The sequence below is a fragment of the Triticum urartu genome, chromosome 3, assembly GCF_003073215.2.
Source record: "Triticum urartu cultivar G1812 chromosome 3, Tu2.1, whole genome shotgun sequence".
Classification (NCBI taxonomy): domain Eukaryota; kingdom Viridiplantae; phylum Streptophyta; class Magnoliopsida; order Poales; family Poaceae; genus Triticum; species Triticum urartu.
In genome coordinates, this window is record NC_053024.1 from 574422109 (window position 1) to 574494197 (window position 72089).

A 72089-nucleotide genomic window follows, 5' to 3' on the forward strand; every position below is an offset into this window, starting at 1 on the left:
TTGTGTTAGATGACAATGTCTGAATCTTTTTCTTTTACAGTGGATCCTGAAGCAGTTTACTCAAGATTACCTCTCAAACTACATGATTGGCGGTCGACCACCACAAGGGGTTGGACTAGAGTCCTGCATGCCTTCTGCATCTAGGAGAGCACAATAGGGCCATTCCGCTTCACCTTGTTTAGCAACCGGAATGTCTGTCGCTTCTTTATTTACCATATGTAATAGTACAAGTATAGAACCCTGGTTCATCATTCTTTATTTGGTGCTTATGTAATTCTTAAACATATGTACCTGTGAATCGAATAATGCATTGGTTGTTTGAACCTGATGGATATGAATAAAGCTATAGCATACTTTCAAGTTTAAATTAGGTACAATTTTAAATAGCAGCAAATAAATTAGGGAGAAATTATGGTGTGCAGGTCATTACGGCGCACACGGTTAATAAAGCACAATGTGTGCGATATACATCATAATCCGACACTGTTCACAGAGAGGAAACGTGTGTAACAATGCACACAGTTGACGTTTGCAAAGCGTGTGTGATGTCAGACACTATCACATACGGTGCGGGAAAACTATATGTGTGTGATTGTCTACCTATCGTACACGGTTTATAATCATGAATTTTTTGTGATGTGCTAGGCATTATAAAACACTCGTGCCTGGAATCTGCCTGAGGAATCCAAGCCCGTGGACAATCCGTGTCCGGGTCATAGCCCCCGTCGTCGCCAATATCTATTGTGGCCGCGGCCTTGCGCCACCGCTCCTCCGCCGCCCTGCCGTCGCAGACGCGTGTCGAGCTGCCGCTCCGTGAGCCGCCCTGACTGTCGCTGCTGCCACGCCTTAAGCCGCCGCCACGTTGAGACGGCCATGTTGCGACTTGTTCTAGCTCCTGTTGTCACAGTCGCGCCTCGAGTCGCCGACCGGCTCTCCTTCACCTCGCCTCCTCTGCGAAGCCCGCCTGTGTCGAGTAACCGTCGCCCGAGCCGCTGCAGCGGCCTATTTCCGCCCCGGTCATTGAGTGGCATCGCGCCAAGCCACCTGAAGATTTGATGTCGTGTTTACTCTTGTCATAAGGCACAAGAAACACCTGGGTCTATGGATCAAGCTCGCACTCAGTTCCAGGGTGTCTATTGATTAATTCCCCATCGCCCTTAAACTGGTCTGCCACCATGCTTCAATGGTTGCGCGTCGAGCTGCCCCACAGATTCATCTGCCTTGAGCCGCCTCTGCTCAAGTTGAGCCGCCCAGCCAGTTTTGCTGCACTGTGATGCGCTCTGCTTCGCGGCCGCCTTGATCCACCCCCAATCCATCAACCATGATGCAGCTAGCTTTGCCTACGCTTGACTGTTGGCTTGCCGTGTTGGTTCTATCTGGATGCGTTTCATGGGTGTATTGACTACCTAGTGGGGTTTAAGGAAGTGGATAAAGATCAGACGAAGTACTAATTCCATAGGCAGCGTGAGTAAAATTTTGTTCCGTGCAAAGGATCATCTGTCGTCTGAACGAATCAGGTCATATCCTTAAGTATATCTTATTGGCATATGTTATTTTTGTCAAAGAACAATTACTTTGGTCTGTATATTTTTATGTGCAGGACAATGATTCATTATAAATGTGGTGCCATGTTGTTCCTATGGAGTGTGCGTTAGCATCATCATGCACTGGCGTCCGTGTTAGCTTGCTGTTGAATGGGTGTGCGCAAGCCGACACCCGTGCAGCTCGATTTACATCAACTCACCGGGACCGCGCCTGCGATTGACTCGCCCGTCCGCACCGGCTTACAAAGCCGCGACCGACTCATCTGTCTGTTGTCGCGGTTGACTCGCCCATGATTGTTTTCAGCTTTACCGTGGTGATCACCAACTCCGCGGCGAATGATTTCTGGCTTAACATATTGGGTGAAATCCATCTAGTATATTTTTATACTACATATCGCTTTCTTTAACAGAGCAATTACTCTGGCTTGCAAGTTCCCTAATGCAGGACAAGTTGTCTATTGCTAAAGGGACCATTATATCGCTGAGCCGTTGAATTACTCATACCGGTTTATATCAAGGTCAAGTATGAAGAATCTCAAGCCAACTCTTTGAGTCATCTTGAGACTCAGGGGCCACAATGACATGACTTGGCAGAATTGGCCGGTTTTAGTGAATTCAAGAACTGCAGGTCATTGAAGGGAAGATAACCCGGTTCTGGAGGCTATTGCCATATTGATGAAAATTTAAAGGCCGTCAGAAAATTTCCAGCTTAAAATGAAGGATCCCGGTTTAAAATCCGGCTCAAGGGAAATTTGTCTCTCACAAAGCTTTGAAGCTCTCAATATCCGGTTTAAAATTCCAGCTCAAAAAGAATTCATCTCTCGCAAGTTCGAGTTCTTAGAAAATTAAAGGTTGCCAAAGAGAACTTGCTGCAGTGCGCAGTTCAAACATGGGTATCCTGCCTTATTGGCTTATCATATTATTGATCACTTGGGGGCTTCCTGCTCATTGAGGATAGCTGTGCTTACCCTCTTGGTCCGGCTTACACGCCTTGTTACAAATTGTATGGGGGCTTCCTGCTCATTGAGCATAGATGTGCTTACCCTCTTGGTCTGGCTTACAGCCTTGTTACAAATTGCATGGGGGCTTCCTGCTCATTGAGCATAGTTGTGCTTACCCTATTGATCCGGCTTACATGCCTAGTTAAAAATTACTTGGGGGCTTACTGCTCATTGAGCATAGCTATGACTACCCTATTGATCTGGCTTGTACGCCTTGATTGCAAATAACTTGGTGGTTTTCTGCCCAAGTTGAATTGTTACCAAAGAGAACTTGCTATAATATGCAGTTCAAGCATAGGTAATCCGCCTTGATGGCTTGTTAAAGGTCACTTGGGGGCTTCCTGTTCAATGAACATAGCTATATTCACCCTTTTGATTGGCTTGGACTCTAGGTGTATTCACCAAAAATCTGGGTTATCCTGCCTTTGTATGTCTGCCACTCCGCCCAGGTAATCCTGGAATGACTCGCCGTACTCTTGATAGTCAATCTTATAAAGACCCTGAACTTGTCAAAGTTAAAAAGACGATTAATCATGTGAGGCCTGGCTTACAGGTTTGAATAAAGGATTAACTTAGTGGATGTGCGGCCCTTGAAAGCACTTGAAATTTTGGCTTGGCGGCCTATGAAAGCTTTGTTTTTTCTAATTTGTTATGAACATTGTTTGGGTTCATATCTTTGTATCATATTGACATATGGTTTTAAATGATTCGGTCCATGTAGCCTTAATCCTTATGACTCATATTTGAGCATATTTGGGGTTTTGATAACCCAGCCTGACTTTGGACGTTCAGTCGCCAGTATATATTTGGATTCCACCATTGGAATTATGTGCTTATAAATCTTTGGGATTGATACCCTCACTAGATGTGGCGGTGTAAGCCGGCAATTTGAGCCAATCTTCTAGGTATATTTTTAAATTGTTGGATGTATATGCGAGGTTTGATAACCCGCCCTGGCTTTGGACTCTAGGGTCTGTCGGATCACGGGTTCCAGCAAACCCTAGAGAGGTTTGAACTCTGGGATGCGCACGAAGAACACTCTCTCCCCAACTCGCTGGCTCAATGATTCCACGGCCTAGCACGACGAACCCAAAGAACAAGAGACACGGGGATTATACTGGTTTGGGCCACCTTGTGGTGTAATACCCTACTCCAGTTTGTGGGTGGATTGCCTCGAGGGGCTGAGGATGAACTAGTACAATGGATGAACAACCTTGGGAGGTGAGGTGTTCTTGAGCTAGATGAGCTGGTGAGCTGGTCAGGGTGGAATGGATCTGATCCCCTTCTATGGTAGTGGCTAAGTCCTATTTATAGTGGCCTTGGTCCTCTTCCCAAATGTTTAGGCAGGAAGGGATCCCACAACGGCAAAGTTTAAAGGGGGATAACTAGTACAAGCTATCCTGACAAAAGTAGTCTTCATCTGCCAAAGGCTCTGGTGGTGACGCTGTTGTGGGCTCCGCGATGACCTCCGTCCTACTGGTCTTGGTCTTGTTGCACCAATATGGAAACCTATGGCTGATTCCTCGGGACCCCGTGATTGCGCTTGCCTCCTTAGCACCAAAGAGGAAACTGGTACACTACGCTCGCTGGCGCCCGCCTAGCCTTGGTCGTCATGGCTCACGTCACGCGAACCTCGCGAGGTGCCCCTTGCATAGATATCTCCACTCCTCGGGAGCCAGCCTAGTGAGGCTGCCCCCAGGGAGGGTCTTGAGCTGCTGCTGCTGAAGATGGGCCATACCGGGCCGTTGATGGATCCACTGTTGGAAATATGCCCTAGAGGCAATAATAAATTGATTATTATTATATTTCCTTGTTCATGATAATCGTTTATTATCCATGCTAGAATTGTATTGATAGGAAACTCAGTTACATGTGTGGATACATAGACAACACCATGTCCCTAGTAAGCCTCTAGTTGACTAGCTCGTTGATCAATAGATGGTTATGGTTTCCTGACCATGGACATTGGATGTCGTTGATAACGGGATCACATCATTAGGAGAATGATGTGATGGACAAGACCCAATCCTAAGCCTAGCACATAGATCGTGTAATTCGTATGCTAAAGCTTTTCTAATGTCAAGTATCATTTCCTCAGACCATGAGATTGTGCAACTCCCGGACACCGTAGGAATACTTTGGGTGTGCCAAACGTCACAACATAACTGGGTGGCTATAAAGGTACACTACAGGTATCTCCGAAAGTGTCTGTTGGGTTGGCACGAATCGAGACTGGGATTTGTCACTCCGTGTGACGGAGAGGTATCTCTGGGCCCACTCGGTAGGACATCATCGTAATGTGCACAATGTGATCAAGGAGTTGATCAAGGGATGATGTGTTACGGAACGAGTAAATAGACTTGCCGGTAACGAGATTGAACAAGGTATCGGGATACCGACGATCGAATCTCGGGCAAGTACAATACCGCTAGACGAAGGGAATTGTATATGGGATTGATCGAATCCTCGACATTGTGGTTCATCCGATGAGATCATCGTGGAACATGTGGGAACCAACATGGGTATCCAGATCCCGCTGTTGGTTATTGACCGGAGAACGTCTCGGTCATGTCTGCATGGTTCCCGAACCCGTAGGGTCTACACACTTAAGGTTCGATGACGCTAGGGTTATAAGGAATAGATATACGTGGTTACCGAATGTTGTTCGGAGTCCCGGATGAGATCCCGGACGTCACGAGGAGTTCCGGAATGGTCAGGAGGTAAAGATTTATATATGGGAAGTCTAGTTTTGGTCGCCGGAAAAGTTTTGGGGTTTATCGGTAACGTACCGGGACCACCGGGAGGGTCCCGGGGGTCCACCAAGTGGGGCCACCAGCCCCGGAGGTCTGCATGGGCCAAGTGTGGGAGGGGACCAGCCCCAGGTGGGCTGGTGCACCCCCCCACCAAGGCCCAAGGCGCAAGGGAGAGTGGAAGGGGGCAAACCCTAGGCTCAGATGGGCCTAAGGCCCACCTAGTGGTGCGCCCCCCTCTTCCCCCCTTGGCGGCCCCCCTTAGATGGGATCTAGGCCGGCCGCCACCCCTAGGGGTGGAAACCCTAGGTGGGGCACAACCCCTCCCCTTCCCCTATATATACTTGAGGTTTGGGCTGCCCATCATACAAGAGTTTCTCTCCTTCTTGGCGCAGCCCTACCCCTCTCCCTCCTCGTCTCTTGCGGTGCTTGGCGAAGCCCTGCTGGAGTACCACGCTCCTCCACCACCACCACGCCGTTGTGCTGCTGCTGGATGGAGTCTTCCTCAACCTCTCCCTCTCTCCTTGCTGGATCAAGGCATGGGAGACGTCGTCGGGCTGTACGTGTGTTGAACGCGGAGGTGCCGTCCGTTCGGCACTAGGATCTCCGGTGATTTGGATCACGACGAGTACGACTCCTTCAACCCCGTTCTCTTGAACGCTTCCGCATAGCGATCTACAAGGGTATGTAGATGCACTCTCCTTCCCCTCGTTGCTGGTTTCTCCATAGATAGATCTTGGTGACACGTAGGAATTTTTTTGAATTTCTGCTACGTTCCCCAACAGTGGTATCAGAGGTAGGTCTATTGCGTAGATTCTTTGCACGAGTAGAACACAAAGTAGTTGTGGGCGTTGATTTTGTTCAATATGCTTACCATTACTAGTCCAATCTTGATTCGGCGGCATTGTGGGATGAAGCGGCCCGGACCGACCTTACACGTACTCTTACGTGAGACTGGTTCCACCGACTGACATGCACTAGTTGCATAAGGTGGCTACCGGGTGTTTGTCTCTCCCACTTTAGTCGGATCGGATTCGATGAAAAGGGTCCTTATGAAGGGTAAATAGCAATTGGCATATCACGTTGTGGTTTTTGCGTAGGTAAGAAACCTTCTTGCTAGAAACCCATAGCAGCCATGTAAAATATGCAAACAACAATTAGAGGACGTCTAACTTGTTTTTGCAGGGTATGCTATGTGATGTGATATGGACAAATGTATGAGATTGACCATGTTCTTGTAATAGGAATCACGACTTGCATGTCGATGAGTATGACAACCGGCAGGAGCCATAGGAGTTGTCTTAATTTATTTATGACCTGTGTGTCAACATAAACGTCATGTAATTACTTTAGTTTATTGCTAACCGTTAGCTGTAGTAGTAGAAGTAATAGTTGGCGAGCAACTTCATGGAGACACGATGATGGAGATCATGATGATGGAGATCATGGTGTCATGCCGGTGACAAGATGATCATGGAGCCCCAAGATGGAGATCAAAGGAGCTATATGATATTGGGCATATCATGTCACTATTATTTGATTGCATGTGATGTTTATCATGTTTTTGCATCTTGTTTACTTAGAACGACGGTAGTAAATAAGATGATCCCTCATAATAATTTCAAGAAGGTGTTCCCCCTAACTGTGCACCGTTGCGACAGTTCGTTGTTTCGAAGCACCACGTGATGATCGGGTGTGATAGATTCTAACGTTCACATACAACGGGTGTAAGACAGATTTACACACGTGAAACACTTAGGTTGACTTGACGAGCCTAGCATGTACAGACATGGCCTCGGAACACAAGAGACCGAAAGGTCGAGCATGAGTCGTATGGTAGATACGATCAACATGAATATGTTCACCGATGATGACTAGTCCGTCTCACGTGATGATCGGACACGGCCTAGTTGACTCGGATCATGTAATCACTTAGATGACTAGAGGGATGTCTATCTGAGTGGGAGTTCATAAGATGAACTTAATTATCCTGAACATAGTCAAAAAGATCTTTGCAAATTATGTCATAACTCGCGCTTAAGTTCTACTGTTTAGATATGTTCCTAGAGAAAATTTAGTTGAAAGTTGGTAGTAGCAATTATGCGGACTAGGTTCGTAAACTGAGGATTGTCCTCATTGCTTCATAGAAGGCTTATGTCCTTAATGCACCGCTCAGTGTGCTGAACCTCGAACGTCGTCTGTGGATGTTGCGAACATCTAACATACACATTTTGATAACTACGTGATAGTTCAGTTAAACGGTTTAGAGTTGAGGTACCGAAGACGTTTTGAAACATCGCGAAACATATGAGATGTTTCGAGGGCTGAAATTGGGATTTCAGGCTCATGCCCACGTCAAGAGGTATAAGACCTCCGACGATTTTCTTAACCTGCAAACTAAGGGAGAAAAGCTCAATTGTTGAGCTTGTGCTTAGATTGTCTAAGTACAACAATCATTTGAATCGAGTGGGAGTTGATCTTCCAAATAAGATAGTGATGTTTCTCCGAACTCATTACCACCAAGCTGCTAGAGCTTCATGATGAACTATAATATACCAGGGACATATATGATGATCCTTGAGATATTCGTGATGTTTTACACCACAAAAGTAGAAATCAAGAAGGAGCATCGATTGTTGATGGTTGGTGAAACCACTAGTTTCAAGAAGCGCAAGGGCAAAAGGGGATACTTCATGAAACGGCAAATCAGCTGCTGCTCTAGTGAAGAAACCCAAGGTTGAACCCAAACCCGAGACTAAGTGCTTTTGTAATAAGGGGAACAACCACTGGAGCAGAATTACCCTAGATACTTGGTAGATAAGAAGGCTGGCAAGGTCGATAGAAGTATATTGGATATACATTGTGTTGATGTGTACTTTACTAGTACTCCTAGTAGCACCAGGGTATTAGATACTGGTTCGGTTGCTAAGTGTTAGTAACTCGAAACAAAAGGCTACGGAATAAACGGAGACTAGCTGAAAGGTGAGATGACGATATGTGTTGGAAGTATTTCCAAGGTTGATCAAATATCGTACGCTCCCTCTACCATTGAGATTGGTGCTTGCGTTGAGCATAGACATGATTGGATTATGTCTATCGCAATACGGTTATTCATTTAAGGAGAATAATGGTTACTCTGTTTATTTGAATAATACCTTCAATGGTCTTGCACCTAAAATGAATGGTTTATTGAATCTCGATCGTAGTGATACACATGTTCATGCCAAAATATATAAGATAGTAATGATAGTACCACCTACTTGTGGCACTGCCACATAAGTCATATCGGTATAAAACGCATGAAGAAGCTCCATGTTGATGGATCTTTGGGCTCACTCGTTTTGAAAAGTTTGAGACATGCGAACCATGTCTATTGGTATATATGCATGAAGAAACTCCATGCAAATGGACCGTTTGGACTCACTTGATTTTGAATCACTTGAGACATGCAAATCATACCACATGGGCAAGATGACTGAAAGCCTCATTTTTAGTAAAATGGAACTAGAAAGCAACTTGTTGGAAGTAATACATTTTGATGTGTGCAGTCCAATGAGTGCTGAGGCATGTAGTGGATATCGTTATGTTCTTACTTCACAGATGATTTGAGTAGATGTTGAGTATATTTACTTGATGAATCATGAGTCTGAATTATTGAAAGGTTCAAGTAATTTCAGGGTGAAGTTGAAAGATCGTCGTGACAAGAGGACAAAAGATCTGTGATATGATCATAGAGATGAATATCTGAATTACGAGTTTGGCACAGAATTAAGACATTGTGGAAATTGTTTCACAACTAATACAGCCTGGAACACCATAGTGTGATGGTGTGTCCGAACATCATAACTGCACCCTATTGGATATGATGCATACCATGATGTCTCTTATCGAATTACCACGATAGTTTATGGGTTAGGCATTAGAGACAACCACATTCACTTTAAATAGGGCACCACGTAATTCCGATGAGATGACACCGTATGAACTATGGTTTAGAGAAACCTAAGCTGTCATTTCTTAAAAGTTTGGGGCTGCGATGCTTATGTGAAAAAGTTTCAGGCTGATAAGCTTGAACCCAAAGCGGATAAATGCATCTTCATAGGACACCCAAAACAGTTGGGTATACCTCCTGTCTCAGATCCGAAAGCAATAAGGGATTGTTTCTAGAATCGGGTCCTTTCTCGAGGAGAAGTTTCTCTCGAAAGAATTGAGTGGGAGGATGGTGGAGACTTGACGAGGTTATTGAACCGTCTCTTCAACTAGTGTGTGGCAGGGCACAGGAAGTTGTTCCTGTGGCACCTACACCAATTGAAGTGGAAGCTTACGATAGTGATCATGAAACTTCAGATCAAGTCACTAACAAACCTCGTGGGATGACAAGGATGCGTACTACTTCAGAGTGGTACGTAATCCTGTCTTGGAAGTCATGTTGCTAGACAACAATGAACCTACGAGCTATGGAGAAGCGATGGTGGGCCCGGATTCCGATAAATGGCTCGAGGCCATAAAATCCGAGAGATGATCCATGTATGAAAACAAAGTGTAGACTTTGGCAGAACGGCTCGATGGTCGTAAGGCTGTTGAGTACAGATGGATTTTAAAAGGAAGACGGACAATGATGGCAAGTATCACCATTAAGAAAGCTCGACTTGTCGTTAAGATTTTTTCCGACAAGTTCAAGGAGTTGACTATGATGAGACTTTCTCACTCGTAGCGATGCTAAGAGTCTGTTGAAATTATATTAGCGATTACTGCATTATTTATGAAATCTTGCAGATAGGATGTCAAAACATTGTTTCCTCGACGATTTTCTTGAGGAAAGGTTGTATGTGATACAACCGGAAGGTTTTGTCAATCCTGAAAGATGCTAATAAGTATGCAAAGCTCCAGCAATCCTTCTAAGGACTAGAGTAAGCATCTCGGAGTTGGAATGTATGCTTTGATGAGATGATCAAAGATTTTGGGTGTATACAAAGTTTATGAGAGACTTGTATTTCCAAAGAAGTGAGTGGGAGCACTATAGAATTTCCGATGAGTATGTGTTGTTAACATGTTGTTGATCGGAAATGATGTAGAATTTCTAGAAAGCATGCAGAGTTATTTGAAAAGTGTTTTTCAATGGAAAGCCTGGATTAAGCTACTTGAACGTTGAGCATCAAGATCTATAAGGATAGATCAAAACGCTTAATGGTACTTTCAAATGAGCACATGCCTTGACATGATCTTGAAGGTGTTCAAGATGGATCAGTCAAAGAAGGAGTTCTTGCCTGAGTTGTAAGGTATGAAGTTAAGACTTAAAGCTCGACCACGGCAGAAGAAAGAGAAAGGACGAATGTCGTCCCCTATGCTTTTGTCATAGGCTCTATACGGTATGCCACGCTGAGTACCGCACCTGATGTGTGCCTTGCCACATGTCTGGCAAGAGGGTACAAAGGTGATCCAGGAGTGGATCACTAGATAGCGGTCAAAATTGTCCTTGGAGTAATAAGGACATGTTTCTCAATTATGGAGGTAATAAAGAGTTCGGCGTAAAGGGTTACATCGATGCAAGCTTTAACACCTATCTGAATGACTCTGAGTAGCAAACCGGATGCGTATAGTGGAGCAACCATTTGGAATAGCTCCAAGTGGAGCGTGGAACCAGCATTTATAATATGAGCTAGAGATTTGCAAAGTACATATGGATCTGATTGTTGCAGACCCGTTGACTAAAACCTCTCTCACAAGCAAAACATGATCAAACCCCAGAACTCATTGAGTCTTAATCACATGATGATGTGAACTAGTTTAGTGACACTAGTAAACTCTTTGGATGTTGGTCACATGGCGATGTGACCTGTGAGTGTTAATCACATGGCGATGTGAACTAGATTATTGACTCTAGTGCAAGTGGGAGACTGTTGGAAATATGCCCTAGAGGCAATAATAAATTGATTATTATTATATTTCCTTGTTCATGATAATCGCTTATTATCCATGCTAGAATTGTATTGATAGGAAACTCAGTTACATGTGTGGATACATAGACAACACCATGTCCCTAGTAAGCCTCTAGTTGACTAGCTCGTTGATCAATAGATGGTTACGGTTTCCTGACCATGGATATTGGATGTCATTGATAACGGTATCACATCATTAGGAGAATGATGTGATGGACAAGACCCAATCCTAAGCCTAGCACATAGATCGTGTAGTTCATATGCTAAAGCTTTTCTAATGTCAAGTATCATTTCCTCAGACCATGAGATTGTGCAACTCCCGGACACCATAGGAATACTTTGGGTGTGCCAAACGTCACAACGTAACTGGGTGGCTATAAAGGTACACTACAGGTATCTCCGAAAGTGTCTGTTGGGTTGGCACGAATCGAGACTGGGATTTGTCACTCCGTGTGACGGAGAGGTATCTCTGGGCCCACTCGGTAGGACATCATCGTAATGTGCACAATGTGATCAAGGAGTTGATCAAGGGATGATGTGTTACCGAACGAGTAAAGAGACTTGCCGGTAACGAGATTGAACAAGGTATCGGGATACCGACGATCGAATCTCGGGCAAGTACAATACCGCTAGATGAAGGGAATTGTATACGGGATTGATCGAATCCTCGACATCGTGGTTCATCCGATGAGATCATCGTGGAACATGTGGGAACCAACATGGGTATCCAGATCCCGCTGTTGGTTATTGACCGGAGAACGTCTCGGTCATGTCTGCATGGTTCCCGAACCCGTAGGGTCTACACACTTAAGGTTCGATGACGCTAGGGTTATAAGGAATAGATATACGTGGTTACCGAATGTTGCTCGGAGTCCCGGATGAGATCCCGGACGTCACGAGGAGTTCCGGAATGGTCCGGAGGTAAAGATTTATATATGGGAAGTCCAGTTTTGGTCGCCGGAAAAGTTTCGGGGTTTATCGGTAACGTACCGGGACCACCGGGAGGGTCCCGGGGGTCCACCAAGTGGGGCCACCAGCCCCGGAGGGCTGCATGGGCCAAGTGTGGGTGGGGACCAGCCCCAGGTGGGCTGGTGCGCCCCCCCACCAAGGCCCAAGGTGCAAGGGAGAGTGGAAGGGGGCAAACCCTAGGCTCAGATGGGCCTAAGGCCCACCTAGTGGTGCGCCCCCCTCTCTCCCCCCTTGGCCGCCCCCTTAGATGGGATCTAGGCTGGCCGCCACCCCTAGGGGTGGAAACCCTAGGTGGGGCGCAGCCCCTCCCCTTCCCCTATATATACTTGAGGTTTGGGCTGCCCATCATACAAGAGTTTCTCTCCTTCTTGGCGCAGCCCTACCCCTCTCCCTCCTCGTGTCTTGCGGTGCTTGGCGAAGCCCTGCTGGAGTACCACGCTCCTCCACCACCACCACGCCGTTGTGCTGCTGCTGGATGGAGTCTTCCTCAACCTCTCCCTCTCTCCTTGCTGCATCAAGGCATGGGAGACGTCGTCGGGCTGTACGTGTGTTGAACGCGGAGGTGCCGTCCGTTCGACACTAGGATCTCCGGTGATTTGGATCACGACGAGTACGACTCCTTCAACCCCGTTCTCTTGAACGCTTCCGCATAGCGATCTACAAGGGTATGTAGATGCACTCTCCTTCCCCTCGTTGCTGGTTTCTCCATAGATAGATCTTGGTGACACGTAGGAAATTTTTTGAATTTCTGCTACGTTCCCCAACAGTGGTATCAGAGGTAGGTCTATTGCGTAGATTCTTTGCACGAGTAGAACACAAAGTAGTTGTGGGCGTTGATTTTGTTCAATATGCTTACCGTTACTAGTCCAATCTTGATTCGGCGGCATTGTGGGATGATGCGGCCCGGACCGACCTTACACGTACTCTTACGTGAGACTGGTTCCACCGACTGACATGCACTAGTTGCATAAGGTGGCTAGCGGGTGTCTGTCTCTCCCACTTTAGTCGGATCGGATTCGATGAAAAGGGTCCGTATGAAGGGTAAATAGCAATTGGCATATCATGTTGTGGTTTTTGCGTATGTAAGAAACGTTCTTGCTAGAAACCCATAGCAGACACGTAAAACATGCAAACAACAATTAGAGGACGTCTAACTTGTTTTTGCAGGGTATGCTATGTGATGTGATATGGCCAAATGTATGAGATTGATCATGTTCTTGTAATAGGAATCACGACTTGCATGTCGATGAGTATGACAACCGGCAGGAGCCATAGGAGTTGTCTTAATTTATTTATGAGATTGATCATGTTCTTGTATGAGATTGATCATGTTCTTGTAATAGGAATCACGACTTGCATGTCGATGAGTATGACAACCGGCAGGAGCCATAGGAGTTGTCTTAATTTATTTATGAGATTGATCATGTTCTTGTATGAGATTGATCATGTTCTTGTAATAGGAATCACGACTTGCATGTCGATGAGTATGACAACCGGCAGGAGCCATAGGAGTTGTCTTAATTTATTTATGAGATTGATCATGTTCTTGTATGAGATTGATCATGTTCTTGTAATAGGAATCACGACTTGCATGTCGATGAGTATGACAACCGGCAGGAGCCATAGGAGTTGTCTTAATTTATTTATGAGATTGATCATGTTCTTGTATGAGATTGATCATGTTCTTGTAATAGGAATCACGACTTGCATGTCGATGAGTATGACAACCGGCAGGAGCCATAGGAGTTGTCTTAATTTATTTATGACCTGCGTGTCAACATAAACGTCATGTAATTACTTTACTTTATTGCTAACCGTTAGCTGTAGTAGTAGAAGTAATAGTTGGCGAGCAACTTCATGGAGACACGATGATGGAGATCATGATGATGGAGATCATGGTGTCATGCCGGTGACAAGATGATCATGGAGCCCCAAGATGGAGATCAAAGGAGCTATATGATATTGGCCATATCATGTCACTATTATTTGATTGCATGTGATGTTTATCATGTTTTTGCATCTTGTTTACTTAGAACGACGGTAGTAAATAAGATGATCCCTCATAATAATTCCAAGAAGGTGTTCCCCCTAACTGTGCACCGTTGCGACAGTTCGTTGTTTCGAAGCACCACGTGATGATCGGGTGTGATAGATTCTAACGTTCACATACAACGGGTGTAAGACAGATTTACACACGCGAAACACTTAGGTTGACTTGACGAGCCTAGCATGTACAGACATGGCCTCGGAACACAAGAGACCGAAAGGTCGAGCATGAGTCGTATGGTAGATACGATCAACATGAAGATGTTCACTGATGATGACTAGTCCGTCTCACGTGATGATCGGACATGGCCTAGTTGACTCGGATCATGTAATCACTTAGATGACTAGAGGGATGTCTATCTGAGTGTGAGTTCATAAGATGAACTTAATTATCCTGAATGTAGTCAAAAGATCTTCGCAAATTATGCCGTAGCTCGCGCTTCAGTTCTACTGTTTAGATATGTTCCTAGAGAAAATTTAGTTGAAAGTTGATAGTAGCAATTATGCGGACTAGGTCTGTAAACTGAGGATTGTCCTCATTGCTTCATAGAAGGCTTATGTCCTTAATGCACCGCTCAGTGTGCTGAACCTCGAACGTACGTCTGTGGATGTTGCGAACATCTGACATACACATTTTGGATAACTACGTGATAGTGCAGTTAAACGTTTAGAGTTGAGGTACCGAAGACGTTTTGAAAACGTCGCGAAACATATGAGATGTTTTGGAGGGCTGAAATTGGGATTTCAGGCTCGTGCCCACGTCAAGAGGTATAAGACCTCCGACGATTTTCTTAACCTGCAAACTAAGGGAGAAAAGCTCAATTGTTGAGCTTGTGCTCAGATTGTCTGAGTACAACAATCATTTGAATCGAGTGGGAGTTGATCTTCCAAATGAGATAGTGATGTTTCTCCGAACTCATTACCACCAAGCTGCTAGAGCTTCGTGATGAACTATAATATATCAGGGACATATATGATGATCCTTGAGATATTCGCGATGTTTTACACCACAAAAGTAGAAATCAAGAAGGAGCATCAATTGTTGATGGTTGGTGAAACCACTAGTTTCAAGAAGGGTGTAACACCCTCGATGCGACTATAGCTCCCACGTGTCGAGGCACGACTTAGAGACATAATCGCATTGAAGGCATATGTCGCAAGTTAGGCAATCTTCACAACATCCCATGTAACATAAGTAATAAAGGGGAGATAACAGAGTTGGCTTACACTCGCCACGTCAATCAAGTACATAAATAACATTACATCATCAAAACACTCATGGCCTGACTACGGCGCCAAAATAAAAGAGAACCCAACATGCGACACGGTCCCAATCACCCCCAACTGGGCACCATTACTGATCATCGGGAAAGGAAACATAGTATCATTGAGAGTCTTCGTCGAACTCCCACTTGAGCTCACATGCGTCTCCTGGAGTGGAATCATCAGGCCCTGCATCTGGTGTAATAGTAATCTGTGAGCCACAGGGACTCAGCAATCTCGCACCCTCGCGATCAAGACTATTTGAGCTTATAGGTAAGGCAAGGTAAAATATGAGTGGAGCTGCAGCAAGCGACTAGCAAGTATGGTGGCTAACTTATTCGCAAAAGAGAGCGAGAAGAGGAGGCAAAGCACGAGCGAGAAACTAGAGAACAACCTGCGCAAACATTACTCCAACACCGTGTCCACTTCCCGGACTCCGCCGAGAAGAGGCCATCACGGTAACACACTCAGTTGATTCATTTTAATTTAATTAAGGTTCAAGTTATCTACAACCGGACATTAACAAATTCCCATCTGCCCATAACCGCGGGCATGGCTTTCGAAAGTTCAATCCCTGCAGGGGAGTCCCAACTTAGCCCATGACAAGCTCTCACGGTCAACGAAGGAATAGACCTCCTCCCAAGACGTTCCGATCAGACTCGGTATCTCAGTAACTCAAGACACTTCGACAGGTTAAAACAAGACCAGCAACACCGCCCGAATGTGCCGACAAATCCCGATAGGAGATGCACATATCTCTTTCTCAGGGCACACTCAGATGAGACATCCTACGAGTAAAACCAACCCTCAAGTTGCCCCGAGGTGGCCCCGCAGTCTACTCGATCGGACCAACACTCAGAGGAGCACTGGCCCGGGGGGTTAAAATAAGATGACCCTTGAGTCTGCAGAACCCAAGGGAAAGAAAAGGCTAGGTGGCAAACGGTAAGACCAATGTTGGGCATTGCTGGAAAAGCTTTAATCAAGGCGAACTATCAAGGGGTTCCCATTATAACCCAACCGCGTAAGGAACGCAAAAATCCGGGAACATAACACCGATATGACGGAAACTAGGGCGGCAAGAGTGGAACAAAACACTAGGCGAGAGGCCGAGCCTTCCACCCTTTACCAAGTATATAGATGCATTAAGATAACATGGCAATATAATGATATCCCAACAACTAAATAAAAGATGTTCCAACAAGGAACGGCCTCCGATCTTCACCTACAACTAGCAACGCTATAAGAGGGGCTGAGCAAAGCGGTAACATAGCCAATCAACGGTTTGCTAGGACAATGGTGGGTTAGAGGTTTGACATGGCAATTTGGGAGGCTTGCAAGCAAGTGGTAGGCATCGTAGCAATGGCATAGCAAAAGAGCGAGCAAACTAGCATAGCAAAGATAGTAGTGATTTCGAGGGCATGATCATCTTGCCTGCACAGTTGTCAGAGTTGACTGGATCCTCAAAAGCAAAATCAACGGGCTCCTAGTTAGCGAACTTGTCTCCCAGCTCTACCCAAACAAGACAAACAAGCAACAAGGATACAATCAACCTCGTGCAAGAACAAGCAATATGATGAAATGATGATATGCTATGCGGGATGCGATGCGGGATGCAAAATGCAAGATATGACAGGAAATACATGAACCTGGCCTCAACTTGGAATTCCAAGGGTGCCACTGGAAATATGAGATGAAATCGCTTGAAAACGATATAAAGAACGCCGGAATCGGAGTTACGGTTTGGAAATGGCAAGCGATTCAAATATGACACCGGTCTGCGATTTACAGCAAGTAGGCATATAAATGCAATGAGATGGACATGCTACAGCCACCAAACATGACAACAAAATACATGGCAGGGATGCACACAAGATTCTTAACAAAATTCTAGCACTGAGCTACGGCCAATTCATCCATTAGGAGGTTCAAACAAGCATGGCAAAAATGCAAATGGTAAAACAGATCTCAGACTTGGTGAAATTAACACTTGTCTGGAATTTCAGATCATATAGCCCTCTTCGGAGCAACAAAACAACATGCTACAGGACCTGAACATGACAAAGAAAGACATGGCATGGAGCTACTCAAAAAGCTTAACAAAAGTCCCTTAGTGACCTTGAGCCAAAAGGGATCACAAAATATACTAACAAGCACACGAACATAGCAAAAACATAATCAGTTTTCAGACTTAGTGAAAACTGGGACATGCTGAAACATAACTCACGAAGGCATGTTTACGAACTCGATGCACTCACCACGGTGCAAGTCATGGCAAGAAAAGCATACACCCATCAAGAAGGCACAAAATACAAGCTAGACATGGCAAGAACAATAGCATAGCATGCACGGATCAACTACAATAACATCGGCAAAATCGCAAACAAGTTGACGATCTGCCCAGATTCACAACGAAGCAAAAGTAGAGCTCGATTGACTCAAGCTAGGGTGCTCCATAATTCGAAACAAAGACATGGATGGATAGAGCACTACAATATTAAAAAAACTCCCTAACTGATCATCCTCAAAAGAGGCACGGATCACTAGGAAACAACAAGAACATATGGCATCATGAACTAAACAATCCCAGGACTTAGTGAAATTACTAAGTCCCTGAAAACAGAATTAGCAAGTGCACCACTTTGCAAGCTTGCACAAGTCACCACACACATCCTAAAAATACATGGGTTGCACCTCTGGATAGATGACAAAACCCTTAACAAAACATATGAAGAACTCACGGGCATATCATGCACACAATAATCATGGCGAAAATGAAAAAAGTGCTAAACGGAGTAACAGATCTGACAATTAACTCAAGTAGCCCTCTTCTAACAGCATTTCGGGCATCAAGATGAACTCTAATGAAAATGATGCAATGGAATGAAATGATGTACTATCTGAGATGAACATTTTGATATGCTATATGCCCAAATAGGAGCTACAGATGCAAAGTTACGGGGCCTCGAACATGAGCATATGAACTAAAAATTCTGAGACTTAGAGAGAAAAAAACAACCCTCAGATCGGATCTAGGGTTTCGGGGCACGGGGCCCGAGGTGGATGCACTCTCCTTCCCCTCGTTGCTGGTTTCTCCATAGATAGATCTTGGTGACACGTAGGAAATTTTTTGAATTTCTGCTACGTTCCCCAACATCCACGCCACGGGCCGCAGGCAGGCAAGTCTGGGCACCCCCGGTCCCAGAATGCCGACAGTAGCCCCCGGGCCCAAGGCGCGCTCGAATTGGCTTCGGGGCGAAGCCAGGAGGTAAGTGCGGAGCGCCGTGGGCCCCAACCGCCTGCGGCCTTGATCGACGCATGGCGATTGATGGGACGTGGGTGCCCCCACTTCCCCATGCAGCCTTGATATTCGCCAAGCTTGGTGGTCGTCGTCATCGGCTCATCTCCATCTTCATTGCTTGCCGTGAGCCCCCTCAGCCCCTCCACCTTCTCAGCTCCTTCTTGTCGCCATGGCGCTGAAGTCTGCAAGGAACAAGAAGATGATCGGCCGTGCTCCGGCTGAGCCTTTGCCGGCCTTCGAGCATGTCATTGAGCGGTCGGTGGTGGTCAACCAGGAAGCGATGTACAAGGTTCGGCTAGCGCTCGCCTCAAATTACAATGAGTGGGGGCGACGGTGGCTTGGCCTGGCTCCCGCGCCGCGATTGATCTTACAGCCACTGAGATCCCCATTCATTTTCATGCCCTCTGGGCCGGCCTGATTCCCCCTTTCTCTGCTCTCTTCAACGATGTGCTCTCGCATTACCAAATCCATGCGCTGCATCTGGATCCCCAATCTATCATACTCCTTGTTGTCTTCACCTTCGTCTGCGAGGCCATGGTGGGCATCGCCCCTTTCGTGGCCTTGCTTCGCCATTTCTTCTCCCTTCATCTGACCCATGACCGCCAGCACTCGGGGTGCGTGACCTTTCAGGTCGTGGCGGTGACGGCCAACTCGGGAATTGATTTCAAGCTCTCACCGGTTAGCGGTTTCCGGAAACTGTGGTTGTTTGTGGACGCCGGCGCGCTCTCCCCCCTTCTCTTGCTCCCACGGGCACCGGTCATCCCAACCTCTGGCTGGGTGCATGCGAGGCTCGTCGACCAGCGGCTCGCCCACGTTTGGCCGACTGACTAGGTTGAAGGATCTCGGGGTGATTGCGCCCATGGTGTTGAAGGAATTCATCTGGTGCCGCATTGCTCCTCTTCAGCGTCATTCTCGGCCGATGTGGACTTTCTCCGGCTACGGGGACCCCATGAGGCTTCATGCGTCTGCTCTTCCTCCCGAGGCACGGCGTACAGTGCTCGAGCTCCTGACGGGCGACCCAGCGCCAGCCAATCTGTCCGAGGAGGGTTGCCTCTTGTACTGTTACTCGAACAAGGTGGAGTTCGTCAGGCAGATGCCCTCTTTCGACGAATGAGGATTGTGCCCAGTTGGCCTTGAAGGGCCTTGCGAGAACCCCGTCCTTGTGGTTCCTCTACTTGTTGTCTCCTCAGCGCTCGCCCCAGAAGCAGGTGCAGGTAGGCAAGCACCATCGAACGCCAGCAAAGCGGCCACTAAGGAAGCAACGTCGGTCGTGGCCCCCGAGGTGGCGGCTCCTGGGGCTTGGGCGAGCTATCCCAAGGCAGCGGCCGTGGGGCCGGCGCGGTCCGAGGCTCCTAAGGCGGAAACCCCCGAGGCTCAGGCGAGCTGTCCTAAGGCAGAGACCGAGGGGTCGACACAGCCTGATGCTCCCGAGGTCGTCACCTCAGGAGCCCCGCCAACTGCCCCAGGCGGCGGCGATCGCACCCACGGCTTCGGCCAGCTTCGCCCGAATTTCGGGGCACTCCACAAGAGGAAGGTGCCTCCAAGCTACAATGGTGGCGCCTACCGGCCGTTGAAATAGAGGAAATACATTGCCAAAGACGAGTAAGTACCTCATCTGCAGGATCCCCTCGGCTGGAGAGGCGAGATCTCCTGAGGTGCGGCCCGTCGGCCACCGGCTCACCATCGATCCTGAGCTCCATTTGCTGGACCGCAGCGCGGGGACCGGGACCCGCTCCGGAGGCGGACACGCCGGCCTGGGGCCTTGATCCAGCTTTCTTAGCGTCACTTCTTCGCGCCCTAGCCTAGAGCGTAGCTGGCGTGGCAAGGACTCCACCGTTGGTCATCACCGGCGGCTGGGTGACCCCAGCCCCGGCCTCGTCTTCAGGTGGTGAGGTTGCGTCACCTAGCACCTTTGCAAAAGCCCTCAAGGTGGTAGAGAAGGCACCGGCCTCGAGCCCCCTGCCGGGGGCAAGCGGGCCAGCGCGAGCCTCCCCAGCAACCCTTGGCGCAGAGGATGGACTTGGCCGCGCAATGGAGCTCGCGCACGGACGCGGTGTCATACGCCACGAGCTCTTGCAGGAGACGATAGGTGCGCTAAGCCACCTTGGAGGAGAGCTCGTGGTGGTTGGCGCACGCCTTGAGATGGAGGACCTCCGCCTGGCTCATAAGTGGCACCAATTGAAGGTCGCCATCAACCTTGGGCAGCTTCAGCATGAGCGTGACAAGGCAAAAGTTGTAGTGGTCCTTGTGGCCTCTCGCGAGGCCAGCGCTCGGGCGTTGGAGGAGGCGAAGAGGCCGACCACCGTCGCGAGAGCGCCAGGAAGTGAGAACACGAGCTTCTGGCCTTGAATGCTGTCCTGGAGCAGCAGATCAAGGCGTGTAGGACTGTTTTGGCGTCGATGAGGGGGCGCCTTTCGAAGAGGAGGAGATTCTGAAGCGCGAGGAGGCACTTGCGTTGGAGGCCTTGGAGCGCATCCTAGAACATGAGCTGCTGGAGACGAGGGAGCGCCATGTGGCCATGGCCGAAGATGTTGTCACCGCCCGTGAAGCCAAAATCCAAGAGGAGGTCGATCAGAGGGTAGCGAAGGCTCGTGTAGATATTTCCAATCAGTACAACCTGAAGCTGAAGTTCCAGGAGGCCGAAGCTGAGGGTAGGACCACTGTTCTTAGGTCGAGGCTGGACGAAGTGGAGCAGCACGAGAGGACCATTGCGGTGGCCCAGACCTCGGCCCAGGTCGCCCTGACCTCCGCGCATGTAGACCTGCTCTCGCTTCAGCAGCAGATTGATGAAGCCGCGTCCCTCGCGCAACAGAACAAGGAGGAGATGTGCCTCCGGCAGACGCTACAACGTGAGTACGCCCCATGCTCCAGACCCTTAGAGTGAGGGCCAACTGAGCACTGGGCGTCATCTGCGAGGAGAGTGTTCCTCATCCCCATGTGGAAGACTACGCCAGCCACCTCCACTTCTTTACCGAAGTCGTGACGCGCCTGGAGGACCGGGCTGCGAGGGCTCGCGAGCTTGTTGGGGAGAGGAGCCGGGGCCTCCTTTGGCACGCATTCTCACGCGTCTTCAGCCATCTCTAGAACCTCGACCCCCTCTTTGACTTCGATGCCGCCATTGCCCTGGTGCCTGGGGCCATCCAGGACAACCTGTCGCACTTGGTGGACAATCACGTGGATGCCTCGGTTAGGGCGTTCGCCATCGAGGACGACGCGGTGGTGGTCGTGGTGGATGAAGACGGCGATGTCGACGACGTCGAAGACGACGCTAGTGATAGTGCCAGGAGTGCGTAGGAGAGCGACCAGGATGACGCTGCGAGTGGCATGTCCAATTGAGCCCACATTCCTTTGCTTCAACATGCACACAGAGACTTGGACATTGCCCCACAGGGCGTGAGAGCATTTTGGAGGGAGAGCCCCTCGTGTATGTAAATTGATGTTCTGTTCTTCTTCTTGTTTAAAAGTCGAACCTGAAACGCACTTTTGCGAGCTTGTGAGCACACGAGTAGGGTTGTCACAATGACTTATCTTGATTCTAGCTGGCCTTGAGCGGGTCTTGAGGTCGTTGGCACGCCTTTCTCTTGAGGCAAACCCTTATGAGCTCACGGGCCCTGGGCCTCCTGAGGAGCCTGCGGATCTGTCCGAGAGCGCCACGCCAGGAGCATCCTGAAGACCGTGGCAGGATGCGTACGCGGCAATCTTGCGGCGCGTACGCTCTTGCCCCGAGGGGGTCCTGCCAAGGTTGTCCAGACATGCTTGGTGTGGTCGGCCAACCAGCCCCCGAGCCTTAAAAACAGGGCACACAACCAAATTGCAAGAAATCGACATGAACAAGAGAAGACTCCCCCCACACTTAATGATGAAAAATACTTCAAGTTCAATCCAAAAAGAGCGGCGAACCGAGTTACAGAAAAAGGGGAGGAAGGCAAATGGCCGCGTCCGGCACCTAGCTAATCTTCTTGTCTTCACACCAGCGCGGAGATAAGTGCTTTCACTAGTTGTGAGCATAGTCATTGGGGTACAGTGTCGACGGCCAGCGCGCAACATGGTGCTTCCACTAGGACGTGGGCGGGAGCCCCCGAGGCCCGAGGGCGGCACTCCGGAGACTCCGGGGCGTGTACAGCCCCACTAGTTATTACATGAGAGTGTCACAAGCGGAGACCTTCACAGGTGTGAGCCTTGCTTCATATCGCCAGACGAGGGCCCCGCCCTGCGCCACCCCCAGCCGTCGTTGGGGCGTCCGAAAACCAGGACAAGGCCAAGGGGGACGCTAGCGGCGCCCTCGGTGACCGCGGGCCCTCTACTAGGGGGAAGGGCTCGCCGGCACCTCCCCCGGCAGAGGACCTACCTCTGTGTAGCGCCTTGCTCTGTGCGGCACGAGGGAGGCCCTGGCTCCAGGCCCCTCCCGTGCAGCCCCAGTGCACCACTCCCGTCAAGGGCGGAGCCACTGCCCTGGGGTCTCCGACTGCTGCTGCGGTCTAGTTGACCTGCAGCCCATGGTTAGCATAAACTTGCTCCCGAGATATTGGTTGTACCCCGCCGTCGTCATCGCTGAAGGGGTCGGCGAAGCCTCCGGGCGACTCATGGAAGGCCCCAGTGTCGAGCGCTCCGCCTTCCCATCCTGGCTCGGGGAACGAGTTGCGGCCTTCTCCTAGCACGTACTCCAGGTTCACCATGTGCGGCATGTAGGAGTCCTCGGTTGCCCTGCCAGAGTAGTCGCCTGGGTGCCATACGCCTTGAGCCGCTAGCCGCGGCGCCTGGCCCTGGTGGTCGTTGGGTGGCATCCCAGCGCGTCCTTGCGGTGGACCGCCAACACCTACCCCTCCTGTTGATGGTGCTGTTCTGGCAGGACGGGCCGTGTCAGGGTTTTACGTTGGTGTTGTCGGGTCCCCCTAGCGCTCTAGGGAGCGTGCGAGCTCTCCGGGGCCTCGCGTGCACTTCTGCCACAACCTGAGGCGTGGGCAAGGAGCAGAAAGGTGGCGTACCTCTGGAGGCAGCGTCCAGCATCTCGGCGACGCGTTCCAGCAACGCATCACGGCCGCTCTCCGCTAGCCGACATCACAGCAGCTGTCGCGCCACGATGAGCGCGGCTCGTATGCTTCGAGGGGCTAAGTATGAACATGAAGGAAATATGCCCTAGAGGCAATAATAAAGTTATTATTTATTTCCTTATATCATGATAAATGTTTATTATTCATGCTAGAATTGTATTAACCGGAAACATAATACATGTGTGAATACATAGACAAATAGAGTGTCACTAGTATGCCTCTACTTGACTAGCTCGTTAATCAAAGATGGTTATGTTTCCTAACCATGAACAAAAAGTTGTTATTTGATTAACGAGGTCACATCATTAGTTGAATGATCTGATTGACATGACCCATTCCATTAGCTTAGCATCCGATCGTTTAGTATGTTGCTATTGCTTTCTTCATGACTTATACATGTTCCTATGACTATGAGATTATGCAACTCCCGTTTGCCAGAGGAACACTTTGGGTGCTACCAAATGTCACAACGTAACTGGGTGATTATAAAGGAGCATTACAGGTGTCTCCAAAGGTACATGTTGGGTTGGCGTATTTCGAGATTAGGATTTGTCACTCCGATTGTCGGAGAGGTATATCTGGGCCCTCTCGGTAATGCACATCACATAAGCCTTGCAAGCATTACAACTAATATGTTAGTTGTGAGATGATGTATTACGGAACGAGTAAAGAGACTTGCCGGTAACGAGATTGAACTAGGTATTGGATACGGACGATCGAATCTCGGGCAAGTAACATACCGATGACAAAGGGAACAACGTATGTTGTTATGCGGTCTGACCGATAAAGATCTTCGTAGAATATGTAGGAGCCAATATGGGCATCCGGGTCCCTCTATTGGTTATTGACCGGAGATCTGTCTCAGTCATGTCTACATTGTTCTCGAACCGTAGGGTCCGCACGCTTAACATTACGATGACAGTTATTATGAGTTTATGCATTTTGATGTACCGAAGTTAGTTCGGAGTCCCGGATGTGATCACGGACATGACGAGGAGTCTCGAAATGGTCGAGACATAAAGATTGATATATTGGATGATTATATTCGGACACCGGAAGGGTTCTGGAGAAGTATCGGATAAAACCGGAGCACCGGGGGGTTACCGGAACCCCCCGGGGGGTTAATGGGCCTCATGGGCCTAAAGTGGAGAAGAGGAAGGGGCTGCCAGGGCAGGCCGCGCGCCCCCTCTCCCCCTAGTCCGAATTGGACAAGGAGGGAGGGGCGGCGCCCCCTCCTTTCCTTCTCTCCCCCCTCTCTCCTACTTGGACAAGGAAACGGGAGGGGAGTCCTACTCCCGGTAGGAGTAGGACTCCTCCTGCGCCCTCCTCTAGGCCGGCCGCACCCCTCCCCCTTGCTCCTTTATATACGGGGGCAGGGGGGCACCTCTAGACACACAAGTTGATCCTCGTGATCGTTCCTTAGCCGTGTGCGGTGCCACCTGCCACCATATTCCACCTCGGTCATATCGTTGTAGTGCTTAGGCGAAGCCCTGCGTCGGTAGAACATCATCATAGTCACCACGCCGTTGTGCTGACGGAACTCATCCCCGAAGCTTTGCTGGATCGGAGCCCGGGGAGCGTCATCGAGCTGTACGTGTGCTAAGAACTCGGAGGTGCCGGAGTAACGGTGCTTGGATCGGTCGGATCGGGAAGAAGACGTACGAATACTTCCTCTACGTTGTGTCAACGCTTCCGTTGCGATCTACAAGGGTACGTAGATCATACTCTCCCCTCTCGTTGCTATGCATCACCATGATCTTGCGTGTGCGTAGGAATTTTTTTGAAATTACTGCGTTCCCCAACAGTGGCATCCGAGCCTAGGTTTTATGGTTTGATGTTATATGCACGAGTAGAACACAAGTGAGTTGTGGGCGATATAAGTCATACTGCCTACCAGCATGTCATACTTTGGTTCGGCGATATTGTTGGACGAGACGACCCGGACCGACATTACGCGTACGCTTACGCGAGACCGGTTCTCCCGACGTGCTTTGCACATAGGTGGCTTGCGGGCGACAGTCTCTCCAACTTTAGTTGAACCGAGTGTGGCTACGCTCGGTCCTTGCGAAGGTTAAAACGGAGTCAAATTGACAAACTTTCGTTGTGGTTTTGATGCGTAGGTGAGATTGGTTCTTGCTTAAGCCCGTAGCAGCCACGTAAAACTTGCAACAAGAAAGTAGAGGACGTCTAACTTGTTTTTGCAGGGCATGTTGTGATGTGATATGGTCAAGACATGATGCTAAATTTTGTTGTATGAGATGATCATGTTTTGTAACCGAGTTATCGGCAACTGGCAGGAGCCATATGGTTGTCGCTTTATTGTATGCAATGAAATCGCGATGTAATGCTTTACTTATCACTAAACGGTAGCGATAGTCGTAGAAGCATAAGATTGGCGAGACGACAATGATGCTACGATGGAGATCAAGGTGTCGCGCCGATGACGATGGTGATCATGACGGTGCTTCGGAGATGGAGATCACAGGCACAAGAAGATGATGGCCATATTATATCACTTATATTGATTGCATGTGATGTTTATCTTTTATGCATCTTATCTTGCTTTGATTGATGGTAGCATTATAAGATGATCTCTCACTAAATTATCAAGAAGTGTTCTCCCAGAGTATGCACCGTTGCCAAAGTTCATCGTGCCCAGACACCATGTGATGATCGGGTGTGATAAGCTCTACGTCCATCTACAACGGGTGCAAGCCAGTTTTTGCACACGCAGAATACTTGGGTTATACTTGACGAGCCTAGCATATGCAGATATGGCCTCGGAACACGGAGACCGAAAGGTCGAGCGTGAATCATATAGTAGATATGATCAACATAATGATGTTCACCATTGAAGACTAATCCATTTCACGTGATGATCGGTTATGGTTTAGTTGATTTGGATCACGTGATCACTTAGAAGATTAGAGGGATGTCTATCTAAGTGGGAGTTCTTAAGTAATATGATTAATTGAACTTAAATTTATCATGAACTTAGTCCCTGATAGTATCTTGCTTGTTTATGTTGATTGTACATAGATGGCTCGTGCTGTTGTTCCGTTGAATTTTAATGCGTTCCTTGAGAAAGCAAAGTTGAAAGATGATGGTAGCAATTACACGGACTGGGTCCGTAACTTGAGGATTATCCTCATTGCTGCACAGAAGAATTACGTCCTGGAAGCACCGCTGGGTGCCAGGCCTGCTGCTGGAGCAACACCAGATGTTATGAACGTCTGGTAGAGCAAAGCTGATGACTACTCGATAGTTCAGTGTGCCATGCTTTACGGCTTAGAATCGGGACTTCAACGATGTTTTGAACGTCATGGAGCATATGAGATGTTTCAGGAGTTGAAGTTAATATTTCAAGCAAATGCCCGAATTGAGAGATTCGAAGTCTCCAATAAGTTCTACAGCTGCAAGATGGAGGAGAACAGTTCTGTCAGTGAGCATATACTCAAAATGTCTGGGTATAATAATCACTTGATTCAATTGGGAGTTAATCTTCCAGATGATTGCGTCATTGACAGAATTCTCCAATCACTGCCACCAAGCTATAAGAGCTTCGTGATGAACTATAATATGCAAGGGATGAACAAGACTATTCCCGAGCTCTTCGCAATGCTGAAAGCTGCGGAGGTAGAAATCAAGAAGGAGCATCAAGTGTTGATGGTCAACAAGACCATTGGTTTCAAGAAAAAGGGCAAAGGGAAGAAGAAGGGGAACTTCAAGAAGAACGGCAAACAAGTTGCTGCTCAAGAGATGAAACCCAAGTCTGGACCTAAGCCTGAAACTGAGTGCTTCTACTGCAAGCAGACTGGTCACTGGAAGCGGAACTGCCCCAAGTATTTGGTGGATAAGAAGGATGGCAAGGTGAACAAAGGTATATGTGATATACATGTTATTGATGTGTACCTTACTAGAGCTCGCAGTAGCACCTGGGTATTTGATACTGGTTCTGTTGCTAATATTTGCAACTCGAAACAAGGACTACGGATTAAGCGAACACTAGCAAAGGACGAGGTGACGATGCGCGTGGGAAACGGTTCCAAAGTCGATGTGATCGCGGTCGGCACGCTACCTCTACATCTACCTTCGGGATTAGTATTAGACCTAAATAATTGTTATTTGGTGCCAGCGTTGAGCATGAACATTATATCTGGATCTTGTTTGATGCGAGACAGTTATTCATTTAAATCAGAGAATAATGGTTGTTCTATTTATATGAGTAATATCTTTTATGGTCATGCACCCTTGAAGAGTGGTCTATTCTTGTTGAATCTTGATAGTAGTAACACACATATTCATAATGTTGAAGCCAAAAGATGCAGAGTTGATAATGATGGTGCAACTTATTTGTGGCACTGCCGTTTGGGTCATATCGGTGTAAAGCACATGAAGAAACTCCATACTGATGGACTTTTGGAACCACTTGATTATGAATCACTTGGTACTTGCGAACTGTGCCTCATGGGCAAGATGACTAAAACGCCGTTCTCCGGTACTATGGAGAGAGCAACAGATTTGTTGGAAATCATACATACAGATGTATGTGGTCCGATGAATATTGAGGCTCGTGGCGGATATCATTATTTTCTCACCTTCACAGATGATTTAAGCAGATATGGGTATATCTACTTAATGAAACATAAGTCTGAAACATTTGAAAAGTTCAAAGAATTTCAGAGTGAAGTTGAAAATCATCGTAACAAGAAAATAAAGTTTCTACGATCTGATCGTGGAGGAGAATATTTGAGTTACGAGTTTGGTGTACATTTGAAAAATTGTGGAATAGTTTCGCAACTCACGCCACCCGGAACACCACAGCGTAATGGTGTGTCCGAACGTCGTAATCGTACTTTATTAGATATGGTGCGATCTATGATGTCTCTTACAGATTTACCGCTATCGTTTTGGGGTTATGCTTTAGAGACGGCCGCATTCACGTTAAATAGGGCACCATCAAAATCCGTTGAGACGACACCTTATGAACTATGGTTTGGCAAGAAACCAAAGTTGTTGTTTCTTAAAGTTTGGGGCTGTGATGCTTATGTGAAAAAGCTTCAACCTGATAAGCTCGAACCCAAATCGGAGAAGTGTGTCTTCATAGGATATCCAAAGGAGACTATTGGATACACCTTCTATCACAGATCCGAAGGCAAGACTTTTGTTGCTAAGTTCGGAAACTTTCTGGAGAAGGAGTTTCTCTCGAAAGAAGTGAGTGGGAGGAAAGTAGAACTTGACGAGGTAACTATACCTGCTCCCTTATTGGAAAGTAGTGCATCACAGAAAACTGTTTCAGTGACACCTACACCAGTCAGTGAGGAAGCTAATGATGATGATCATGAAACTTTAGATCAAGATACTACTGAACCTCGTAGATCAACCAGAGTGAGATCCGCACCAGAGTGGTATGGTAATCCTGTTCTGGAAGTCATGCTACTAGATCATGATGAACCTACGAACTATGAAGAAGCGATGGTGAGCCCAGATTCCGCAAAGTGGCTTGAAGCCATGAAATCTGAGATGGGATCCATGTATGAGAACAAAGTATGGACTTTGGTTGACTTGCCTGATGATCAGCAAGCAATTGAGAATAAATGGATCTTCAAGAAGAAGACTGACGCTGACGGTAATATTACTGTCTACAAAGCTCGACTTGTCGCAAAAGGTTTTCGACAAGTTCAAGGGATTGACTATGATGAGACCTTCTCACCCGTAGCGATGCTTAAGTCTGTCCGAATCATGTTAGCAATTGCCGCATTTTATGATTATGAAATTTGGCAGATGGATGTCAAAACTGCATTCCTGAATGGATTTTTGGAAGAAGAGTTGTATATGATGCAACCAGAAGGTTTTGTTGATCCAAAGGGAGCTAACAAAGTGTGCAAGCTCTAGCGATCCATTTATGGACTGGTGCAAGCATCTCGGAGTTGGAATAAACGCTTTGATAGTGTGATCAAAGCATTTGGTTTTATACAGACTTTTGGAGAAGCCTGTATTTACAAGAAAGTGAGTGGGAGCTCTGTAGCATTTCTGATATTATATGTGGATGACATATTACTAATCGGAAATGATATAGAATTTCTGGATAGCATAAAGGGATACTTGAATAAGAGTTTTTCAATGAAAGACCTCGGTGAAGCTGCTTACATATTAGGCATTAAGATCTATAGAGATAGATCAAGACGCTTAATTGGACTTTCACAAAGCACATACCTTGACAAAGTTTTGAAGAAGTTCAAAATGGATCAAGCAAAGAAAGGGTTCTTGCCTATGTTACAAGGTGTGAAGTTGAGTAAGACTCAATGCCCGACCACTGCAGAAGATAGAGAGAATATGAAAGATGTTCCCTATGCTTCAGCCATAGGCTCTATCATGTATGCAATGCTGTGTACCAGACCTGATGTGTGCCTTGCTATAAGTCTAGCAGGGAGGTACCAAAGTAATCCAGGAGTGGATCACTGGACAGCGGTCAAGAACATCCTGAAATACCTGAAAAGGACTAAGGATGTGTTTCTCGTATATGGAGGTGACAAAGAGCTCACCGTAAAAGGTTACGTTGATGCAAGCTTTGACACTGATCCGGACGATTCTAAATCGCAAACCGGATACGTGTTTACATTAAACGGTGGAGCTGTCAGTTGGTGCAGTTCTAAACAAAGCGTCGTAGCGGGATCTACATGTGAAGTGGAGTACATAGCTGCTTCGGAAGCAGCGAATGAAGGAGTCTGGATGAAGGAGTTCATATCCGATCTAGGTGTCATACCTAGTGCATCGGGTCCAATGAAAATATTTTGTGACAATACTAGTGCAATTGCCTTGGCAAAGGAATCCAGATTTCACAAGAGAACCAAGCACATCAAAAGACGCTTCAATTCCATCCGGGATCTAGTCCAGGTGGGAGACATAGAGATTTGCAAGATACATACGGATCTGAATGTTGCAGACCCGTTGACTAAGCCTCTTCCACGAGCAAAACATGATCAACACCAAGACTCCATGGGTGTTAGAATCATTACTGTGTAATCTAGATTATTGACTCTAGTGCAAGTGGGAGACTGAAGGAAATATGCCCTAGAGGCAATAATAAAGTTGTTATTTATTTCCTTATATCATGATAAATGTTTATTATTCATGCTAGAATTGTATTAACCGGAAACATAATACATGTGTGAATACATAGACAAACAGAGTATCACTAGTATGCCTCTACTTGACTAGCTCGTTAATCAAAGATGGTTATGTTTCCTAACCATGAACAAAAAGTTGTTATTTGATTAACGAGGTCACATCATTAGTTGAATGATCTGATTGACATGACCCATTCCATTAGCTTAGCATCTGATCGTTTAGTATGTTGCTATTGCTTTCTTCATGACTTATACATGTTCCTATGACTATGAGATTATGCAACTCCCGTTTGCCAGAGGAACACTTTGGGTGCTACCAAACGTCACAACGTAACTGGGTGATTATAAAGGAGCATTACAGGTGTCTCCAAAGGTACATGTTGGGTTGGCGTATTTCGAGATTAGGATTTGTCACTCCGATTGTCGGAGAGGTATATCTGGGCCCTCTCGGTAATGCACATCACATAAGCCTTGCAAGCATTACAACTAATATGTTAGTTGTGAGATGATGTATTACGGAACGAGTAAAGAGACTTGCCGGTAACAAGATTGAACTAGGTATTGGATACCGACGATCGAATCTCGGGCAAGTAACATACCGATGACAAAGGGAACAACGTATGCTGTTATGCAGTCTGACCGATAAAGATCTTCGTAGACTATGTAGGAGCCAATATGGGCATCCAGGTCCCGCTATTGGTTATTGACCGGAGATCTGTCTCAGTCATGTCTACATTGTTCTCGAACCGTAGGGTCCGCACGCTTAACGTTACGATGACAGTTATTATGAGTTTATGCATTTTGATGTACCGAAGTTAGTTTGGAGTCCCGGATGTGATCACGGACATGACGAGGAGTCTCGAAATGGTCGAGACATAAAGATTGATATATTGGATGATTATATTCGGACACCGGAAGGGTTTTGGAGAAGTATCGGATAAAACCGGAGCACCGGGGGGTTACCGGAACCCCCCGGGGGGTTAATGGGCCTCATGGGCCTAAAGTGGAGAAGAGGAAGGGGCTGCCAGGGCAGGCCGCGCGCCCCCTCTCCCCCTAGTCCGAATTGGACAAGGAGGGAGGGGCGGCGCCCCCTCCTTTCCTTCTCTCCCCCCTCTCTCCTACTTGGACAAGGAAAACGGGAGGGGAGTCCTACTCCCGGTAGGAGTAGGACTCCTCCTGCGCCCTCCTCTAGGCCGGCCGCACCCCTCCCCCTTGCTCCTTTATATACGGGGGCAGGGGGCACCTCTAGACACACAAGTTGATCCTCGTGATTGTTCCTTAGCCGTGTGCGGTGCCCCCTGCCACCATATTCCACCTCGGTCATATCGTTGTAGTGCTTAGGCGAAGCCCTGCGTCGGTAGAACATCATCATCGTCACCACGCCGTTGTGCTGACGGAACTCATCCCCGAAGCTTTGCTGGATCGGAGCCTGGGGAGCGTCATCGAGCTGTACGTGTGCTAAGAACTCGGAGGTGCCGGAGTAACGGTGCTTGGATCGGTCGGATCGGGAAGAAGACGTACGACTACTTCCTCTACGTTGTGTCAACGCTTCCGTTGCGATCTACAAGGGTATGTAGATCATACTCTCCCCTCTCGTTGCTATGCATCACCATGATCTTGCGTGTGCGTAGGAAATTTTTTGAAATTACTGCGTTCCCCAACAGAACATGTACAATGGATGAACAGCCTCGGGAGGTGAGGTGTTCTTGATCTAGATGAGCTGGTGAGCTGGTCAGGGTGGAATGGATCCGATCCCCTTCTATGGTAGTGGCTAAGTTCTATTTGTAGTGACCTTGGTCCTCTTCCCAAATGTTTAGGCGGGAAGGGATCCCACAACGGCCAAGTTTAAAGGGGGACAACTAGTACAAGCTATCCTGACAAAAATAGTCTTCGCCTGCCAAAGGCTCTGGTGGTGACGCTGCTGTGGGCTCCGCGATGACCTCCATCCTGCTATCCTGCTGGTCTTGGTCTTGTTGCACCGATATGTAAACCTTTGCCTGATTCCTCGGGACCCCACGGCTGTGCTTGCCTCCTTAGTACCAAAGAGGAAACTGGTACACTGCTCTCGCTAGCGCCTGCCTGGCCGTGGTCGTCATGGCTCATGTCACGCGAACCTCGCGAGGTGCCCCTTGCATAGATATCTCCGCTCCTCGGGAGCCAGCCTAGTGAGGCTGCCCCCAGGGAGGTCTTGGTGTCGTCCACCTCGCGAGGCTCGGCCCCTTGCGAGGGTCTTGAGCTGTCGTTGCTGAAGCTGGGCCGTACCGGGCCGTTGATGGAGCCATGCCATGGGTCGCAGGCAGGCAAGTCTGGGCACCCCCGGTCCCAGAACACCGACAGGATCCATACGTTTTATGCTATGGTTAGATTTATCTTAATTCTTCTTTCATAGTTGCAGAGGCTTGCGAGAGGGGGTAATCATACGTGGGAGGCTTGTTCAAGTAAGAACAACACCCAAGCACCGGTCCACCCACATATCAAATTATCAAAGTAACGAACGCGAATCAAATAAACATGATGAAAGTGGCCATATGAAATTCACGTGTGTCCTCAAGAACGCTTTGCTCATTATAAGAGACCTTTTTGGCCTGTCCTTGGCTACAAAAAGGATTGGGCTACCTTGCTGCACCTTTGTTGCTGTTACTGTTATTTGCTTGTTACAAATTACCTTGCTATCAAACTATCTATTACCGATAATTTCAGTGCTTGCAGACAATACCTTGCTGAAAATCGCTTGTCATTTCCTTCTGCTCCTCGTTGGGTTCGACACTCTTACTTATTAAAAGGACTAAGATTGATCCCCTATACTTGTGGGTCATAAAATACTTCCTTCTTAACTCCATCCTCGGATAAACCTACAAGCTTAAATAATCCACAAATTTCAACTACATAGATTAGGTGCATATCAAGATGTATTGTTCCATCTCCTGCATAAGGATTAGATAGCAGTTTATCCAACATACCCGAGGGAATTTCATAATAAATATTTCCAGTAGGTTCAATAGGTTGAGGGGCAACTATTATTTCTTCCGGTCGAGGTGCAGATACCCCGAACAAGCCCCTCAAAGGATTACTTTCCATAGTGACTAGTAGGAGTAAATTTCAGCACATAATAAAAATGTTTCCTTACCAAAGGTGCTTCACTCCCTGGCAATAGCGCCAGGAAAGAGTCTTGATAACCCACAAGTATAGGGGATCAACCGTAGTCCTTTCAATAAGTAAGATTGTCGAACCCAGCGGGGAGCAGAAGGAAATGACAAGCGTTTTCAGTAGGGTATTCTCTGCAAGTACAGAAAGTAGCGGTAACAAATAGTTTTGTAGCAAGGTGATCCATAACAAGTAACAATAGTAACAAAGGTGTAGCAAGGTGGCCCAATCCTTTTATAGCAAAGGACAAGCCGGAAAGTTCTCTTATATAAAGTTCTGGAGGACACAGGGGAATTCTCGTCTAGTCACGTTCATCATGTTTAGTTGATTCACGTTCACGACTTTGATAATTTGATATGTGGGTGGATCTATGCTAGGGTGATGTTCTTATATGAACAAGCAACCCTCTTATGATTTCCCCCTCTTGCAAGCATCCGCAACTACCAAAGAAGAATTACGATAAATCTAACCATATATAGCATGAAACATATGGATCCAAATCAGCCCCTTGCGGAATAACGCATAAACTAGGGTTTAAGATTTTGTCACTCTCGCAACCCACCATCTACTTATTACTCCCCAATGCCTTCCCCTAGGCCTAAAGATGGTGAAGTGACATGTAGTCGACGTTCACATGACACCACTAGAAGAAGAACAACATACATATCATCAAAATATTGAACAAATACCAACTTCAAATGATTACTTATAACAAGACTTCTCCCATGTCCTCAAGAACAAAAGTAATTACTCACAAATCATATTCATGTTAAAGATCATAGGTGTATTGAATATGCTTAAGGATCCGAACATATAATCTTCCACCAAATAAACCAACCGGCATCAACTACAAGATGTAATCAACACTACTAGTAACCCACAGGTACCAATCTGAGGTTTTGGGACAAAGATTGAATACAAGAGATGAACTAGGGTTTGAGAGGAGGTGGTGCTGGTGAAGATGTTGACGAAGATTGGTCCTCCCACGATGAGAGGATCGTTGATGATGTCGATGGCTTCGATTTCCCCCTCCCGGAGGGAAGTATTCCCGGCGGAATCGCTCCGCCGGAGAGCAAAAGTGCTCCTGCCCACGTTCCGCCTAGAGACGATGGTGCTTCATCTCAAAAGTTTTTTTTCTTTTTTAGTGCAAAAGGCCTCATATAGCAGAAGGAGGGCACTGGAGGGCTCCTGTGGGCCCTACAAGGCATCATCGTGCGCCCTGGGGGGTAGGCATCCTTGTTGCCTTGTGAGCAGCATGTGGCCCCCCTCTGGTGGTTCTTCGTTCTGGTATTATTTATATATTCAATAAAAAATCTCCGTGAAGTTTCAGGTCATTTGGATCTCCGTAGAATAGTTATCTCTGTTGTATCTCTTTTAGGCTCAGAATTCCAGCTGCCGGTAATTTCCCCCTCCATGCAGAACTTCCAAACAAGAGAGAAAGGGCATTAGAATTGCATCACAAGGTGAAATGGTGACCAAAAACATTATAAATAACAGTAGAGAAATATGACGCAAAATGGACGTATCACTCCGGCAGCTTGACCTACCAAAATTCCATTCCTTTGGGAGGGGGAAAACAAAGCCATTGTCATCACCAACACTATTTTCATCATTGGTATCATCATCTCCATCAACATCTTCATCAGCACCATCATCATCCCTTCACCCTACTTTCCAATCTATGAACTATTGCCTTAGATCTGTTGCTGGGATTACTTTTATAGTGTTCATTGCTACTTATAGTTGATGCTTAGAAGTTTATAGGTGAAAGATTTGTACGTCCAGATTGTTTATCATATCATTACCACCACTGACCATGATCCATATGATGTCCTATGACTAGTTCCTTTACGTTCTTGTGGACATGGGAAAAGCCTTCTTGCTAGTATTCATGTGAGATTGAATAAAGTTCAATGTTCTGATATTATGTTGCGGTGCTATTATCTAGTGGTGATGTGCTAAGGTTGGTTGCATGTCACTTCAGCTTTATGAGCCTAGAGAAGAGCATTGTGTGATTAATTTATCTGTGATGGCTAGTTGAAATGCCAAAAGTACCAAGTCCTAAGTTTATGAGTTGTTACGTGAGAGGATGTTGAAACCCTAAATTTTAAAATTTAATGTCCTGGTTAGATGTTACCTTAAATACTCTTCTTGTATTTGTGGATGCTTTGCATAGAGGGTGTAATCATAAGTATGTACTTTGTCCAAGTATGGGCGGTACATTAGCATAGGTTCCATCACACAATAATTACCAAAGCAATGAAAGTTAAACTCAATCAAACTAGATGAAAGTAACTTAGTGAACTTTCCACGTGTCCTCGATAGCGATTTGATCTCTACAAGTAATACAATGGTCTTGTCCTTAGCACAATTAAGGATTAAGCCCATTTGCCGCACCATTTCATTTTTTGCTTCTATTTACGTTCTTGTAACTATCCTTGTTATCAAACAACCCATTAAACTATCTCTGCAGCTTTTACAGTGTATCCTTGCTGACATGTATTGACCAATTCCTTCTCCTCCTCATTGTGTTTCACATTCTTACTTATTGAAAAGAGCTATAATAAATATCCACACTTATGGGTTATCATCACTGGAAAAACAGTGCGCTATAGCACCGCTAATAGCACGCATAGCGTGTAGACAATTGTCCTACTAAATAAATCAGTGTACACTGTCTCGCTAATAGCACACTATAACACGCTATAGCGTGCTAACAACGTAATTTAAGGAGCGGCACTATTTTCTATAGTGCGCTATTTTTTCCTTGGTTACCATGCATCAAGGTAGTTTTTGCATTCATGGACCCACATGTGTGCGAGTGAATCGATTGTGTGGTTGGGCCTATTCAAACATGACCATGGCGCTCCTACGCTCATCAATAGACAAATCTTAAATTTATGAGTATTTTCTAAATTATTAATATTTATAAATTCCTAAACATTTTTGAAATTCGGGCAAGTTCTTTCAAAATCCGAGAACATTTTCTGAATTGATGAACATTATTAAATTAGCAAACATTTTTTGAATTTCTGGTAACATCTTTTGTAATCACGAACATTCTAAATTTGTGAAAATAAATAAATTGAGGAACACTTTTTTTCAAATACATATTTTATTTCTTACAATGTTTTTCAAAATTTTGCGAACATTTCTTACTTTTTCTGAACATTTTAAATACTCTCTACTCTTTTTCAGTTTTCTTTCCTCTTTGTTGTTATTCCTTTGCTTCTTTGGATGGGCTAAGGTCCAATAGGGCAACTGGCCAGCCAACCGAAGTGAGCGTCCTGGGCATGCGCGTTTGGTCGTCCTTCAACGCGTTGCGCACTGAATAGGACCTCCCTTGCTTGTGGATTGTTTCTCTACCGGTGGAGGGGCGAAATGGTTTTCTTCTTCATGCGTTTGTGAGGGGTACCAGCCAGCTTGTTGGTTCTACGTAGAGCGGTCGGGTTGCTTCTTTCTCTGTCTTCTCTGTCAGGCTCCTCGGGTGATGGATTCGCGATGAAACACCAACTTCGTGCTAGCGCTGGGGAGAGCTAGAATGGAAAGACCAGAGGGTGGAGATTCAAGCCAACTTGAGCACCTGTTGGAGAGCCCGTTTTAGTTATGCTTTGTAGCAACAGATCTAACCACAAGGTTGGGAGGCGACTAGGTTGGAAGATTAGAGTCCTTTTGTGGACTAAACCCATTAGGCACGAGTGAATTGGGTTGGGTGTGTGTGGGTGGGGGGGGGGCAGGGGGGCACATCGTATATGGGCTTAGGGTCATGTCTGCACGGCAAAGTAGGGAGGTTAGAGAAAAGAGAGGTCCATTTCAATGTATATGGTCCGACGGTCCATTTCATTTATGCAGGATGAAAACCGGCGATACAGTCAAACACAAAGAACTAGCGATGAAAGAACCAAACTAAACACAACAAACTGAATAAACCAGAAATATTGATCATCTCAGTTTAGTCTGGTTCTTTGATTTTCAGTGTAAAAGTGCTTACCTCTAACCTTAATAGCCTGGAAAAAAGGACTTAACTCAGGACCGAGGAACAGCGCGGCAAAGCGCGCATCGCCTTCTATTCCCTCTAGTATCAGGTAAAGTAATGAACTGAATGCCCTAAATAAGGATTGTATCGAGATAAGGCGCCATGCAAACTTTTTTGAGGCATTGATCAGGGGTCTCAAGGTGGGGACTGTCGAGTTGTTACCAGGAATTTGTTAAGGATTGTTTCTCTTCCAGTACCACGCATAAACCAGTGTATACGGGTTAGTTTGGTTCGTGACCTGATGCCATTCTGACTGGCCTGGAGGGTGCGTGGGAATCTCTTGAAGTTGTTTGGTTGCCTTATCTGCCGTTGCACGGAAAAGGCATTGATCAAAGTATTCCAACAAACTGCCAATCTGGTAGCAATTATCAAAATAGACAGATAACAAGGTGTCAATGCATACTCGAACCATTGTTCAGACCAACCCGAATTGAGCAAGGGCGGCGCTGCCATGATTGGTTAAACGAAGAACATGCCATTTCTGCTGGTGGAAATGAACAAACTGCAATTCCTGTACGCCTACGTTATCCCCTTTTTTTTCTCTTCCAACAAACGGTTTAGGCATGTATCGTGTTACCTCTTCCGTCACATTTTGAGGTGATATATTTTATAAGTTGACAGCCGGCCGTACATGAGAAATTCGCAGCCCTTCAAACTCCGAAGAGCCCATTTCTTTCTAAACATAGTGGAGGGCAAGAGAGAGGACGACGGAAAGCTCCCGGCAGTTGCAGAAAACTAGCAGGGGACAGCAACATGCCCGAGAACGAATCATCGGTCTTCAGCGACTTTGGCAAAGCAACACTTTTGCGTTCTTCTCCAAGTAGTTAAATAACGGGTCTGTTAACCTAGAACTGAATAAATTAAGCAGGGTTGGTACGAGAGACGGGACTGTGCACGCGTCACGTCCGCAGTAACCAACACTTCGTTATCTACCAGACGAATAATTAAGTTGGAACTTGGAAGAGTACTTGGCTATCAGATTCGATGCTAACTCAAGTTAGTAGGATGTGTACCAACCACACAGCTAGCTAGGGAGTACGATAGTCTAGGGTAATTCTGGTTCTGTGCAGGCCAACAAGCAAACAGACACGAAACGCTGACCAACCATGACTCCCTGTCTCGTGCGTCTCTCGTTGGGAAACGAGCGCAAAGCGTGCAAGCCACTGTGCCAGATTTTATTCGATCGGCTCTGATCTGTCTTTGCGGGGTAGGAACATTTCTTTAATCCTCTTGCCAATTTTATTATGTTATTCTCAGAGGTAAATACACCACATGTCACAGAACTTGCATATGATGATCAGTTTGGTGCATAAACTTGTAAAATACGCCTTTCTGATCATTTAACTTGTCTTTCCGTTCATATACGGTGCTTTCTACCGTATCATGTGCACGCTTGGCTTGCTAACTTGGCAGGGGTCCACTGTCAGTGGCTGACGCAGTGGGTAATCCGCATGCACTGTATTTTTTTCAAAAAGCACCCTTGCATTTTATTTATTTATGCAGAAAATCCTCAAATAAAATAAAAAGTGCTAGAGGAGCAGCAGGATTCAAACACACGACCTGCTATTATTCGCCTCGCTTAGATAGCCACTTGACCTCCTTACTGTTGACGTTATAGAGCACAATTAGCTTTATATAAGATAAACCGTACGAGTTAAAGTAGAAACCAAAGGAGCAAAGGGGAAGGCACCAGTTCTGACCTATGACCACGTAAGCTCGCCGCACGTGCGAGCGCCAACCATCTGGACACAATGACATTTAAATAGATAAGCACAATTTACCTTATGTATTCTTTTTTCTATGTAAGAAAATTACTTAATTCTAGATAAACTTTTTGGGACAAATCAACTAGATTTTGTTTGAATTCAAGTTATTTTAAATTTAAAATTTTAGATAGGAAGTATAGTGCAGAATGAGTGTACGTATTTTTTGGACAAATCAACTAAAATTTTGTATGAATTTTAGTAATTTTAAATTAAAAATGTAGATTAAAAAAATATAGTGCATAGCTAATGTAAATTTGTGTTCGAACTCAAATAATTTAAAATTTGAAAATCTAGATAAAAGAAACTATAGGTCAAAATGAATGTATGTAAATTTTTCGGACAAAGCAACTAATTTTTTGATTGAATTTGAATAATCTAGATAAAATAAAATATAGTTCATAATGAATATACGTAAAGTTCTTTCGGACAAATAAACTAATTTATTATGAGTTCAAAAATCTAGCTGAAAGAAATTATATGTTAAGAAGAATGTACATCATTTTTTTGGACAAATCATCTAATTTTTTGTTTGAATTCAAATAATTTAAAATTTGAAAATAAGGATAAAAGGAAATTTAGTGCCCAATAAATGTACATATTTTTTGGACAAATCAACAAAATTTTGTTTCAATTCTAATAAGTTTAAATTTGAAAATCAAGATAAAAGAAAATATGGGTCAGAATGAATGTACGTAATTTTTTCGGACAAATCAACTATTTTTTATTTGAATTTGAATAGTCTATATAAAATAAATTTAGTTCATAATGAATGTACGTAAATTTCTTTCAAACAAATCAACAGAATTTTTGTTCAAATTTGAATAATTTTAAATTGGAAAATCTAGATAAAAGAAAACATAGGTCAGAATGAATGTATGTATATTTTTTCCGGAATAAATAAATAAATTTTGTTTAAATTCAAATAATGTTAGATTAAAAAATCTAGACAAAATAAAATATAGCGCATAATGAATGTATGCAATTTTGTTTCGAACAACTCACCTGAAAATTTGGTTGAATCCGAATAATTTTAAATTTGAAAATCTAGAGAAATGAAAATATATTCAGAATGTGCACTTTTATTTTAGAGGTGATATACCTTAGTAGGCGAAATAAAATACCAAGTACGGTCAGTTGCGGTGGATAGGCTCCATTACAATAGGTCGTTGGTTAGAACTTGCTCGTCCCATTTTTTCCAGCCCAATATATTTACAACTTACACTGACTTTACGACCCAGCGGACAACTATTGTTGGAGTGCTTTTGTACAAAGTAAAAAAATAACGAGCGTCTTTCTGGAAAAAAAACATCACGTGTGTAAGAATATTGGTCGAAAGCGTTCCTACCTTCCGTAGAAGGCCGCATGATCTATATTTATATTAGACAGATCGCCTCTGTCGTAGGATACAAGACGGGGTCGGTTTACAGAGAGAATCGGGAGGAGAAAGAGCTACGTAGGACTGCTATGGTTTACAGAGATTGAATACAACACGTTTTGTCTAACAAAATGCACTAGCCACTGACAATGGCCTATACTGACGGTGGGACCCAACAGGCAACTTTTGTTTGCTTTTGTACAAAGTAAAAAAAATGAGGGTGTTTCTGAAGAAAAAAACATCGGCCCTGGCCATGTTGGCGTGCCACGTAGGCAGCGAATATACCCACGTACAGAAAAATGTGACCGTATTTGCATGCCCGCGCAAGTTAGATGACCAGAAACACGTATTTTGCAAGTTTGTGCACCAAACTGACTGTCACACGCAAGTTCCAAGACTTCTAGTATATTTACCTCTTATTCTCAGGTTCTTACCACAAAGTTTGTCCATTAGTTGGATCATATATAGGATCTAAGGCTCTGATAAACGAACGGCGAACTACCTCCGCTGGAGAGGAAAGAAAAGCGTAAAAAGAACAACAAACAAATTTCCCGATCAAGTGTTTTCTCCAACTTTTCTGGGCAGCTAGGGCAAACTCTTCCCTTTAGACTTCGTCGATGAGCTCATGGATTCGCCTCGACGTCTCCCCTCTGTGGCTTTGTCTGTCGCCCCGGCGGCAGGTGATGGAGAGGAGAATGCCGGTGCCTTTGCTCCGGCTAATAGTTTAGATTAAGGTTTTCTTTTTAGTCTTCGCAGGTGCGACGCTAAGATGGATGATGGTGCTTTTTCTTCGAGTTTGTCTTTTGGGTTTTGATCCTCCTCAAGCTCATCCATCTGGACATAGTCAATGGAGCTCCGGTGTAGATTCCCGCCATCACCTTGGGGTGGGGAGGTCAAAGGTTCTCGTCGTGCGTTGTGATGGCAATATTTGGTGTCAGTTGTTTTAAATCTATTCAAGGGTTCAACAGCGACGGCTATGGTTCCAGTCGCTGGCCCTTAAGGGCATGTGAAGACTTCCTGACCATCATCAACAAGGTCAAGCCGGCTCCAGTAAGGGAACAACGATATCAGTGTGTCGGCATCTAGTTATGGCGGCTGAAGTGGTTGTTCGGTGGTCTACAAACGTTGATGCAATTCTTATTACGTTTGATGTGCTTCGTACTTCTGATGAACTTCTATAATAGAATTGGATCTTTTTCACACACACAAAAAGTTTTTCCCATTATAAAGGAAATATCAAGGATGCACACATCAAATTATTACAAAAGGAAAAAAATGATCAACAGAAGAGTCAGTAAACAAACATTTACTGTTGAAAGTTGGTCTGGAAAGAAAAGAGAAAACTCGGAATGATAGCAAACGTGAAGAACTACATCATCTTGAGACATATCCCTAGTGGCCACTCAGTCGGAGGGGCCGGCGGGACAAAATACAAGATTGTGTGATGGCACATGTCCTACAAACGAATCATGTAGTGGCGACTTATTATTGCTTTGGGGACAAATCCAACACTATGTGATGGCACACGTCCAACATATCTACAGGTCACTTGCAAAGCCTTTTGGATCAGGCGGTCCCTTGATCTTGAAGCTTGGCTTCTTTCTTCTTCTTTTTTACAGAATGAAGCCTGTGTTTGCTTTACACAAAGTAAAATTTGCGTCGACTTGTAGCAAAACAAGCGCCATTAAAAATTGCATAGACCTAGATAGCGGGGAGTCATGATTATGGATGGCTGTGTGTGTCCATCTTTCCCTTTCTACACGAGTGTTGGCACTTGGCAGTCCCCAAGTAGTAAGTGGTACTCGGACCTCCCCACTTGGACCGCAACATGAGGGAGCCCACTTCGATTTCGACGTTACTGTGATTTGCAGCGAATAAAACTCCAGTACATTTCGCATCAAATAAGATCCTGAGTACCGACTTCTTGCTCCCTCTCGGGCACCATGGGTCCAGGTTTTCGAAAAACTCGAAAATCGTATTTCAAAGCTTCAGAAAAAATCTGAAAAACTTCAGGTGTCCATGCATAGGGATGTATACCTCATTTCTGTAAGAAAATAATGATGAAATACGTTTTGGTGTGAGCTGCACACACAAAAACAAAATCATGGGCTTTCATAGTGAATAGTGCATGTGCTAGAAGTACATGATTTTGGTTTTTTTAGCTTCTTGCACCAAAACATTTTTTTCATCATGAAAATTTAGATATATTTTTTGAACATAAAACAGTAGGAAAGGACCCTACCATGTCTCAGATTTTCATCGTACATTTCTCATGATGATTTTTAAGCTTGCACCAAAACATTTTTTGGTCATAAAAAATGGGATATATTTTTTGAACATAGAACAATAGGAAAGGGCCCTACTGTGTCTCAGTTTTTCATCAATAAATGGGAATGGAGGAGTTAGATGGGGAAAGAAAAATATTACAAGCGGTCTAACTAGGCTTGCATGCCTTCTTTCAAGCTACGTTTGGCTCTCTTCATAATTATGACATTAGAATCCTGGTCTGATTGTTAAAAATGATATGGTTCATGTGTTTCCAGATATTCCAGCATCCAGCAATGAGTATTTCTTTGAAAGCTATGAAAATTTACAGAAATTTAATATACTACATCCCTATGTACATGTGTGTTTTTCATATATTTTTTAAACCTCGAAAATACAATTATTGTTGTTCCGTATGTTTTTTTAAAAATCGAGGCTCCATGGAGCAAGGGATCAAAAGCCACTTCCGCATCGCTCTCATTTACATATTTCATTTATGATCATATTTACGTATATGTATTCACCAAAAATATGTATATGTAATATATATTGAGTGCTATCGTGGTTTTGGGTCCTACTTGCTCCCGAGCCATGCCATGTAAGTTGAAATAATTTTTAAAACTAGATTGTCTAAAGCTTCATCTACAATGCTAGGATATTCCAACTACATATTTGACTCACACATCAAGAAAATGTAAAATATAGTTAAAAAAGAAGATAAATTTTATGATGCTTCTAAATTAAATTGAACGTCTGCTTCGTGTAATATCATGAGTAGTATTACTATAACCCCTTGGAAGGTAAGATGTTATCATGACTACTAACTATAGCTAATTGATCGTGCATTGCAACGAGGGCATACATATTTTAGCGGTTCAACACCAATCGTGTCTGACTTAAATCTTACAGCTTCGTATATTCATATTTTAGATTTTGGTAAGATCTGATTTGATTTGATTATGGGTAGGGGAAGACAAAGAATGATTTTATTTAGGTGAGGTTGATTTGGTGTGGGTATGGGTAGGGGAAGACAAGGGAAGTTTTGATTTAGTTGAAGTTTTTTGTCAAATTTGATTTGATTTGATTGAATTAATGCAGGGCGTGGTGGAGTGGGACATGGGAAAGGTGGAGGTAAAGACCAACGTACAACAACCAACTCTCCTTTAATAGCATAGATATGAAAAACATAGTTATAAGTTAAAGGACAATGCTAAACAAGGAAATATACCCACTAGTAGAAAAAACGAGCATTGTAAGTGGCCCTTGGAAGCAGTTGTGACCAAGCAGAACGAAGTCGGTTGCAATCCCCACACCGGCGGCTGTTTATTTTGTCATAGTAAGCTCTAGAGGTAGTTGGTAAGCTGAAACTGCTTGCGGAAAAGATTAGAGGTGGTTAGTTCTACGACACCACCCCTAGTTTCCGAACCAGTGCAAGCAGTTTCTCCAAAAAAAACCTCCTACGGTTGGTGGGTACATCTGGGCGCAACCTTTTCCTTCCCATTGTTTAAGGGTTATCACGAACCGCCTCTTCATTTTTCGTCCATTTCACTTCCCATTCCCTTCCCCAGTCCACGGCCAAACCCTAGAGCCACCGACACCAACTTCAACTCGCCGAGCACGTCGACTCTTCTATGCTTCTTCCCCATGACCTCATCGACATATTATACTATGCTAAACCGAGGGCGCAGAGATGGATTAGCCCTTGGTGGCGGCGTGAAGGCAAATTGATCCATCTGTGGTGACGCAGTGGTAGACCGGTCCATCCGCAACAGGGAGGTGGCATATCGGCCCATCCACGGCGGTGCGGTGGCACCTCCACCCATCCATAGCGGTGCAATAGCGTCATCAATAAAGATGGCTCGGGGAAGGGGTGAGTTGGCAGCTCCTTGGAGGGCAATGCCATCGCCGACCCGCACTGAGGCCTCCTCGGGCGTACTCATATCCGGCACAGTGAGCTCCCAAGTGTTACTGGCCTTCACACCAATGGATTTTTTAGTGCTAGTTGTTTTATACTCCCTCCGTAAAGAAATGTAAGAGCGTTTAGATCACTAAAGTAATTATCTAAACGCTCTTATATTTCTTTACAGAGGGAGTACTTATGAATTTTATTTGTAGGGTTAGATATTGTATTCTTATGTATTTTATTTATAGGGTTAGCTATTGTATGATAATGGATTTTATTTATAGGGTTAGTAGTTGTATGCTTATGGATTTTGTTTGTAGGGTTAGATGATATATGCTTATAGATTTTTGTAGTGGGTGTTGCATGAGCTTAGAGACCGATGATGAAACTTGCAGCCTTTACACATACCTGAGGTGTGGCTAGTTTTGGATTGTATGTGTCAAAGAACAACTTAACTTTTTTAACTCATGGTAGACAAGGTAGGTACATCTTTGATGTCGAAGATATCAAAAATTAAGGCTAATTGTGTTATCTAAGGTCTGTATGTTCTATGTGCCACCAAATTAATTATCGACGCGGTTCAAAACTAGTTAAGAGTATTCTTTTGAAACATATTTCAATTTTAGTTGCATAGTACAAAAACCCCGCTTATGGATTTGAGGTTTCTTTAGAAGGATTTCATTGAATCGCAACAATAGATGAAACCAGCATAGTCTCTTAGGTTTGCCGCAGCCACATGCTTCCTGGAGAAGTAGAGAGATTTAGCAATTTTTATTTCTTTTCCTTGAGTTGTTGGTAGGGCACTACTCGGAAAATGATCGACATGATCTGGACAAATTACAACAAACATGTGGCCTAAGTTGGGTATGATCTTCTCAACAATTTTTTTGAATAAATAAATATAATAATTTTAATCCTAATATCTGTGTATATCAGAGGGCATATTACCTTTTAGTTGCACCACACTAAAAACTAATCGGGTTGGAGTCGTACAAATGACTTCGTAGTCATCAGATTGGCCGCACATGTCCACACCCCAGCCATTGCTTTTGTAATGGATTGGACTTAGGTATGATATATTAAGTACATGCATTTATTAAATCGATGAATATATATTATGTTAATTCTTCCTAACTTTGTTCTATGCAGAGTTATAATTTGGTTACGTTGCACGAACGAAGATGACTAGTGGCGCTACAAATTTACCTGTTTATGTAAGCACCAACAGATTTCTTTTTTTTTTAACATGGTCCAGATGCAAATCACTCATATATACGCGCATACACTCACCCCTATGAACGCATAAATGCACACCCTACCCCTATGAGCGAAATCCTAAAATAAATTCAGGATAAATGCGAGGACGAGGACTTAGACCCTGGTGGGCTGGGGATACCACTGTCCACCTAACCATCCAACCACAGATTGGTCCGCAGCACCGACGGATTTCATTAGAATTTGTTTCATTGTTGATTGGATTGGAAAGTTGGATATAGAGTGGTGAGATAATCATTCTCGCCATCTTCTTCCTATAGTTGGCCTCTAGCTTGGTAAGAGGCGCGACAGGTAGACCACTCGAGATGATGGGTAGTTTAGGAATCTTTGGATTTAGATCCATGTCCTTTCTCTAGTTTGTTATAAGAATGGTTTAGGAATCTTTGAATTCATATATTTCTTTCATATGTTTGATGTTAGCAATTCTTGAATTTATAAGATATTTCTTTCATATGTGAGTTGTGAACTATGTAAGATTGGTCAATAAATTTCAATGTGTATATATATATATATATATATATATATATATATATACCAATATAAAAAGACTCAAAGGGACAAATCTAATTAATCTCGGTCATCAAATCATGTCAATCCAACGACCTAGACTACTTCAATGTCGAGCGCTCAACACATTTAGCGTGCAGTTAATTTCATGCCAAATATAATGCTAATCACATAATAACCCGCAAATAATATCCTACTTAATATCCGCATGCACTTAATATACTTCCAAATTAACGTGCATTGCACGTACACATTGACTAGTTATGTGATGTAATTGACTTCTGTGATGAATGACAATATTTATGCTTCTGCAGATGTACATATGATCTTTTTGGCATTTCAATTGCAATGAAACAGTATGGTAGAAATGTTACTAGACTATAGACAGTTGTATGCATGAAGTTGCTTCAAATGATGAGTACTTCGGGCGGGTATATATTGGAAGCCGTTGGTGGTGTGACAGAAGTTGGAGGCGGTTTTGCATGCCAGACCGTTTGTGGTGGTAAGAGCATCTCCAGTCGCGCCCGCAACAGGCCTTTCAGGCCATTTTTTCGGCGCCGGCGCGAAAAAACCGGTCCAGTCGTGTTCTCAGGACACCGAAAATCACCGGCTCGGCCCTTTTTTCCACCCGGCAGTCACAGGCCGAACACGGCGCACTGGGGAGCAGTTGGGGGTTCCGGCGCAAGGGAAAAGCGTGGCTGGCCCACGCCGTGAGGTGAAAAGTCAAGGTTTTCTTCCTAGACTCGCCTCCCACCCCCTGCGCCCTCGGCCACCACTAGCTATATCCCGGCGCCACCCGTCGCCCTTCACCGTTAGATAGTCATTCCCCGCCGGAAAAATAGCAGCGCTTCGCCGCGGCAGCCCCTCCAACAGCAGCTGGGCGTTTCCGACCGCGTAGGAGCAGTTTAACGGCGGGTACACACCTACCGGGCGCAAGGTGTTCGGCGATTTGCCTGCCTCGACGATGGACTCGGATGACGAGGAAGCGCTCGCCGCGCTGCTGGAGGAGGAAGCCGGGCGCAAGATCTGATTGAGCACCTATGGAGGCTCAAGGGGGACGTCGTGTGATGAAATACGAGTTTTTATTTGTTGAACTATATAATTTTTATTGAACTATTTGTTGTTGTACTATTTTGTTGAAGTATTTAATTTTTCTGTGATGAAATATGTGGTAAGAAAAAATTGTGTTGATAATTGAACGCCGAGACACGGCGAACCACGCCGAATATGGACCTATTTCTCGTCCATATGGGCCCTTTATTCGCCCAAATGGGGCTGCAAAGTGGGTCAATTTCGGCGCCTGGGGGCGACGACTGGGCGCAAAACCGCCCCCAGCGCCGATTGTATCGCCGGCTCGCCCCCTGGGGGCGATTTTTATGCGTCCTGTGTGTGTGTTGTGGGGGGGGGGGGGGGGCAACGGCTGGAGATGCTCTAAGAAATTGGAGGTGGTTTTGCTATGACATGTCTGCGCACTTCTAAATTTGCTCTAAGAAATCATGCATACTTCTAAATTTTTATTTTTATCCCACTTGTTTCTACATGACATGTCTGCGCACTTGCTTCTTTTTACAAGCTAATCATTTTTATTTGGTCACCTTTCAACTTTAGGATCAAGATCTTAGTACTCACCTAATACAACGGGGAAATAGGAACACCGAAAGTCTCCTCCTCTTAGCTCGAGCTAATATGAGTTTGGTGAACGGTAAAATCTTAACAAATAGGTAAAAAAAATATATAAAAAAAGAATTTTTGGGCAGCAAACATTGGTGTGTTTGTGACATGAAAAAAATCGCATTTGTGAAAGTGTGGACAAAAAAATTGATGCTCTAAAATGCTTCCAAACAATCTTTTTGGAGCATTGATTTTGATGCTTTTTGCCCAAACCTTCACAAATTTTATTTCGTCACGAAATTCACGCATGTGAATCACACATCAATGTTTGTTCACAAGAAACCCCAGTTTTTTTTCAATGTTTGTTTGGATTTTACTGTTCACCCGAGTTCACATGAACTCGGTCTAAGAAACTCCACGTCCATAGAAACATCCACTTTTAAAGGCGGGCATAAATTTTGTTTTGGTATATATGGAAGTTATACGTGGGTCTTTGGTATAAAACAGCAATAATGCGTGAAATATCAGGACCCGACGGTTAACCTATGTAATGGTTTGGCCATGCATCTCCCTGGATATGCACGAGCACACCGACCGAACTGATGTCCCAGCATCCTCCACGTCCACCACACAGCCTGAAGAACATAATTTCCACAAGGATGGCATTTCCCATCCCTTCCAAGCCAAGTGGACGACCAGTTCCCCCAAAGTGTTTCTGTCTCGAAAATGACCGGATGGACAGCCCAGCGACAGCGGGCGGTAGAACACGGCCAGCCATAAAAGCATGCGGTGGCCGAGCAGAAGCATGTGGGCGAGCAAGCGAAACCTGCTGCGGTGGATATGGATCGTGGCAGCAGAGATGCGGACGTACGCAGCCACAGGGTCGTGCAACTGGTGCGCCCGAGTGGTGCAATGGCATTGCCTTATTGAGCCTGCCGGGGACGTGTGGTCCGGGCGCCACCCAGCAGCAGAGAGCAGAGAGCTTCAACTGCAATGGGTCGCTCTCTCCCCGTCCCGCCTCCGGCCAGTGGGCCCGCCACCTACGCGGCCTGACACTCCACAGCGCGCTGCATTATTTCTTTCTTTTCATTTTCCCTCCGCGCACCGCAGCCCCTCCCCGCCCTGCGCTCTGGTTGGCCGGAGCCCCGGAGCAGAGCCCACGCGTCGGCGAGCGCGCGCTGCGGGTGCGCGCCCGGGGGTAAGCCATGGCGGGCGGTGAGGAAAGTTTTCCCGGGGTTTTTATTATATATATCACGTCAGCGTCGGGCCCCCTGCTGACGCAGGCCCACCCTGTGACCGCGCGCCACGTCGTGGATGCAATCGCGGCCTGGGCCCCGTACGTAGTTCTGTCTCAGTTGTTTGCGCTTTCTCATTAACCTTCCTCGTGGACCGCACCCCTTCTCCCGCTGCCGCCCGCCAAACGCTGCGTCCACCCATGCGCTCCGCCCTCCGAGTAATTGAAACACACACCGTCATTTCATCTCTTTGTATGCTTTCTTCCTTTTTTTTTCTCTCCCAGGATTACACCACTCTTTCCTGAGGCTGAACTACGGCCCAAAAGTTATAACATGATCATATATAATCTTAAAAGTGATGCCAAGAGCTATAGAGGTGCTCTGTAGCGATAGTCTGGATAAACAACATAGAGTTTAGTCAACCATTCAGGGTGGCCACTTTAATTAAACTAGCTTTTTTTTTTTTTTTTTTTTTTTGCGAAAGCTTCCTTGCTTGCTAATGTCAGTAGTAGTAGATACTATAAAACATGCAAAAGAATCATACCATGTGGCACCCCTGTAATGGTATTTGTTTGCATAGATGGCAATATATTTTTTGTTTTTATATTTCACATCTTCCTAAAGTAGCAACAATTTATTATTTAAATAGTTTAAATTCAGCTGCATCAAATATATATTGTTCTATATATTCCAGTTTCCACAAGTTGCTCGTACTTATTTTGTACACTCCCGTGAGTTGAGAATTTTTTGACTAAATAAGTTATAAAAAGCAACTACCTTTTCTTGTTCTTCTTTGTAATAATTGTAAAAAGCAACTACAGCTTTTCTGGTTCTTTGTAGTTCAAAAAGGCAACTTGCTAGTATTCCCCACATTGCAAAATGTAGGACATGGTTTGGCTGTCCATTTTTGTACTTTGGCCATAAAATTTGCGTGCAATACTTTCTTGATAGTTTTAAAAAGTCAGAATCACCAGAAAGTGATTTTGACAGAAGCAAATGATATAAAGCCATGTATGTTTGTGGGTTGAGGCATGAATTGGACAAACACGATAGGCATACAAATTTTAGCAGAAGAAATGCAATTCTGTGTTTCTCTGCATAAAAACGAGCCAACAGTTTCCAAACAAAAACACCATACGTACATAATAGTATATGTGATTCCCCGCAAAAGAAAAAAAATAGTACAGTATATGTGATTGTTGTGGCTGGAGCTGATTATCCCTTTTTTCTCTAGGTCACATGCGTAGCCAGCGGCCCCGTATAATCCTCCAATGCGAGCGCCCGCCCGGTCTCCGCGTTGTCTCCATCGTCCCGTCCATCCATCCAAAGCGGGCTCGCGGCTCCTCCCCCGAGTTACTGCTCTACTCCTTCCAGGACGCCTCGCTAGCTCCCTCCCAACTCCCATCCGCGTGTATGTTGAGCTAAAAATCCCCCACAATGCCAGTAGCCTTTGTTCGTACATGGCCAGGACCAGCCGCAGCAGAAGCCCTCGCTCCCCTCTCTTCCTTCTGAGACGAACCAGATCGCCTCGCTGCTCTCCTTCCTGCCGGCCCATCCACTAGTGAGCTCAGCTGATGGATCACCGGAAGCAGCAGCGGAGCCCCAGTCCCCGGAGCGGCGGCAGCTCGGGCAAGGGGGGCAGCAAGGGGGGCAGCAAGGCGGGCGGCAGCGGGGGCAAGAAGCCGATCAAGGTGGTGTACATCTCCAACCCCATGAGGGTCAAGACCAACGCGGCGGGCTTCCGCGCGCTCGTCCAGGAGCTCACGGGCCGCCATGCCGACCCCTCCAAGTACAATACCGACGACGGCGGCGCGGCCCAGGAACTCAGCCCGGAGGGGAGCGCGGCTGGGTCGACGCCTGACGCGGGCGCCCCCGGCCACGCCGCCGCTGGAGGGCAGCCGGAGCTCGCCGCCGCGGCGTTCGGCGACGGCGACCGCGACGAGGAGGAGGACATCTTCGAATCGCAGCTGCTGGACAACGACTACTCCGTCTTCTCGCCGCCGACGCTCCTCTACGACTACCCGCACAGCAACAAGGTGTAGTGACCAGTCACCCCCGATCCCTTCCGCACGCTAGCTGCATGTTAGCTGACGGCCTGACGCGTGTGCGCCCGCTCCTTATTTGCATGTCATTTGAGGATTTCGCTGTATTGCATGTGTGTGCCGCTATGATTTGTGCGTGCGTATGATGATCTGCTAGCTCCAATTTAACCCGTCGCATCCCCATGATCGGCCTCATAATTCCCCTATACACATATCTATTTGGGGTCTCCGTCTTCTTCTTTCCCCTTCTCTTGTGTGGACAAGGCTGTAGTGATGCAATGTGCTACGTAGTGTACATGTGTACATATGCCTAGATGTTTCGGCAATTGACCTTTTTCCCCAGGCCGGGGTTCGATTATTTCATACTGTTTCTCTGATTTTATGATCACTTAGTCCACCTAGCTAGTGCTCTCTTTGGCATGCTCAGCTGGCAATTTCTGGAGCACCACCACTTGTGGGTGTTACTTTCGGTATGGGGAGCTAGCGTGGGCGTCCAAACTGTACTTGATCATGCCTAGGCAATGTGCCATTAAGCAGTATGAACGTGTCTCTGAAATCCCCGCGAGACACGATCAAAGCCGAGCCTTATACACGAGAGCAATCACACGACTGAAACAACTCTGAAAAATTAGCGTTTCATTAATTATAGGCTTATAACACATTCCTTAATTTCTTTCCCTTCATTACGTCTTGGGTGATCAAAGATAGGAGCCGAGTCTCAAGAAAGCACACAAGTGCTGCATGCCATGCTGCAGTACCACAATTCGCTGCATGCTGCTTTTTACTATTCTTTTTCACAATTCTTCCGAATCTAGATGTTTAGCATCGTTTGACTAGTTTTTACCCTAGTCCTTTGGTTCTTCTGATCCTATTTGCTTCATTTTATTGATTTTAGTTGCTACCATGATTCTTCTAGATCAACCGAATGGTTTGGCGCTCCATAGTTTGCCTTTTCTTCTTTAATTCCTTTCCACTTTGACTTCCTCGACATTGATTGATTGATATAAAGTACTTTTGTTACTTCAACTTTCCTATTCACGCTCGATATGTGGGTCTTTGTTCTCAGTTATACAATTCTTCACTTTTATCTGTTCGCCACTACTTGATGTAGGATGTTGCACAATTTCTTGTGTAATAGACCACAAAGGATTATCGAAGTAATTAGCACTATCTAGTTCATGTATATATAGAAAGGTCTGACACATGTATCTTGAGATAGTACGTAGTGACACAAACTCAACCACAAACATTGTGCGCACATTTAAATTACTTATTTGGTTCCGGTAACTTCTTTCCTTTTGTGAACGTGAAATACACCTGCCGTGCTGAAAATTGCTCCTGTTTTTGGGATGTGACACATATATGCCATGCTAGTCATTTCACTTAGGTTGATTTAATCTATGCCCGAGTTGGGCTTCCATGAAATTAACAAACTTCTTCCGTGCATCATTTATTTCTTCTATAGTAGTTTGCACAACGTTTTAGTTTCTCAGATGAAAACTTCTCTCATGATATTGATCATATTTATTTATTTTCGTATGTTTTTACTAGCAAATGTGTATTGTGTCCACTATATAAACTAAGTCTCCTGCAATATAAGATCACCAAACTCTTGACGTATTACTTTATGTAAATCTGTGAACTTAGCACATTTTTAATATATTAAAATATAGTAAGACATTCAAAAGTATCTTGTAATAACTTTAGGCACATTCTAACTTTTACCTCTTAGAATTAATTGGAAATCTATTGGATGGCGGATGGCCTTTTAGTATAACTAAACCAGAAGGTAGTTAACAAATATCACCCTTTGAGATGATATTTTGATGGTTTAGTCGTCTATGTAGAATGGTGTTATTAGGGGATTGCATGCGCAATTTAAGACATTCTACTATAAAAGTGGAGTTTGTTGGTTTCGCTTCCACACCTCCCACCGATACATGCCACTCCCACCGATTTTTTCAAACCACGCGATAATCCCCCTTTTTTCTCAAACTTCCTCATTTTTTGGGAAAGAAATCCCTTGCAAGGCAATCAACAAAAATCAAATAAATCACCAAAAAACAAGAAATCCCTTGCAAGCAAACAACAAGATCAACTCGCGTAGCTGCACGTATACAATCTCAATTACATCATATCTTTCCCTTACCTTTGCCTATGGATTCCCTTCCCAAAACATAGCTCAATCTCAACCCAATCAAACAAGTTCTACGTTGAACCACTAGAATAAAGTAGTCCCCATTGCAACACACGTGTATTTAGCTAGTGATGTAGAAAGCAGTATTGCAAATGCAAACACCAATTATGTGGTGTTATTAGGTCACTAGCTATGCAATCAACGTCCATCAGTACTTGGTTATAGGGCTCGCATGCACTTTAATAAAAACCTCAACCATTAATTTGGTCAACAAAATGCGATTCATACGCCACAAAAATTATATCGTTGAAAACTTCTCTTGAATCTGAATCTAATGATATACTTTTTGATTATTAATATTTTGTTGACCAAATTAATGGTCAAACTTTTTATTAAAATATATATGTGACGCTTACAAATTCAGATTGAGGCAATAACTCTTAGGATTTCAGATATTCAACTTAATTTTGATTATGTAGATCAAATTGGATGAATAAGATGATTTGTGCCAAACCTTAACTAGTACTTTTGTAAGTAGTGAAATGGATATGTGGCAACCAATATATATAGGGTGTGTCTTCATAATGCATGTGTATTGTTTGATTATACCATGATTATGGTTGCTATATATGTTAATTATTACCATTATCTAGTCAATATCTACTAGCTCAAGTAGTGTTAGCACACAACATATCCTGCCTTCTTAGAGCATCTCCACCGAATCCCCAATATTCCATCCCTAATACGGTATTGTGCTATCCTAATACCTGTTTTCTGATTATTGGGAGGGGTTGGTTTAGCAGATCCCGAATAACATTATCACCAACATACACCAGATATGTGGCCACATGTCAGTGGGCCAATTCTTTCTGAATTCCTTTTTTGTTTTTTCCTTCCCCTATCTCCTTCTTGGTCTCTCTCTCTGGTGCTGGTGCGGTGAGTTTGTAGTCTACAACAGGGTGGCGACACCCGAGCTCGATTGACCTTGGAGGGTGACGGGCAGGACGGTTGCGACGAATGGGCGTGGGCTGGCGGTGAGGCGGGTTTAGGATAGTATTGTGGCGACGAACTTTGGGCGATGGGAGCGTGGTTAAGGTCGGGACGCATGGAACGGGGAGGAGCTCTAAGGGGGAGTCCATGCAGCCAAAACAATTTGCTTCCACATTGAGCCCATTCTTTGATCAAACTAGAAGATACCTCTGTTGGGTTCTACGGTAGGGTGCGTCAACTGCAAATCAAAAATTCCTACATGCAAAACATCCAAGAACATGCTACAGGAAATAAATCATGGATTGTTACCACTAGACGCGCAGTGCCGTGCAGCCGAAGAATAGTTGGGGCAGCGCGTCCGCGTGGTTCGTCTCCTCGTCTGATCTCCCTCGAACAACCGGTCGTCGGATCCCACGCACTGGTTTGCCGAAGTGGCGCAAGTGCAACACCTCTAGCGGTATCCACGCGTGCAGGAGGAACACCATGCGGTGGACTGCTAGATCCGATCACACAGTCGACGACAAGTGGAGGTGGCTATTCGCAACACATGCAGAACCTAGTCCCGGCGCCGAAGCGATCAACCGAATGAGTGTGATGCACCTCCACTATATATAGGCATCCGTCACGGGCTCAACACTTGGACCTCGCACGGACACTAAAGCCCAAAGTCTGTTCGGCCTAGATCTGAGTCTGAGTAGGATCACATCTGACTCGTGGAGTCGGATCGGGCCTCACAAGTTCCTTCCCTTAAGCATGCGACCCCTTAGGTTCAAGTCGGCTTGGTCGCAGGTCGGATCACCTCCGACCTGCTCGGCTGGTAGCGCCCTCTAGCAGTGTGCCGACCACTAAGTAGACAATGAAATCGGTTGGCGAACCTGTACAACATGTCACACTTATGTTCCCTTTGCCACATGATATATGCTATCGAGCTCAAGGAGAGTCTGACATCCTTGTGCTAGCCTGACCTTTTTCTTGTTCTAGTGATGCCGACCACAAACCGCATTATCTCATAATCCTTGTCGCATGGCCATGCTTATCTTGGTCGGATCACACGAGGGGTCCAAAGTATATCTCTCTTGATCGGAGGGGCAAACCCCATCTTGCTTGACCATGTCTCGCAACATGGGTCTGGACAAGTCCAAAACCTACCTTTGTAACTACCCAGTCACGGAGTAGCGTTTGGTCGGCCCAAAGCAGGTATGTCACCATCCCGAGTACATGCGGCAGCTCAGGTCTTAGGACATAGAACGTATGTTGTACTAGAGACTCACAGATGACATATCGCTGTGTCTCATAGCTGGGTTTGTCCGACTCGGATCTTACCTCAACTCGGATCCGCCTAGGTCGATCCGACCAGATCCTTCCAAGTCCACATTATCCGGCTAACATCCAATGCTCTATGGTTTGTGAGAACGAGCCATCCACCGTGTCATATGCTAGTCTTGTTGGCTGCGCATCCACACATCCCTTTCGACTAGAGACCTTTTAGGGCAGTCATCATACAATGCATAGTCCCACAAATAAGTCATGTACTTGTTGATACATATCATTGATAACGTCCAAGGACTCTTTATTCATAAACACATAGAAAATATCATCATACATGATTTCCTCTAGGGCATATCTCCAACAACCTCGCGTGTTACCGCGGGATTGGATATATGTTTTTTAAAGGCCTTCCACATATTAATTAAGTAAAATGTTATTGCAACCATTTATTACAGCATTAGCCACGCGGGGCGGAAAGCTATTACAAAGAATATCCTTCGACCTATTATCGAAACTACTTTTCGCAAATTGGTGCGCGACCTCATTGGCCTTTTGATCGATCTTGTCCAACTTAAGATTCTGAAGAAGTTTAGAGATTAGATCAAGCTTCCTTCTTCGGATCAATCAGGGGTCACCTGTCAAGGTTTTCATTTGCAAGTAAAGAAGCCACAAAAGTGCAACTGACCTCCAAAATAATAGGATTGTCAAGAGTGATACCGATATAAAGACCGGTTAGGCACGCCCAGAGTGCTTAATATAATTGGCATCAACATTGATCTTAATATAATTCAAAGGCAGAGGCTGCGACACCTCGATGATACTTAGAGGAATATTGATGGATCTTAAATCAACCACTACTCCCTTACCTTTGATGTTAGAAACTCTGCATTGGATTGACAATACAACAATGACGACTAGTAACTTTCCACAAAATTAGTGGAGGCGGATATAGATTCCTTCCCCTTACCAAACAACAGATCATTTCTCAAGTGCCAAGCTCTCCAGAAAAATAGATTCCTTCCCCTTACCAAAAAAATAGATCATTTCTCAAGTGCCAAGCTCCAAGCTCTCTAGAAAATGAAAATGACTTGCTCACGAACCGAAGAGTTTAATTGATCCAACAAGATAAGCAACCAATCCGGCCCGGTTATTTTGAATGGTGTACCTGGGAAAACCATCAAATGTAAGTGTGGTGTCAGGCTAGGAGATCCACTATCCCCACTACTATTAGTTATTGCCGCAGAATTATTACAAATCCTGATCAACAAAGCATGGCATAATGGTCATATCAGTACACCCATTGAGCAACCTGCTAACATGTCATATCCTATCATCCAATATGCTGATGACACCCTAATAATTATGCCAGCTGATCCACAACAAATCTCATGTTATGGAAATTCTGCAGATCTTTTCTGATTCACAGGTCTGAAAGTGAACTACCACAAAACCTCCCTTGCCCCTATCAACATATCTGATGATAGAGCCACCCAGCTTGCTAACATACTGGGCTACAAGAGAGAAAGCACACCCTTTACCTATTTAGGCCTACCTATGGGATCCGCCAGACCCATAGTGGATCTCATGCCAATGGCCTCTAGATTGGACAAAAGACTCTCTGGAATTGCCACCATGATGTCTTATTCTGGTAGACTAACTCACCTTAAAGCTATTATTACTGCTCTACCTATATTTGCTATGTGTTGCAACAAAGTTCCACTCACCATATTGGATCACTTTGAGAAATCTGGTAGAGCTTTCCTATGGTATGGAAAAGGCACTAACAAATATGGGAAATGTTTAGTCCAATTGGAACAAGTATGTCTGCCAAAATCAGCTGGAGGACTTGGTGTTTTGGACCTTAGAGTTCACAGCAAAGCTTTGCTGACTAAATTCCTATACAAATTTTTCAATAAGATGGATATTCCTTGGGTGCAATTAATTTGGAACAAATATTATGGTAATGGTGATGTCCCACAATTCCCTACCAGACATGGTTCCTTCTGGTGGAGAGATTGCTGCTCAATACTTGAAAATTTCAAGGAGCTAACCACTTGCAAGGCTGGCACAGGTGATACCATTTCTCTGTGGTATGACAAATGGAATGATAACTTGCTGAAAGATACCTTCCCACATTTATTCTCCTATGCCAAAAACAAAGACATCACTCTACAGAGTGCTTGCATTGAAGCTAAAAATGATTTCTACAACATTTTCCATCTTCCCATGTCCTCAGTTGCTGTACAACAAAGCACCACACTCATGGATCTTCTTAATGGAATAATGGGTAACAGTGCACATGATCTTTGGAAGTTCAAATGGGCCTCAGGATAATATAATGCAAAGAAAGTATACTATGATTTGATGGGATGCCCAGAGAAAACACCTAAACCTTTCCAGTGGATATGCAAATCAGGTTGCTTGCCTAAGAAAAAAATTCTTTTTCTGGTTATTACTACTGGATAGACTGAACGCCTGAGATCTACTTACCAGGAAAACCTTTTATATTGAGACACCCAGATGTGTTCTTTTTGATGATGAACCTATAGAACATTTAAAGCACCTTTTCTTCTCATGTGATTTTAGCCATAATTTTTGGCTTTCACTTGGCATTGAATGGGACACAGACCTGAACTGCAATGACATGCTGATTGAGGCCAAAAACAGGACACGGATCCAACCATTCAAAGAATGCCTAATAGCTGATTGCTGGACCATTTGGAAGCATAGAAACAACATCATCTTTGACAACAAGAGAAGGAATTTGAGTTACTGCATCACTTGTTTCAAAGAACATTATGGCACTATCATCAAGAGAGCCAAGCCTAGCCTAAAGGAGGGAATGCAGAGTTGGCTGGATTATTTGTAAACACTTAGATTACTTCTGCTTCCCTAATCTGTTGTATTCCATATGTACATAACCACCCATTATTAATGAAAAAATAGAGTTATAGTAGGGTTTTTACCCTATTGTGTTTGCTCAAAAAAAATCCGGCCCAGAAAATTTGAAAACCACTTCCCCTGGAATATTCCACCTTCCCTCAACACCATAAGCAAAGCCCTTGACTTAGGAAAAGTCACCAGAGCATGAAAAATACTTTCATCTTCCACCCCACAGATAAAACACATACCCGAGGTAGCCTGGTGGTGTGTAACTATTAATCTGGACTGCCAGACTATTAGATGCAGCACGTCCAACAAAAATTCTGATCTTTTGAGGGACATTGGCCTTTCATATGTCAATCCAAAGCTTCTTTTCCCCATTCACACCGTTGCTTGATTACCTATAATCCTCCTTGTTCTCCTTGAACTTCATAGCTAAAGTATACATACTTTTTACGGAGAACAAAACATTCTTCTCATTGTGCCACACAATTAAACCGTCATCCCTCAAGGATTGAGTACACATCTTTAGAATCCGTTAGCATCATTGGGATAAAACAAGTGCTAGATCGAATTCATATCACATCTCCTCGTCTCACTTATGAATAAATCAAACACCCACTCTAGCCTCGTTCTATTCTTTTAGCTGAAACCTTTAGACAAGAATTCATGTAGATCCAGTTATCTCTCCAATTATCTATACTTGATGTTGTGTAGAACAATAATTCGGTCCTTAAGATTTAAACTTTGTGGAAGCAAAAAACTTGTAACATGAAAATTTATGCATTTTATTATTAAATGAATATGATTTAAAATCCACTTAGAGTGCACTACATGTTCATGGTAGTCGATTATCATGTGTAGATCGAACGAATGCTAGTGGATCGAGCTAGTAAATCTCATGACTATAATTGTTTTGATGATGTGGAAGCCCACATATGAAGATTATTGGAAGTACCGGGGATCACTCTATTAGGTATATAAGATATAGGATGTTACCCTTATGTCCAATGAAATACAACTTTTTTTGCCCTTTTTGCTAATATGAGCAACGCAAGCTAGTTCTAGTGTCTCCCTATAACAATCAATACTTTATGAAAAGGAAGAGAACAAACATTTAATATTGTAAAGGAAGATAAACTCCTAGTCTTTGCATTGATTGATGCACACAACCATATTTATTTACTATTAGAAACTGTGTCAAGCATTTATGCTGAACATATCAACTTAAAAGAGGAAACCCTGAGGCCATCCACATTGGACATGCATCGCGGTAACATCTGCAAAATCCTACCAAAAACTCATATGATCATCAACCAAATCACTAGTCTAGCAACACGTGGGCCAAAAAATGGTGCAACACTCCAAGACAATGCCTTTAAGATGGAATTGTAGAATGACGATGTTAGCTAGTCCACTCCAAATCACACCATAACTGACATAACCCTCAGTCTCAGTGCCCGAAGTTAAAGGAAATACAAAAGGTCGTTGAGGTTATAGGCTAGGTAAATAGTCAATCTCATCTAACAACTCACATAAGGCGGGACTAGTTGAAGTTAATGGAGATCAATATTTGATTGATGCAATAACAGTCAGAAGCCGATGAGGTCGATTCTGGAACAAGCAAAGGTAAATGCCTGTATGAAACCCTTCATAGCAACCCAAATCGAGACCCTCCTCATCAAGTGCGTCATCGCACGACTGATAGTTAAGGGTTTGTAGGCATCTGACCACTGTAGCGTCATCTAAGAGTGACATTAAAGTCAAGCTTTGCCCAAATAATTGCGAGCTTCGTGGGTTTGGATCAATTGTGAGCCCTCTTAGCACACTTAAAGCAAGTCCAACGGTGGTACTTGTTTAAGAATAGGCTAGAAAGCTACCACAACACTAGCAACCCCGCCGAATACCCATAGATCTATGTGCCAACCATTGAGATTGCTAGACTCGTCGCATACCACAAAACTAGCAACCCTGCGAAATAATTATCTTTCCAATGTCTTTAAGGGCCCGACAATCTTCCTAACAAACTGAAACTTAGTCTAGTCTACTCGTGGGATCAGCTATGCAACCTCTTTCTAAAAAAATAGCAGGAAGCGCTCCTCCAACTAGGTAAGAAGAGCGGTATCTTGGATGCTTCAAGGAGATGGGAAATCGTTGCATGATTTTATTTGTTGTTTCGTTATTGTCTGTAGCACCACCCAAAAGGCATACGATGGTGTTGTTATCTAGGCATTCATCCAGGGGTATCACGATTGGTGATGCACCATGGAGCTTGGTACCAATGAACCACAGATGGCTCGGGAAATCATGAGCACCGCCAACAAGGTGGCTAACACCGAGGAAGCCTAGAATTATGTCCATATAAGTGAGAGAAAAAGAATGTGCCACTGCTCATTGTGGATAACAACTCACATTGATCAAGAACGAGAATAACCATTCCAAGACAAGACATGTCAGACAAGGTCATGTCAATGTTTTCGAGCGGGCATCATCGACTACTCATTGGAAACGGAAGGTGACCGAATATGCCCAAGTAGCCCCAACTACATGACACGACTTTGTGAAAAATCTGGGCAGGGCATTCACAACACAGTTAAGGACAACCACCGCACTTGTCGTATGTTCCAAGACACACACAAAAGACGAGGTTGAAAAGCTTCACAAAAAAGCAAGGTGTGAGATTATAGTCCTAACGGCTCGATGTCGATGATGGACCCAAATGGATGGTCAAGCATATGTCGAGGGATCGACTTTTATGAGTCAATGTGACGGTACAATACGATGGCTCATGAAGTACTAGCAAAGATCCCCAAAATAAGCAAGGAGATAAATGAGTGGAAGTCTAGGTAACGTTTGATATGTTAGGACATATGCAACTTGTATTTCCTAGAGGGGTCAAGGGCTAGTGTATATATATAATTTATATGTGACAAATTTTCAGAAAGACCCTTATACTATGGGGAAACTATACATGCTACATGGAAACATAATATAACTCGGACATCCCCCCTCAAACTCAGGGTGGATTCACAACACTGCAGTTGGGAGAGATAAAATCCATGATGTGGTCTAGTCTGGGCCTTCGTAAAGAAACCCGCCATATGTAACTTGGAAGGCACATACATAAGTGCAAGAACCTAACCCTGCACACCTCAGCACATAAAAGAAGCATCAACACCAATGTCACGCGCAATATTGATGGCACACGTACTTTATGACAAGAGGTGATTAGGTGTAGTGATGGAAATTCCAAACTCTTGAAGTATCCACCATATGAAATTGCCTCTATCATTAAAAGAGCCATAGCTCGCAACTCATCCTATGCACTCAAACATGAAGCTAAAACATAATTATTCGTCTTCTAGGCAATGAGAGAACCAGCAAGAAAACATAGTGAGCAGATAGTGAACATTGCTTTGAGGGATCACTAGCCCACATATCATCTGAATGTGCCTAAACATGTAACAAACTAGAGTGGGGAAAGAATATACAGTGAGAGAGAACCCCCATAAAGATATCGTATAATGCAAAGGAGTTGACTATAGTGAACTGAAGTGGGAGCAGGGACAAACTAACTCAAAATATGGGCATGATAGGAGATGTCTGGACGAGTGACAACTAGATAGACAAGACTCCCAACAAGATGACGATAACACGTCGGATTAGACAAGCGATCACCATCAGAAGCACCAAGGTGAACATTGAGCTCCATGGGACTCCCAACAGTGCACTCATCAGTGAGAGAAACACGAGTAAGAAGATCCTGAATATACTTCTCTTGGGAAATAAAAAAACCATCAGAGGTAGAAGAAACCTCAATCCTAAAAATAACAAAGATGACCACGATCAGACATCAGAAACTGCTCAATAAGACGTGCCTTCAGGAAGCCAATGTGCTCAAAGTCATCGCCAGTGATGATCATGTCATCAACATATAGAAGAAGAAAAATGTGATCAGTATCCGTGGACAAAAAGCGCAGTATCTATCATGAGCACTCGTCCAAAACCAGTTGCTATCACCACGAGGCAAAACGCTAAACCAAGAACGAGGGGTTGCTTAAGGCCATAGAGAGAGTGACGAAGACGAAAAACCATGCCATCAGGAAGAGAATACTTGGGTGGTAGCTACATGTGACCCTCCTCAAGCAACTCACCATTAAGAAAGACATATGTGACATCAAGCTGAGACACAGAGTGGAGAACAAAGGTCACAACGAGAAGTATACGAACAGTGGTCATGTGGGCCACAAGAGTAAATATCTCATCATAATCACGACCTTGCTCCTGCTGAAAGCCGCGGGCCACAAGACGAGCTTAATTCAAGCGCTCAAGAGAACCATTGAACTAGTCTTAACCTTTTATACCCACTTAGAAGTGGTGGAACAAACACGGGGAGGAAGGAACACAAGATCCCATGCGTCGGTGCGCTCAAGAGCAGTACTCTCCTCTGCCATCGCATGTGGCCTTTCGGGATGAACAACAACAACATGAAGAAGTCGGCTCAAGAACGCTAGTGCCAGAAAAATCATAGCAGTCAATGGCTGGGCGAGGATGAGCACAAAAACCATAAGTACACTAACACGAGGAAGTTGACACATTAGAAGTAGATGGCTCATTAGTAGACTCATCCACAACACATGGATGACAAGGTAATTGAATTTGTTTGCTTACCAAGTCAACAACCCTAACACACTAAAGAGACATCTCCTGAGACAAACCCTAGATGACCTTGACGAAATAAACTCTACAGATGAGAGCCACAAAGATGACATGTACGGTGATGCCACTGCTAGAAAGAGTCGGTGTTCGAGGCGAGGAACGCAAAGAGACTGGCAGTGATGGTGGTAGCAGTGGAAGGAACATGAAGCCAGTTTAATTCCCAAAGTCGTTGAGAGTCCTAACAACTGATCAGAGAAGATTCAAAATCAAGAATGACATGACAACCACAGTCACTAAGACGAACAAAAAACGGGTTCATGTTAAGTAGAGGAACATGAGAAACATCAGGAACACAAAACGAAGAAGTGCTAAGAGTGCCTTGACTAGCAACAGGAAGGGGAGTACCATCCGTTGTTAGAACATGAATAGGAAAATGAAGAGAGCTAAGGGGTGACAAGGTTGCAGAATCAGGGGACATATGAAAAGATGCCCCAAAAATCTAAAATCCATGGGGATATACCTGACTGCATAGAGGGTGGTCTCAGTGCCAAAACCATCAGTTATAGAACTTGTAGAAAATGATGAAAAACTCAAAGCTGCAAGCAGACGCTTAAGTGTCATAATATTATGCTATGTTACGGAGATAGCCGAGGGTGTTGGAGTAGGAGCATGAGTCCCAGAAGAAGAGCCACACATATGCCTCTTCTTCTTGAAGAAATCCGATTTGAGGTGACCATCCCTATTGCAATAGTCGTCATGAGTACGAGCATGACCTTCACCACTTGGAGTGCATAGAAGCGTCGGAGCACTGTTGGGGTAGGGAGCCGGTGCAATTGACGGCGTAGTAGGATCTTGAATAGCAAGCATAGAGAGAACCTCAAGCAGACCAACACCACAAAGGTGAGTCTCCTCAGCACAAATCTCAGTAAGTGCCTAGAAACATGTAGCACATTGGTAAAGTATAGAGCGTGGCACGACTCAAACTCCCTAGGAAGCCGCAACAAGAACTTGTAGACATGATGAAACTCCAAGTTGGGTATCATAGCCTGGCAACATTGGCATGAACCACAACTAGTGATGCGGAGGGAGTCCTTGACACCAGATAGTAGAGCTTCATGTGTAGAAATCATCAACAATAGTCACCCTGCTGAAGAACATGCTTCTAACAAACAACAAAGAGGTAGAGGGCTTCACGAGAGCGCTGATAGCGATGTCGCCTATTGAAGAAGGTCCACATGTCGAAGGCGGTAGAGAGTCCCACAAACTCAAAGAAAACTGCAGCACATAGAATAGCTGCAGCATGAGCAGCATCCTCAAACCGCTGAGTGTAGATAGATAGCTCATCACGGTAAGTGGCAAGAGCCGTCTGGTAGTCGAAGGCCTCCTAGTCATAAGCGACATCTGCAACATCAGCAACAGCCTTGGCAGCATCCCAATCAGTCTCGGAAGCATCTGAGGCAAGAGCCGGTGGCGCCAGCAGGGTAGGAACAACAAGAGTAACTGGACACATCGGACAGGAGACCTCACCTGAGAGGACGCTCGGAGACGAATACCGCACATATGAATCCACATAAAGGTGGTGAACTCGGTGTGGTTAACACCATCTAACATGACATGGCAACAGGGAATAGACACTTAGCTCGTTGTGGAGGGCATCACCATTTTTTGCCAATCAATTAACAAGACACAGTCAGACAAAACATATTAGAACATGTTGCGGGCCAGATTGGACCAAAGTACACCAAATCTAGGCGGCGACTTGGAGGGACGGCGGTGAACCAAGGACTGGGCGGGTGGGGCATAACATAACGAGGAGGTAGCGGCGCACGTCTTGGACCCATATGGGGAGGCACACTGACGGGAGTGAAACGGGGAGGGCGGGCGAGGCGTGACCCAACCAGGAGGAAGCGGCTTCGACCAGGACAAGGATCGGTGGTGCGACACTGACCAGGGTTGGTGGCGGGATGGTAGACAAGAGGGGCGGGGGAAGACAACAACCCTGAGGTACAGTGACCGCGGGAAGAGGAAGAAGTGACAGCCCATCGGGAAGAGAATGGCGGTAGGGTGAGTTGGATCACATCACGAGTTGCACATGTGAAATTTTGACCTAAGCTCTAATACCATATCTCACTATTAAGAGGGGGGTTGGGGATTGTACATTCGTACATCTAACTCCCCCTCCCGTCGATCCCCCTCCTCCATGTTCTGCATTAACTCAATCAAATCAAATCGAATCAGATCTTAGCAAAATCTCAACTAAATCAAAACTTTCCATGCCTTCCCTGTCCATACCCAAATCAAATCGAATCTTACCAAAACCTCAACTATAAAACCCTTGCCTTCCCCATCCCATACACAAATAAAATCAAATCTTACCAAAACCTATAATATAATGGGTCTAAGATTAATGTCAGACGTGATTGATGGTGAACCACTACAATATGTATGCCCTCATTGCAATGCACGGGCAATTAGATAGTATATAGAATGTACAGATGGAACATATATATATATATATGCATAAAGCTCCTTATACCACGGGGAAACTATATATATATATATGCTACATGGAAACATAATATAACTCTAACACGATAAAGGCCACTCTCCTGAGAAGTTCATCCGACCGAGATGATTCCCAGTCGTGCTAGAACCCACAATCAACAACTACAAAGTTTCAAGCGAGCTAGCAGATGAAGAACTTCATTGAACAACCTCTTTTTAGATGCACCTAATTCCCATCGGCTAGTCCCCAACTCTTCATCCACCCCCCATTGGTCAACTCAAACTTCCTATAACCTTAGGGACACTAATGATTTTTTAACAAAGAAAATCATATTCGATTGGACGACTTCAAGACATCTTACAATGCCATTATAGGGTTGTTGATGCTCAGTAAGTTCATTGAAGCAATGCACTACGTTTAGTGATGCGTAAAGATACCTTTTTTCGAGAAAACGCAAAGGATTTGCGCTTCATTGCATTGAAAAGATGGGAGATTACAGTCCTCCTAGGAGGCTAGTGCTACAAGGGTCAAGTTCCCCTTCAGTGGATGTCCCAGGATGTGGGCAAGACAATCCTGAGCCCCTGTGCCCCGGCTTGTGCCCAGCACTTGGCCTCGGCCTTAATCCTATCCACTAAAACTTCTACCGAGGGTCGCGCATTTTCAAAGACACATTCATTTCGGTGCTTCCATATCATCCATGGGATGAGCATGGTGATGGACTGCAGGCCTTCGCGCAATGCGTGGAGCGTCTGCCTTTTCGTTTTCTGCCACCAGTCCATGAGTGTCAGCTCACTGTTCGGTGGCTGCGAAGGTATGCCTGTCTAGTCCAGGATGGCGTGCCAGATTTGCCTGGAGAATGGGCAGGCCAGGAGTAGGTGCTGGATTGTCTCTGGTGCCTGATCGCATAGGAGGCACCTTGGGTGGTGTTGCAGGCCGTGGCGCGCGAGGCGTGTCGCTGTCCAGCAACGGTCTTGGTTGGCAAGCCAGTGGAAGAACCGGACACGCGGCGGTGCCCAACTCTTCCATGTCAGTTTCCAAGAAGGGCACCTTGTGGATCCATGGAATGTCGCGACATAGCAAGATTGTGCCGTGTAGGTGCCGCCGGGCGTCCACCTCCATCGCAAGCGGTTAGGCTCGTGCGTGAGGGAGACGTGCTGCACGGCCTGCCATAGCATCGGGTATTGCCCAATCTCGTGGATCCCAAGTACCCCTTGGATGTCTCGGGTCCAAGCATTGCCCATTAGGCCCTCCGCCACCGTTCTTGCTTTGCGTCGCCGCTTGGGGATGCATTGGTGTAGCGCAGGGGCGAATTCGCAAACTGATTGTCCATGTAACCAGCGATCTTCCCAGAACAGGGCCGTCGCTCCGTCCCCAAGGACCATAGTGGTGGAGGCGAAGAATAGCGCGCGCTCCTCTCTAGAGAATTGGAGGTCGAGCCCTTACCAAGCGCGGTCATCGTCCGTGTGCGCGTACCATAGCCATCGTAGCCTCAGCGTGAGGCCGACACGCTCCAGGTCCCGAATCCCCAAGCCACCGTGCTCCAACGGTCGGCACACATGGCGCCAGTTGACATGGCAGTGTCCACCATTGGCCGTTGCGCGTCCAGCCCATAGGAAGCCTCGCTGTATCTTTTCCAGCTGCTTGAGTGTCTTATTGGGTGGGGCAAATGCAAGCATTTGGTGGACTGGGATGGCTGAGAGCACCGATTTGACCAGTGCTAGTCTTCCGGCCTTGTTCATGACGCGTAAAGATACCTGAACCAAAGGAGTCATCACAACATGAGGTTGCTCTAAGGTTGGCCTTCACTGGTACAAATAGAGCCTTGAATGATAACAATATCAGAAACCAAGGGTCAAGGATCTCAAAACATGAAACAACAACCTCGATGGAAGAAGTCAAGTGAGCGCCAGATCGGCATCAAAAACCATAGCACATTATTGACTTAATGTTTTATTTAGATAAACCACGAGTAATAGTGTGCAACACGACCCTTCTTGCACAAATTGCATGTTCAGATTCACCTAAGGACAAGCAATCAGGGGCTACATTGGTACAACATACCTTGTAGAATTTTGATAACATGTTGTCAAAAATCTTTTCTTTGCTTCCTATTTCTTTCATAAAGGAAATGGTCTCAGATAATGACATGCGGGACACACATAAGTCCTTCATTACCTCCTCAAGGTGTACAGGGGTTGGGAATACGCCTTCCACCTCCCCTTTCCCTCACATAAGAATTTGAGACAAATTACTTGGACTCCCCTACTCGTAACAAAGACTTCTATTTAGACTGTAAAGAAAAGGACATTGAAACAAAGGGTCCACACCGAGCTCATAAAACTTGAAGTAAAACAGGTAGTCAGTCAAACCTTTCCAATCAACATAGGTTTTGTAATGAGACACAACAGTGTGAGGTTAACACAAAAATAATACAGTCCCAACTTACCCGGGTTTAAGTTCCATTTTATAAGTGGTGTGTACAAGGTTGTGTACATAAGTGAAGGCCGAATATGACCCAAAGTGCACACGAGAAGATTTCACTCGACTTCGAATTTCTCCTACAAACAATGAGTCTCCCTAGTCTAATTGGGTGTCAACATCGCACGAATAGGGAACAATTAACTTTGCTCTTTGTGACACACCTCACTGTCCTATGCTTCACCTCCCACTCGTAGTTGTTGTGTCAGAGGTATGTGGATCCTCTCAGCCTTTGCCTTCTCCAACTCCACATTCATCAGAAGGAGCGTGATAAAAGAGATGGCCACCTCGTAAGGCCTAGAGTTGTGGTGCTAGGAACATTGAGTTAAATAACCCAGTAAGCCATTGGAGCCCTAAAAGTCAAGATAGATGCCCTTCTGGTAGCCAATGAGCGAAGGTAGAAATCCACTAGGTCGCATATGGTTTTGAACCAATGGCATGGTGAAACCCGTGAATGGAAATATCCCTCAAAGCATACGCTCCCGAACACTTGAATTGTCCTCAGTGTTCCCGGTGCCCCTACCAAAGTGCATGGGCGTGATCGAGGACTTAAGGAGCATGGTTGTGTATAATTCTTTCACCACATACTCCCTCCTTCCATCTATATAGGGCCTAATACGTTTTTCGAGGCTAACTTTGACCAAATGTTAGAGCAATAATATACGACAAACAACTTACACAAAGCATATCGTCAAATCGTATGCAAAAGGAGCTTCCAATGTTATAATTTTCATATTATACATCTCATGTAATATTGATCTTGTGAATAGTCAAAGGCGATCTTGAAAAATGCATTAGGCCCTATATAGATGGAAGGGGGGAGTAACATTTACGTAATAGCAAGTTAGTCTCTTGAAAAATCATCTTTTCTGGTGAGTGGACACCTTGTTTGTGTATAGTTCTTTCACCACATAAAATTTACGTAATAGCAGGTTAGTTTCTTGAAAAAACACATGTGACTATTTTCCCTCCTTTGGGCCTTCTGCTCAAGAAGTGTGAGAAACTACTCAAGGAGCTGAAATGCTAGATGAACACACCTGGCTGACATCGAGAATCTCAAGCATAGAATCCCCATGCACGACAGCCCGGTCTGAACTTTTCACTTAGGCTCAGCATTTCTCTTTCCTCTGTCACGACCTCATTTCTCATACTTGTGGAGGCTAGAAAATGGGAGGGAAAAACTATTGTACTCAGATAAAAGTAAACTATCTACGAGTCACATGATGCCACAATGAATATGGAACCCTTTGAAGATGACGGATGGAGAAAAGACCAACTTAAAGTTACAAGCGAGTATGGAAGAAGATGAGCCGATCTAGATTACACAAAGCCATCAATATTTTCACTAGATAAGTAGTAGATCAAATACATACTTATCAAATCCCATGTAAACCTTTGAGATTAATCAAATACATAAATGAGTAGGGGAGTTATGCCGAGAGAACTGAACATATCTAAATCCTTACCCATATGATGAAATACTTTGATAATCTCCATATAAACCCCCTTTTCTACACATACTCATGTGTTTGTAAGGTTGATGAACGCAATTACCGCTAATTGTTAGTGATAATGATCTTGATTCGATTGAAGAATTCATGAACTTCTCAAGTGAAAAAAATTAATGGAGTAAGTAACTCATTTGTCCAATGGCATCCAAGCATCTTTATATAGTCTCTACTCAATAAACTACCCTTTGAGACATCTTTTGTGCAAAAGCTTTTCTAATGTGAATCATGTGCGCATAATCTAGAGTTTGGAACTTGGCCAAATCATCTAACTAGCCCACCTGAATAATATGAATAGCAAGATCATTGATCTATGATCTTCGTTTGTCCCGAAAATGTTTTGTTAAAAAATATGTTTAATTAATTTGTCCATATTGGCACTTTATCATTAAATCCTTCAAGGAACCATCTGTGGCCAATTTGCCTTGGCCACCCGAGTAATCTCGCTAGATTTTGATGAAATATTTCTTAACTTTAAAAAACTTGAACTTAATTAGTCTACAACATTGTCCATGGGTTTTCACTGATATTCAATTCCACAGGCTTGGAGTGGATAACACATAGTTAACCAACCTACAAATAGCTCAATACTAATCTAGAAAAACTTAATATTGTAATCATGCATGTAGTAGTTGAATATGTTCTTGTTATATATTAGTGATCCAATCACCGAGTCTTGGGATCACGCTAGCTACCAAGTTAAAAACATCGAAAATTGTTCTTGGCTCATATTTCAAGAAAAAACATTAACACCAAACATATATTTTTTGGGAATAACAAAGATATCATTAATATCTTAATTACCTTGTTAGGTATGCTTTCCCGAGTTGTTTGTTTCAATGGCATACTTGTAGCTACCCACAAATTTTGTAATTAGGCGCTGCATAATTAGATTATCCTAATTCTCAAATTGATACCAGCCCAACTAGTTACAAGGTATACGATTGCTTGTATACATGTTGTATGCCCCACAAGATGCATCAAGGGAAATATTATCCATGCTAAAGATATGGCATACATGATCAATTATTATGAATACCTATAGTTGGACCCTATATATAACAAGGGATAATAATAAGCACTTAATAACATAAGCAAGAATCATTGCATCGAACTATTGGCCTAGACTAGATGTTTTTAAACACTTACTTTTGGTGGTCGATGAATATATGGCATGTAGTTTCAAGTCTATGTCTAGAGTAAAATAAGTTGTATAGTGGACAGGGTACAATAAAAGTACATAGGATACATGGAAAAGACAAGCAAATTGTTGCAAGGTAGAAAATTGGCTCTTGATTGAGGGGCTCTCAATTCTTCGCATGATGCAAGTTGGAACACCAGAAGACGAACAAATTGGAGGCATAAAAAAAGTCAAAGGTAACCCACATGATAAGAGGCCCATGAGGAAGACAAAGCCCACCAAGCCCATCCATCACCAACCCTGTTGGACTAAGACAAATCTCTCCATGAACCAAGTTCATGGACCAAAGAATTTTAAAATAGCTTTTC

At 44.9% G+C, this 72089-nt stretch overlaps 1 protein-coding gene across 1 annotated transcript; it reads left to right on the plus strand.

The window, feature by feature from the left end:
* Window positions 1-51395: 51395 nt before the first annotated feature.
* Window positions 51396-52532, plus strand: LOC125545102 (sigma factor binding protein 1, chloroplastic-like). The gene has a single exon (XM_048708968.1). It carries the CDS (start codon window positions 51683-51685, stop codon window positions 52148-52150), a length of 468 nt encoding a protein of 155 aa, XP_048564925.1. The 5' UTR covers window positions 51396-51682; the 3' UTR covers window positions 52151-52532.
* The last annotated feature ends 19557 nt before the right edge of the window (window positions 52533-72089 follow it).

Coding starts and splice junctions, on each gene's coding strand:
- LOC125545102 (XM_048708968.1), top strand. CDS start 51,683: ATGGATCACCGGAAGCAGCAGCGGAGCCCCAGTCCCCGGAGCGGCGGC.